General features: G+C 40.3%; 1 protein-coding gene across 4 annotated transcripts; it reads left to right on the forward strand.

Annotated features, from left to right (window-relative positions):
• Positions 1-5,880: 5,880 nt before the first annotated feature.
• On the forward strand, positions 5,881-36,875 carry KMT5B (lysine methyltransferase 5B). Of its 4 annotated transcripts, XM_060769703.2 has the most exons (12): positions 5,882-6,504; positions 14,312-14,387; positions 19,640-19,875; positions 22,539-22,686; positions 24,426-24,506; positions 26,602-26,767; positions 27,962-28,071; positions 29,112-29,278; positions 30,076-30,095; positions 30,220-30,356; positions 31,235-31,431; positions 32,499-36,875. In XM_060769703.2, the coding sequence occupies exons 3-12, from the start codon at positions 19,716-19,718 to the stop codon at positions 33,977-33,979; spliced, it is 2,667 nt and encodes an 888-aa protein (XP_060625686.2). In that variant the 5' UTR covers positions 5,882-6,504; positions 14,312-14,387; positions 19,640-19,715; the 3' UTR covers positions 33,980-36,875. The 4 variants fall into 4 exon arrangements, with proteins under 4 accessions (XP_060625695.2, XP_060625686.2, XP_060625676.2 ...); XM_060769712.2 differs by lacking the exon at positions 14,312-14,387 and having other exon boundaries at positions 5,881-5,979; XM_060769693.2 differs by lacking the exon at positions 14,312-14,387.
• Positions 36,876-72,089: the final 35,214 nt, after the last annotated feature.

Genomic DNA, 72,089 nt, shown 5'->3' on the forward strand with positions numbered 1-72,089 from the left:
TCACCTAACATTTTACATATTATTCCCAACTTGTACATAACTGAATCCTAAAACTAACCCAGTTACTGGGGCATCTTTAGTTTAGCCACTTTGTCTTCAGAAAGGAAATAAAAACCCTTTGAAAATCCTGGTGAAGGTTTAGATGCCCCAGGAAAGCCTATTCACTTTTTACAGTTTCAAGAAAAATCTCAGTGAGGGAATTGTGAGTGGACTCATGGTAGTTTTAGATCTAATTTCGGAAACCCTTGGGGCTGAATGTCCAGAACTCTAGCCACCTGTTAAAGCAAGAAGTTAACACCTTCAGGGAGTAAACACTGAATCACTTCCAGTTTCTGTGCCTCCGCTCACTAAGCAAATAGCTTACCCACCTCTTTAATGAGAACCAGTGGCTGAGTGATGTATCTGTTTAACCACCCAAACACCAGCAGAGGTGGGATAATCTGGGAACTGAGCATCCGGGGAGGAAGTAAAGGAATCCGAAAGAAGAGTGCTGACGTTTCTGTTCACACCACAAAGGAGTTTTGTTTTTGTTTTTTTACAAAAGATGCCTCTTTGAAAGACATGGGAGAAGCCCACCCCCCACCCCCTTTAGGTAGTTGAAACAGGATGAATGTGTCATGGTGATGGAGAAGGAAAATCCAGGCCACACTCCAAACCATCCAAAGGACTCTCCTTCTTGGCATGTTCTCCATATTTAGGAGCTTCCTAATTTGTATGGAGAATATGAAGGAATGTGAAAGCAGGCCCCTTGCATTCAACCCATCTTTGTTGTGGCCCTCGGCAGTAGCAGATGAGGGCAAAGTGTCAGTGGCATCAACGCAGCTACTCCAAATACTACAGAGGGGTGTTGAGGTTCAGAGTTCTCTCCATCCTATAAGGTGAACTCGTCTCCAACTTATTCAGAGAAAAGACTCTTTCCTTTGTAGTCCTTTGAGAGACTGCCTGAGCTATTATTGGACAGTATTACCTATCCTCCACTTTCATGGTTCCAGATAAAGCTGAGAATGAATCTGGCAAGATAAAAAGGGGGGGGGGTAATTCCTATAGTTGGGTAGAACAAGAAAACTGGCTGGGTCAGATTATCTTTCCACACAGGGTAGAGATGGTTAGTAATCTTCTGCCTTCTGGTGCATGGGAGGAGACAAGTCAGTTGAGGATATCCTGCCATCCTGCTGGAAAACACGCCCCTATACCTAAACAGCTCATGCTATTGTAAGTGACTACAGATAGCCCTTGGTATCTGCTGGAATTTGGTTCCAGGATCCCCCTGTGGATACCAAAATCTGTGGATGCTCGTCTCATTATATTGGGAGTGCTTTGAATGCGATTTTCCTGCTTCTTGGCAGGGGGTTGGACTGGATGGTCCATGAGGTCTCTTCTAACTCTATGATTCTATATACAATGGTGTAGCAAAATTGTGTTTCTTATATAAAATCAATGTTTGTGCTTTAGAATTTAAAAAATGTAACAATTGTCAAGCCACAGGTGGTTGAATCTGGAGATACAGAGGGCTGGCTGTATATATTTTTTTCTAATTTATTTCTTTCCAACTCTGGGTAATAATGTGCAGCAGGGTTAAAGCCCTGATTAGGCACTTGTCAGAAACATACTAGGTATAGAAAAGGAGGAACTATGTAGATTCTCAGTACTGAGTAAGCAGCTGTAAGAGCAGCAGTTCAGATCCCTGGAGGTTTCTTTGAAAGCCACTATATTAACTCTAGGATGCAGCTCGGATTGCACGGTGATACTCCCCAGGCACCACCAGACATATGATGCAAACATATCAACAAGGGGCCATTTCATAGTTCATCTATTTGTTTGGCTATAAGTCAAAGAAATATAAAGGCAGGAGTTAACATTAGATATACCAATAATCGTGAATGGCACTAACTGGCATTTTAATGCACACACAAATGTAACCTCTTGATGCTGTTGTTGTTAAAGCAAATTAATTTAGGCAGCTTGCCATTCATGTAGTTTATTAAAAGATTTCCATTTGGACATGAAGTAATAACTCAAAACAGTAGCCAATGCTTTGACTAGGGTTACCAACCCTCCTAGAGGACATCTATACCGTAGATTTAATGCAGTTTGAAACCACTTTAACTGGTATGCTTCAATACTATGGAATCCTGGGGATGTAGTTTGACAAATCTTTCGCTTTTTCTGCCCAAAAGTGCTGATGCCTCATCAAACTACAAATCCCAGAATCCCATGGCATTGAGCAATGGCAGTTAAAGTGTTGTTAAACTGCATTAGTTCTAGAATGTGTAGATCAGGTGTGGGCAAACTAAGGCCCCTTCTTTTCCCCTCTCAGCCCCTTAAACTTAAGCGGCTGAGGGGTGGGGTGGGGTGGGGTGGGGTGGGGTGGGGGGAGGAAAGGGCCTGAGGCCAGGAATTGTGAGAGCTGAAATTCAAAACACCGAAGTTTGCCCATACCTGATCTACACACTTTAAACTAAGCTTTTGGAGCCCTAGCTTAATCAGATAAACCTGAATTGGAAAACGACCTAGGAACGGCTAAGGCATTGGAATGGATGAGGACTGAATATGACAACATAGTTTTAAAAATTTTATTGTTCACTGGTTTGATGTTTATATATATATATATTGTAATGTGATGTTTTATTTTTATTGATGTATTTTATATATGGCATCGAATTGTGCCGATTGTTTGCCGCCCTGAGTCGCCTTTGGGCTGATATGGGCGGGATAGAAATGGGCTGATATGGGTGGGCCCAGGCCCGGGGGCTAGATGTGGCCCCTTGGGTTCTTTTCTCAGGCTATCTCTCACATGCACCATCCTATCCTTTCTTTCTTCTCTCTTTCCTTTCTCCTTCCTTCCTTACTGCCTCCTTTCTCCATCCTTCCTTCGCCTTCCACCCTCTCCTCCTGCCTTCCCTCTTTCCTCCTTCCTGCTCTCTTTCCTCCCTCCTTCCCTCTCTCCCTTTCTTATTCCTTCCTTTCCTTTTGTCTCTCCTTCTTCTCCCTTCCCTCCCTCCCTCCACCTACCCAATCCCTTCCTCCCTTCCTTCCATCCTTCTCTTCCTTCCTTTCTTCCTCCTCTTTTTCCTTTCTCCTTTCCTCCTGGGGGGATGTTTAGCTGGGAGAATAGAAGGTAGAGAGGGAACATGAGAACCATGTTTCAAGATTTAAAAGTGAGAAGGAGGGGGGAACTGACTTTCTGTGGCTCTAGAGCAGGGGTCCTCAAACTAAGGCCCGGGGGCCGGATACGGCCCTCCAAGGTCATTTACCCGGCCCTTGCTCAGGGTCAACCTAAGTCTGAAAAGACTTGAAAGCACACAACAACAACAACAACAATCCTATCTCATCAGCCAAAAGCAGGCCCACACTTCCCACTGAAACACTAATAAGTTCATGTTTGTTAAAATTGTTCTTCATTTTAATTATTGTATTGTTTTTAAGTGTTTTTGCACTACAGTTAAGATATGTGTAGTGTGCATAGAAATTCCTTCATATTTTTTTCAAATTATAATCCGGCCCTCCAACAGTTTGAGGGACTGTGACCTGGCCCTCTGTCTAAAAAGTTTGAGGACCCGGGCTCTAGAGACTAGGGCACAAGGGAGCAATGTTTTCAAATGTCAGGGAAAGAGATTCGACTGAAAAGATTAAGAAGAATGTCCTGGAGAGTGGCATAGGCTGCCTCGGAGTGTGGTAGAGTTTCCTTCTCTGGGGGCTTTTCCACAGAGGCTGTCTAGGATTCTAGATCAGGAGTAGGCAATATGGGGTCTAATGGGTGCAGTTTTTCTCTCCTGTCCACCAACTCATCCTGACCAAGGCCAACCCTTTTGGGATCCAAACGTTCCTCTGCTCTGGCCTGCCATGTGGCCCCCAAATTAGAATGTTTGTCCTTGCCTGCTCTAACGCATCTTTTGTAGCAAAAACTGATATAAGACCCTGTCTTATTTTCAGAGAAACTGGGTATTTCTTTATATTAAGTTGTTGTTAAAGACATAGAAACAAGGCCAGTTTTTTTTTAAAGCACCTCCATGGTAGTGCTGTGGCTTATTGGAAAATAGATCAAAAGGTTTTTAAAAAATCACACCTCCAAGCTAGAAACAAAATGACCCTCCACATTAGCAAAATTGCTATCTATGCACATGATGGGGGCAGTTTAGTGACTGGCACGCTTTCCTCTGGCTCTTCCTTTAATTTTCTCCAGATCCCTTCCTTTCCCCTTGTTGGATCCCTAATGTTAAGCTATTAAGACATGGTAGAAAGAAACCTCTATCTTGGCTCCAAAAGCAACTGGAAAAAAGTGAGCAGTGGGAAGCCCCTTAGATTCAAAACAAGAAAGAAAGAGAGAAGCAGGACAGCTTGGCAGGTGCAGACCGCCCATGGACGGGATATTATGCAGGCACTTTCTTGCTCAGGGGAAGGTCTACTTGCTTGATAAAGTACTATAATAATCCCTGACCGGGCCCCCTTCCACACAGCTGAATAAGAGCTCTTCCACACAGCCCTATATCCCAGAATATCAAGGCAAAAAATCCCACATTATCTGAATGTGGACTCAGATAACCCAGTTCAGAGCAGATATTGTGGGATTCTCTGCCTTGATATTCTGGGTTATATGGCTGTGTGGAAGGGCCCAAGGTGGCATTAGCCAGGGAAACGCAATGTGAATATATATATAAAGTGCAAAGGTGAAAGAGAAAGAAGGGGTGACTGAAAAGACTCAGGCCTTTCCACACAGCCCTGTATCTCAGACTATCAAGGCAGAAAATCCCACATTATCTGCTTTGAACTGGAATGTATGGCAGTGTGGATTCAGATAACCCAATTAAAAGCAGATATTCTTGGGATATAGGGTTGTATGGGAGGGCCCTTAGATAACCCAGCTTAAAGCAGATATTGTGGCTTTTTCTGCCTTGATAGTCTGGGATATAGGGCCATGTGGAAGAGCTCTTACATAACCCATCTCAATGCAGATATTGTGGTTTGTTTGTTTTTGCCTTGATAGTCTGGGATATAGGGCTGTGTGAAAGGGCCCTCAGGGGCCTGCCACACAGTCCTGTATCACAGATTACCAAGGCAGAAAATTCCCACATCTGCTTTGAACGGAGTCTACATTGCGATATACCCAATTCAAAGCAGAGAATGTGGGATTTTATTCAGCTGTGTGGAAGGGGCCTCAGAGAGAAAGGCGAGGCATTCGTGTGCATAACAATGGAAGAAAAGGTGGGGATAGAAGCCCAAGCGCTAGCGACCGAATCGATGCCAAGCAGGCCCTTTAAAAGGCCCAAGGCGAAAGGCCCGCAGCCCTCACGGGACAGGGAAGAGGCCCAAGTTATTTAAACGTGGCTGAAACCTAATCAAAGGGGGATGTGGCGCTTTGGGGTGTTGTTGGGAGAAGGGTGGAGGTCTTCCCAAGGAGCCTTGCTTGCTCTCTCCAAGCAGGAAGCTTCCTCGCACCTGTCCCCGTCCTTCCCCCTTTGCAGAAAGGCGAGGCAGGTGAGACCCTGGAGGGTAGAGCATTCAGTAGGATTCGCGTGGGCACTGCATTCCTGCGGCAGGAGGCAATTAACTCGAGGCCTCCATCCACAACTTGCTGGACACAAGCCCTTCTTGGATGAGTTTCTCCTTTTCCCCCCAGGCACCCACAATGTCGGGCTTATTTAGGGACCCCCTGGCGGGCTATAGGAGGAGAGGACCTCTGTTGTGAGAGCCAATACTTGTGGGGATCGTGAGGCGCTTCACACTCTGACACATTTCAAGGGCTTGTGTGTGCAGGGAACTCTTTTCCCCACTCCCCCCTGTTCTGAGCAGGTCAGGTTGATGCGGCCCGTAGGCGTATCCCTCCGCCAGCGTCATCGCATGTTGCGAGCCGCACTCCGCCTCCGCCTCCTCCCTTCGCGTCGCGGTGTCCCTCCGCCGGCGAGAGAGAGAGAGACTGCAGGCGGGGATGGCTCGGCTGCGGCCGGACCTCGCTCGGGCCGCTGGAGTCAAAGCACGAAGGTGAAGGCAGAACTCGGAAGACGACGTATCCCTCCGCCGTGTCCCTCCGCTTCTGCCGCCGCCGCCGGGGAGCCCACTCGCGGGAGTCGTTCCTCTCCGCCGCGCGAGGAAGCCGCCCGCCTCGGAGGAAGACAAAGGGCTCCCCTCGGAGCGAAGGGCCCTGGGTCCGGGGCCGCCGCCTCCTCCTCCTCCTCCTCCTGCGCAGAGGGCCGTGACGCGGGCGGGGGCGTTCCTCCGCAGGGAGGGCCAAGGCCGCCGAGGGGCCCGGGACTCTTTCTCGCGGGGCTTGGCGGAGGGATCTGGAGGTAGCGGCCTCCGCACTGCTCGCCCTTCTTCGGCGCCGCCATCTTGGATTTTAATCCGCCATTTTTCCCCCCTTGGAATTATTATTACTATTTTTTTATGATTAATTTCTCCCCCCCGCCCGCCTCTGGCCGGAATCCTGGGCGGCGGAGGCTGCGGCTCGGGACCGAAGGGGCTGCGGGCGGCGGAGAGGAGGACCCGGGGGCCCCCCGAGAGGCAGAGGTGAGGGCCAGGGGCGGGCGGCCGGGCGGGGGGGGGGCAGGCGGGGGGGGGGCGCCGGGTCCTTCTGGGCGGAGGGAGGGGGGCAGGAGCGGGGCCCCACGGGGGACGGGGAGGGGTCTGCCCCGCAAGGAGGGGCCTGGGAGGGGGGCACAAATGGGGGGGGGTATTCCCCAAGGGACTGCCCGCCCCCCCTCTTCTCTCCCTCGGGGCGCCTTGGCCTCCAGGGGCATCGGGGCCCGTGTCGCCCGGGAAGGACCACTCGTGGCGGCGCTGCGGGCTTCTCCTGCATCCCTGCTTGCTTGCTTCGGGCCGGGGCCTTCACTGCGGGGGTGCGGGCCACCCCTGGGACTCCTCGGGGCCCTTCCACACAGCCATATAACCGAGAATATCAAGGCAGGAAATCCCACAATATCTGCTTTGAACTGGGTGAGTCGAGGCCCCTTCCACACAGCTAAATAAAACTCCACATTAGCTGCTTTAAACTGGAATATATGGCAGTGTGGACACAGATAACCCAGTGCCCTTTCACACAGCCATATAACCGAAAATATCAAGGCGGAAATCCCACAATGTCTGCTTTGAACTGGGTTATATTCGTCCACACTCAGACAATGTGGGATTTTCTGCCTTGATATCCTGGGATATAGGGCTGTGTGGAAGGGTCCTGAGGCCCCTTCCGCACAGCTGAATAAAATCCCACATTATTTGCTTTGAACTGGAATATATGACTGTGGGCCCAAATATCCCAGTTCAAAGCATATACTGTGAGATTTTCTGCCATGATATTCTGGGTTATATGGCTGTGTGAAAGGGCCCTGAGTCCGCACTGTCCTATGTCCCAGTTCAAAGCAGATAATTTTATACAGCTGTGTGGAAGGGCCTTCCCAGCCAGGCCTCGGCCTCTCTGTTCAGTGACAGGGGAGGCACCGACCACAGGATGCCCTTCCAGACTTTCTGGGCTCAAGGCACACCCGGGGGGCGATCAATCGTGAGGTGTCACTGGGGGGCCTTCCACACAGCCGTATAACTCAGAATATCAAGGCAGAAAATCCCACAATATCTGCTTTGAACTGGGTTAGCCCAGTCTACACTGCCATATATTCCAGTTCAAAGCAGGTAATGTGGGATTTTATGCAGCTGTATGAGAGGGGCTGGGTTTGCCTGAAGTTTTGGCGAGGCCCGAAGAAAGCGACGCAGCCCCCTCGTGACTCTGGCATCTCTCCATTCCCGTCCGTAGGGCGGCGGCGGCGGCGATGGCGATGATGACAGCTGGCATCTCCCGGATGCTCTTGGGCATTTTGTGGAGGGGTGTTTGCTTGTATCTCTTTGGAGGCATGATTCCTGCACTGGGTTTGTGTAAACAGGCGGTTGAAAGCCCACTTGGGTGGCTTTGGGGAACAGCGCCCGGCGTACAAAGCAGCAGCCACTGTCTTGGGCAGGGCTGACTCGAGTGGAGAAGCCGGGGGCTTGTGGTTCCCGGATCGACCTGTAAGGGGCGACATAGATTCAGGGAAGCTGCGGAAAGTAAACTCCCGTAGTAGATTTGCCTCCCTGATCCGGCCAAGAAGCAAGAGAAGTTTGCTGCACTCCTTTCAACTACCACGGTTTAAATGCAGGAGTCTCCCCCCCCCCCCCCCCCGGTACAGAAACTGTGTGTGTTTAAAGATAGGAAATGTGTGGTTTTTCAATCTGTGGACATCTGATGGATGAAGAAAGATAAAAACTACCCCATTGGTTGTCTGCCCTTACAAATGCACAGCTCTTTCAATTCAGTGGCTAGGTTTTATTGGACGGCAAAATGAGACTAATTCTCTCCAAGTACAACCTGAACATTGATTGTTCCTCTACTGCTTCCTTAAAATGTTGGGCCCCTTCTACATTGCCATATAATCCAGATTATCAAAGCCCATAATCCACATCATCTTTGAACTGGATTATATGAGGCTACACTGCCAAATAATTCAGTTCAAAGCAGGGAATGCGGATTTTATATGGCAGTGTAAAAGAGCCCTTGGTTTCAGATAACATTGCTGTATTTGCTTGTAGGAAAAATACTGAGACTGACTAGTTTAGTGAGTAGAAAATTTGCCATTATTGTATTGCCAAAGGCTTTCATGACCTCACAACCTCTGAGGATGCCTGCTATAAATGCATGTGAAACGTCAGGAGATAATGCTTCTGGAACATGGTCATACAGCCCGAAAAATTTAACAACCCTATGCCATTATTGTTCTCTACGGTACAGTCATAGCTGAAAATTCAAGGATAAGTCTTGATAAAATGAACAAATCCATGATTAAGGCAGTAGGGGACAGAATGACATGATATACACGCTGCCCTGAGTCACCTTCGGGCTGATATGGGCGAGATAGAAATAGCGTAAATAAATAATAAATAAATACTTGTTTTCAGACCGCATTCCAGAGAATCCTGGTTCCCTGAAAAGGTTTGTAGAATTCTTTAACAAAAACATAACTAATAGTGAAAATGCTTTCCTAACAAACAGATTGCCAAATACTGCAGTTTCTTCAGCAGGTGAATACATAGTCACTTCATGCAAAGTAATGGTGTGACCCAGTATACTTTAGGCAATATCCTGTAGTAGTTGTGTATGAGGCATTTCTGGAGATAGTAGACCTGGCTTTACATGTTCATTCTTCAGTTACTTTCTATTTCGACTGCTGTCAAACATTTTGTGGGAGGTGCTCTCTGTAAAGTGTCTGGAAACGTCATCAGTTCTCAAATGCTGTGGCCATACTGTTGATTGGGACTGCTCACTGGAGGCATGCCACTGTCTTGTTACAAGAGCTGCACTGGTCTACTCACAGACACAGTTGAAAGTGCCTTTTTGGGTTCAGGATATTTGCAGTTGTCTTTGTCCCTTCTCTGTCACAGTCACATTTTGTAGAGATGTGAGAAAGAGCTCCCTAGTTGACTTTCCTGGTTTTCCCTAGCAAATGAGGCTGTGTTCCCTTGCTCTCTTTCATTCTGCCAGTGGGGGAGGCTCGGCCAAGCATTTCAGCTTGCTTGGTATTGACTAAATTCTAATAGGTTGAGTGTTTCTGTTGGTTTTTTCTTACTGAGTTTTTAATCTGTTAATGCTGTTGTTCTTATTATAACTATATTATAACCATGTTTCTGTGCATGCCTGAATTTTATAGCTAGCTGCCTTTAATGCCATAAATAAATAAAAGACAGGAAAGAAATTTAACTGATCAATTGTTTAAAATGCCACCAGAATATGTTGAAAAATATGCAAGTTCAGTGGCTGATATCAATGCGGAATGTGTTCTCAGAAGTTAGAAAATTTGAGAACTCTCAGTATAGATGGTGCTTCATACTGATGGGGATGACTATGTGTTCCCTGTGGACAAAGATTAATTTTCACAGCAATAAAATCTTGAACTTCCAGGATCGTACTAGGCTGTAGAGGCACCTCACTGACAAACTCCTCCCCCAAAGCAAAAACAGTCCATAGGGAGCTAGTACATTAGAACAACTGGTTATTCTCCAGCCTTATAGGCTGGATCTACATTACCCTATATCCCAAGACCTGATCCCAAATTATATGCTTTGAATTGAATTATATGAATCTACACTGCCAAATAATCTGGGATCAGATCCTGGGATATAGGACAATATAGATCCAGCCATAGTTTTTATCTTTTGAGAATTGTTTCATGGAGTCATTTACTGGATAAGTCATTTGAAATCCACTTGCAGACAAATGTAATAGCCTAAGTACATCTGCTGTAAGAACAGAGAAATAGAAAATGTTGAGTTTTAAAAGTTAAACTCAGTATATATGTGTAATTTTCAAAACCATGCAAACATGGAAAATAGTAGAAGTGAGATTTTATAATTTTACGTATGTATAGCTTTGATATTGTCCACACTTGGTTATACATGAAAAGTTCATTCTTTTAGGATTCAATTTTATCTCAGTCATTTAAACCATACAGGCAAACATTATATTCACTGTTCTGTGCATCTTAAGAGAAGTTCTGTTTTGGCATTTGATTTGACACTTGATTGGAAATGTAGGTGTTGCATCTGTGTAAACTTAAATTAAAGGCTTGCAAATGTGTAAACATTTTATTGATTGTTAGAGAATTCAAGCAGTTTTAAAAAATCTTGAACCTGTGAATTGACTATACAAGTAATACAACCCTTATTTCAAAAAGTACCAAATCCCAGATGTAGTTCTTAATTAAATCTTTATAACTCTCGGTGTCCATTACATATTTTTATTCCATATTAATTTTAATATAAATTACATTTCTTGTACTTTAATATTTTTGATTGTTCACAACTTTAGATATACAGCGGCACAATAAAAGTGCTCCAAGAATCTTTCCTCGTAATCTTCACATATGAACATGGAAAATGTAGTTATTAGTTTAATGTAGAGAATTATGAGGATGATGTAATTGATCCTTGCATATTCTAAGGTGTTAATTGTAAATTCTCCCTGTTATGAGACTAAAATTCTCAATATTCCAATTATCAGAGCACTCCTGCCATAGAACAGATTGATACATTAGAAGTTGTATATTATAAGGAGCCCCCAGTGGCGCAGTGGGTTAAACCACTGAGCTGCTGAACTTGCTGAGTGAAAGTTGCTGGTTTGAATCCCGCTGTTAGCCCCAGCTTATGCCAACCTAGCAGTTTGAAAACATGCAAATGTGAGTAGATCAATAGGTACCGCTCCAGCGGGAAGGTAACAGCACTCTACGCAGTCATACTGACCACATGACCTTGGAGGTGTCTGTGGACAATGCCGGCTCTTTTGCTTAGAAATGGAGTTGAGCACCAACCCCTAGTTGGACATGACTAGACTTAATGTCGAAGGAAAAACTTTACCTTTACTATATTATAAATCCAGCTACACAAATGTCTTGCAAATCTTTGGATTCTTAATATGCAGAGAGTGAAATCTTCTTTAAGAATATTCCTAAAAGGACCTAGGATTGTGAGAATTTATAATTTTTAAATCTGGCTTGTAAATAGTATGGGTATATCCAAATTAACACAGCAATTATGTTCCTGGGCTTTATTCTTTTAACTGAAAATTTGACCAAAAGCAGAAATAGCATGGAAATAATAGGGATATGTTTCATAGGTTTCACATCACTTGAAAAAGTTTCAGTAAGCCCTTAAATATGTTTCATTGAATATTTTATCCAGAACAAGAATATGAAACAAAATTACTAAGCCTTGCATAAGTAAGCAAAAACATTTTTAACCTCCTAGAGCAGGGGTCCACAAACTTTTTGAACAGAGGGCCAGATCACAGTCCCTCAAACTGTTGGAGGGACGGATTATAATTTGAAAAAAAATGAATTCCTATACACACTGTGCATATTTTATTTGTAGTACAATTTTTTAAAAGCAATACAATAATTAAAATGAAGAACAATTTTAACAGATATAAACTTATTAGTATTTCAGTGGATAGTGTGGACCTGCTTTTGGCTGATAAGATAGGATTGTAGTTGTGATGGTGGTGGTGGTGGTGTGCTTTCAAGTCATTTCATACTTAGATTGACCCTGAGCGAGGGCCGGGTAAATGACCTCCGAGGGCCGTATCCGGCCCCCGGGCCTTAGTTTGAGGACCCCTGTCCTAGAGACTACTTTCTTCCAAAATTTATCTAGGGATTTTCTTTTCTTTTACCAGTCTCCATTTTTCTTACAATTTCCATTTTGGTAGCTATTAGCCTTATAAATCTGTGCTGGAGTAGCTGGTGAGACAGACTTATCTGCTTTTCTCTTTCTGCACTTTTTACTGAGAGATTCTGGTAGCAGCTTTTGTTTACTTGCACGTCATAAGCAGGCACATGCAGCTAGAATAGTATTGGCTAGATTCCATTTTTCCCTGCTCAAGTTTTTATTTTATTATTTATTGCAGACAAGTCTGCTTCTCCAACCCTCCTTCACTAACGTCCCGGTGCTGGCTCTACAAATAAATAAATAAACACCTTTTTATGAGGACAAAGGGAAGAGTAAGGGCTGGGTGGCCATAAAAAAGACTTTACAAAAAGCTCTCCCTTTAAAGATGCTTTGTTAACTGAGGTATAGCCAGTTAACAAACAAAGAAACAGTTATTTCATATTTTGGCATGGTTCTTAATTTTTTTTTCTTTTAAATCTGTAAATGAGCACCTTGGCTATACAGATATGTGAAACTATTATAGTGCACGATATGGAAACAACAAGACATTCTGATACTATTTAGTCCTAGTAAAGTTTATTAGAGCCAAGTAATGCAACACAAAATACAGTATACTGTGAGAGATTTTGAGTTTTCAAGAACACTTAATCAGGCTGGATGTCAAGCAGAGGAGGTGAATGATTTGATACTGCATGGTAAAACAGCAAAAATCTGTTTCATTCTAGATACTGGCTTTTTTGCTGCTGTGTAGAATTGAACTAAAGTAGTTAATTCCACCATTACTGAGAGGCTTTTAGCACACTGGTCATTCCATAATCTGTCTTCCGTCTACTAGTTCTGTGTCTTGTAAATGCCCAAAAGTGTTGATGATAGCTGCACTTGCTGTGCCAGTGCAGTAGGCCTTGCAGATGTTGTGCTGGCACAGTTAACCTTGTGTTAACGCAGACATCTCAGCATATCACACCAACTCTTACTACTTTCCTAACAAGTTGAATTGCTGAACTGTAGAATATCTTCCCGTGATTTGATCTTGGTTTTGGTCAAGTGGTTTGTTGAAGGCTTCCTTCTCTCTCTCCTTCCACTTGTTCTTGTATAGGTCAGCTCTACAACTAGCTGGGAAAGTCGGAAGAAGGTAAATATATATACAGGATTTTACATTCAAATCATACATATCTGTACAACTCAAGGATATCTGCAAAATAATGCTTCTTTAAAACAGCATCCTTTACATCTAAATTTATAGCCTTAGGAGTTCTGGTGCAAGTAAAAATTGAAGAAGGAACTAGTAGAAACTAGTAGGAATATTTATGTTGTGAGCCATAGACTACCCAATACCTTGACTATTTCATCTTAATGTCATGATACCTCAACAACAAATGAAAAAGGAAGATCAAAGCAATACTTCTTGTGCTTCTTTATGTTTCTGAAAGTGGAAGAGACCTTCATAGTACTTCAGCTCTATAAAAAGATGTGCAGATAACACCAAAACAATGAAAATAAACATCTTCCTTACTTGGATTTCTGTCAAAAGCATATTATGTTTCTAATTTGAAACCTGAAATGTACAGGCACTTCTCTGTATCCACAGTCTGGAAACATAAAATTATTCCAAAGGTAAATCTTGATATAAAGGACACAGTTTTACTGTACCATTGTATATAACAGGCCTTGAGCATCCACAGATGTTTGTATCCATGAGAGGTCTGGAAAACAAACCTCAGTAGCTACCAAGAGCCCACTGCATATGGAAGTTGCAATTCTTTTTTTTACCAGATTGTGATGGTATTGTTGCTCTCTTTAGGTTTTGTGCAGTATTATAACCATCCCTCCACTTTTGCAGCAGTTGGGGTTGCAGCTCTCATACAAAGTGGGAAAATGGGGAATGAGTTGCAACTGTTGCCAGTCCCTTTTAAGGTGAAGAAGCAGCTATCCCTACATATTACTCTACTTAACCTGTCGATACCGGCTTCTTTTCCTCTTCCTGCATGCAGCAAACCCTTATTTTGCCCTGGCAATAGAAAGGAGGTGCTGAGGGAAACAGAAGTGTCAAATGAGAAGAGGAACAGGCACCATGCACATTCATGAAATCATTTATCCAGCAGATCCAGTTTGTCATAGTTTTCCTGTCTTCCTCCAGGTACCTCCCTTCTTTTGCCCTGGGGAAACAGGCATTGCTTGGACACAGGAAGTGAAAGAAGAGCCAGATCCACAGGGTAAGGGAAGTGACATGTGAGGCCAGCTGTTTCTCTTTCTGCATGCTGCAAGTGTCTGTTTTGCACAAGCAAAGAAAGGGAAAATTTCACATCTCCCAAAAATTCCTCATGCTCACTTTCTGGGGACAGGGTTGCAGACACAAGTGACCAAAGCCTACCTGTGTTTTTGTCTGCCGAAAAAGGAGATGGAGCCTTTTCTCTGAGGAGAGAAATCCTGCCCCACTTTGGTCACTTCTGTCCACCAGAAAGGAGACAGGCTCCTTTCTAGGTAGACAGAAGTATAACTGCAGTCTGTTGCTTCTCTTTGTGGAGGAGAGAGACAGATTTCTTTCCCAGCAGAGGGAGGTTTATGGCTTCATGCAGCTGGGCTTTCTGATGGATTTGGCATCTGCAGTGGGACTGATTAGGGGAGCTCAGCATGGATTGAGCCAGGTCCTTCACTGCCCATGGAGGAGGACTATGCGTATAACTGCAACTGCAACATGAACTTGTGGAATATGTGAACCTAATGTATTTTCTGTTTGTTTGTTTGTTTTTGTTAAGGATTGAGGTCTGTTTTGTTTTTGTTTTATTTTGGTACATGAAATAAATGCAATGAGTTGAACTTTGCCTTCTATGTATTTCTTTTAAGTTTAATACAAAGGCTTACTAGATGGTAAGCTATCAATACCTTGATTTTGCATGACTGAAGTACTGTGGTCTAAGCTATCTCTAGCATTAGATTGCAAACTCCATAGAACTAAAGCAAAAAAGGAGGCTATTTGCTTTTGTACCTTTCATTTTACAGTAGGGTAATCTTAGCATTTATTGCAAACATTACAGACTGTTCAGTTTCTGATATGTGGCGAAAACTCATGTACAATTTCATCTTAAACAGTTTGTCTTGGTATAGGATTACTTTTGACATTGTGTTTGTAATGTAATTCAGTATTTTTTTAATTGCCTAAACATAAGTCATTAGTATTCATATTTTCTGAGTCATGAAGAACTCACTCTGTCACTATTAGAACTTTAATATAGTTCTAGGTTATCAGAAGAGGTGGAATATGAATAGGTTCTCAGGATATTTTGGATCAGTTTGAAATACCATTTGTCTTGGAATGTTTGAACTTGCAGGAGTATAGTGGTACTTAGTGTTTCCTGAAACAGCAGAAGTGTTGCTAGAGATTATAAGGTTCTGTGTTATTAGCTCAATAAGTTGTTATTTTGTTGAATTCCCAAAGTTTTTCAGTTTAGTGTAATCTTCAATAAAGTAAGGGTGTATAACTTTGGAAGATATTATTAGAGAGGCTTTCTTTTAACTTGGAATGTTAGCTTGATTTTACAAGTTGAGGTGCTAGTTGACTTGGTAGCTAAAATACTATCTTGAGTCATTTATAAATGAAATAGCTGAGGTGGGTACCATGCCATTAGGCTACATCCCTGTTCATCTTTTCTTGACAATAAATTCCATTGAAACCTTTGGTACCTAATTTCAGGTAAATAATATAGTTAGGATTAAGCTGTCATTCGTGGTCTCTGTAGTGAGCTCACTAGATGAAAGAGAGGATTCAAGTGTGGTTGAACATGTGTTAATGATACTTTCATGAATGTGAAAGTATCATTCAGTATCATTCAGTATATTGAGCTTTGTTGAATATCTGAATTGCGGAGAATAGGGACTTACAAATCCTCAGTAACTATGAATGGAGATAATATTTTATTGTGTTCCCACATTCAAAAATAAAACTTTCAAAACTTGTTTCCTTTTGTGGAAGATTAAGAGAATTTTGTTTTCATTTTCTGTTTTTTTAAATGACTTTTTTGAATTTCAAGCCTTCTTATTTAGAAAAGTTCACAAATATTGCATTTTGCACAAAAACTGGAAGGAGCACTGGCCATTTTTTTATTAGGCAAAATTGAAAAGTCTCAGTAACTGACCATTATTTTAACTTTGTCTTTCTTCAGGTATGAGAACATTTGGAAATACTTTTTGCATCTCTAGTAATGTTTGAAGAACAAGTGGTGATGCTGAAAATTTTAACCACAGGTTTACATCTGATTCGCATGTGGAAATCTGCCCAAGTGTCTGGCTAGTGGTGTAATTTTTCATCCTGTTTCATGCAAGAAATGGAATACTAGTTGGTTTATATTGTTAAAGTTTCTTCTATTTTTCTTTAATATTTATCAGGAGGCACATACATCCCCATATAAACCCATCAGAGTTCTGAGGTCTATAGAGAAGAGTTTTCTCTTGGTCCTATTACCATCACAGGCTCACTTAGGGCCCTTGATATAACCCAGAATATTAGGCAGAAAATCCCATTAAATCTGCTTTGAACTGGGTTATCTGAGTCCACACTACCATATATTCCTGTTCAAAGCGGAAAATGTGGCATTTTATTCAGCTGTGTGGAAGGGAAAACCTGGGAGAATCTTAGCAGCAGCTACTTCTGCAGCCAGGGACCTTTTCATGGAAGGTTAGTTTGCCTTCTTCCCTGCTGCCCTTTTAACGGGTAGGAAAATACGTTTTTGTTATTGAAGCAAGTTTTTAATGTGTAAGCATGGAGGCTTCTTATTGTGCTATGTGTTTTATTTTTTAACTTTTGTATACATATTAAATTATTTTACACTCTTTAATGTGATAGTTTTAGTTATTTTATAATAGTGATGTGATATATATATATATATATATATATATATATATATATATATATATATAAATTTTACTATTTCTGGGAGCCACCCTAGGTACCACTCTGGTAAAAGGTTGCATACAAATTAAATAAATACATTTTATATTATTTCTTATATCAAGCATATACACATTCAGGTGTATTGCTATCTCTCTTGAAACTCACATACAAAAATTTATCTGGGTTTCCTTGGTAGGGGGAACTCTTACAGCTATAGATACTTTTTGTTCTAGTGTGGATTATTCAGACCATTGCTGTAAGTGAATACCAATGTGTTGACAAACTTTATTCAACCAATTTTAGCTGTCTTCTTTCATTTTTGGATATTGTTGATGTTAAACCAGAATCCGATTATCTATTGCATTTATACTGTTTGAGTCATTTTTCTGAATCTAGAAGAAACCATTTGGGGATTCATATTTTGTCTGCAACAAAAGGCTCCGAATGGCTGTTTGAGTTGTAGGTGGCATGGTTGTATTCTGTAGAAAAATGTTCTTTGTTATGATTTGTTCTCTTGAAAGGATGTGAATGTTGTAACAAAGAAGAATCTTCTGATGTATCAATGATATGATTGTATAACCACTTACACACTGGTATATTGATAGGCACTGCATCACTATCAGTACATCAATATTGGAGTAGAGTTTAGCCAATGATGAATTTATAGCACTGTTAAAAACATATGTATTTTAATGGATTTAATGAATTTATTCCACTTAGGTCATCAGAATGTAACTGCTTACCTAGGTTAATTTGTTAAAAACAATATATATAATACAATATAATACTAATAATAATACAATATTATAAAAACTTGCTTTTTCCTGTGTCTCTGATTTGCTTCCAAACTTACAAGCATTCAGCCACAAAATGTGTAATTAGAATGAGTGATCTACTGCTGATCAGCTTTTAAATTTGATTACACCCATAGTTGTTGTTGGGTTTTTTTTTCTTGGTTTGTGTTAATTTCTAGGTCAGTGCTGCTTAAAGTGATAGTTTCTAGGCCAGACCTGCACAGCCTCCAGGTATTATGGACTTCAGCTCCCAGAATTCCTGATCATTGGACAAGTTGGCTAGGGCTTCTGGGAGTTAGAGGACAAAACAACTGGAGGGTAACAATTTGTGCATGCCTACTCTAGACCCATACCAGTGCCTGAGCCATGGGTTGCTTGTCATCAGTTAATTTCCAGAAAGGAAAGAACCAGTTGTAGCCAATGGGCACATACCTGGTGCCAGTTCCTGGCATGCTGGGTGAAAAATATTTGCCAGATCCCCTTTTCGAATAGCCCAAAAAACACTGTTCTAGGTGACATTGTTGCTTGAGTTGGATGGTAATATATCCATGTTTTGTGTTTAAACTCAAATGATGGGGGTTTTTTTTTGGGGGGGGGGGTAGTTGCCAAATATCTTTGCAGTTTCCACAGCTTTTCTTTGTCTATTAGTATTTTGTGTGAAATACATGGTTTCCGTTTTTCATTGTAGATATTTTTCATTTTTTCGGGATTGATTCTCTTTGAGCAGAAATGAAAATGAGTATTAATGATTACATTTTGAGGTTCTCTCACGTGTGTACTTCTGGGTCCCCTTATAGAAACACCAAATTACATCACATGGAGTTATTTTGAAGATGGATATACAAATATAGTTGCATAAGATTTGAATGCTTTCTAGAGGCAAGAGCAAGATAACTTTCAGGGAAGTGTGTACATAAGTAAAAAATAAAGGTTTCCCCTTGACATTAAGTCTAATTGTGTCCAACTCTGGGAGGTGGTGCTCATCTCCATTTCTAAGCCGAAGAGTCAGCGTTTGTCTGTAAACACCTCCTTGGCCATGACTGCATGAAGCACAGTTATCTTCCCGCCTAAGTGGTATCTATCAATCTACTCACATTTACATGTGACTAACAGCAGGAGCTCACCCTGCTCCCCAGATTCAAACCGCCAACCTTTTGGTCAGCAAGTTCTGCACCTCAGAGATTTAGCTTGCTGCGACACGACGAGGTTAAATACATCTGGGAAATTGCATTAAGAGTTATAACTATGGCTGGGAAGGGTGAAACACAATGAGAGCCCTTTAGAAAAAGCTTGGACAACTTTTCATCAATTCCATTTGTAGATTGTTGAGCTCCATTTTTGAGAACAGCACCCCCTCTTATTAATGGCTACAAAGTGTAGGACAATGCCTATATTGGCTTCACTTTTTCTCCTACCATTCTGTTACTATTATAAAACTGAATAAAGGATTTTGGATAATTAGATATTATGAAAATAAATGGAGCAAAAAGAAGATATGTGAATACTATGTGTGGTTGATCAATATTTCTTATAAACCTGTGTAGATTAACCATTGTGAGCATCCCTTAGTTTATCTGCAAGAAGCTTTTAGAATTCTAAATCTTGTTTACTGAACTCCTTTGTTTTAGTAGATATATTTGACCTTTGGATATTATTGTATGGAGTACAAAATGTTTAATGTTATTGCTCACGTATTAGCTATCTAAATATTTGTACAAAGGAATTTTTCATTATAGCTGAGTTTTAATATTTTGTCTTTTCTGTTCATTTTTTTTTCTATTAGGAAGCTGAACTACAATTAACTTCTTAAAGTCTTTAGAAGAAGGACTAAATGCAACGGGGACAAATTGTCTGTGGGAATGAAGTGGTTGGGAGAATCCAAGAACATGGTAGTGAATGGCCGGAGAAATGGAAGCAGGTTATCTAATGAGCACCATCAGAACCAGTCCAAATTACAGCACCCTGGAAAAGAAAATCCAAAGACTGGCAGAAATGGAGTTGAGAGGCGGTCAAGCAGATGTATGTATAAGCAAACGTGATAGGAACAATCTAACTTCATTATTTGTATTTTTTGCTTCTCTTGTGGAATTTTATTGCGCACCTTTTCAATTTCATCAAAGTTGTATTTGTATATATTTATATTGTTTTGGTTAATAAGTCTGTTTATTTCATGAAAGATTAATGTCATATAACCTTTTTTTCTGAAATAAACCTAATTCTCAATGAAAGCTCAAATGTGAACTGTTTGATGTTGTTCTATATTAGTTAAACGAGAAATTGTGTTGAATGCTTCATATGTAGGGGTAGAAAATCCATTTTTTCCACACATTCATGATGCATCCCAACAATACAAGTGAATATGAATAAATTCATAAGCTTTAAATTCAGTGGAAGGTTTTCCATTTATTTCACTATGATGTAGTTTGTAGTCCTGTTGTTCTTGCTAGATTCTCCTGTTTGTTCAGTCTAAATTCTATCTGGGAGGTAGGCAGGAAATTACATTCCATATTTAGAAACAGAGCAATTTGAACTCACAGTGTTCTTCTGGACATATGGGTGCAATTTCTGCTCATATCTGGTTGGTTTGGAAATAGCTTTCCTTTTACCAACCTAATGTACCATATAATGAGGGGTAGGAGCTCAGTGAATAAATGTGTTGCTGTTCCGGTGTTAGGAATTCACGTCACTCCCCAGCAACATAACCACTGGTGAAGATTGAGGGGGTTTCAGTCTAACAGCTTCCACTGAACCAGTGCTTCCCAATAATGTCTGTGGTAATCGATAGCTATGTGGTCATCGATAGCTATCGCATTCAGTTTACGTGATGTAAAGGCTAACTGCTATCATTAGGTGTAAATACAAAATGTGGGAAGATAATCCCCTTTTATTTGACATAAATATTCTTTCCAATTTAAGATTCACATCAGACTTAGGCCAAAAGCAAAATATAGTTTTTCAAAATAGAACAGTAATATAAACTCCTTCATTGATAGCTCAGATACTCTGCCCTTTCCTGCACTATAGTCTGATTTTCATTTTGTGAGTACAGAATCTGGAAATTCAGAGATGACAATCAAAATGGAAGCCGCCTTCAAGACCTCCCTGCATTCTATGTATACACAGAGGTTGACAACTCTTTGACGCATTCTGCTCCTACTCTGTGACTAGAAGACACTTTGTAAATCAGTTATATCAGCAATTCCCAAACAAAGCAAACTACACATACATATGATCTGCTTGGATAGTTTACTTTTTCAGAGCAAGAGCCAGAAATTCATGTAAAGTCACAGCCTTATCATTATATAGTGCATTGAGGAAACCATTTGCATAAATATGTGTGTGCTTTAGAATGCATGTTAGCCACCAGTGTACCATGGGGATCAGTTCTGAGATACCCAGTATCTAATAGGGCAACACTATTAAATTTTTATTCTGGTTTTCCTTTATATTCTAAATTTATAACACAAGGAGTAGCTATTTAAACACTGAATTGAAAAATTGTAAAGACCCATGGTTCTATCATCAGCACAAACTAAGATTTGAAAGAAAACAATTATTGGATGTCACAGCCTGTCATGCATATGACTAATTACAGAACTGCTTGGAATGTTTTGTCCAAGCAAATCCCAGAATAGTGTAGTAAGCATGTATTGAACAAGAAACACTGGTAACATTCTAGTTGTTCGAACCTCCTTTCTTGCTTCCAACTTGACATCCCATTATCTTTACCAGGGACATTGGCTTCTGTCCTCTTGTTCTTTCAGGACCTGGTGATTACCAAAATATTCTAATGTATTCAAAAATTCGAATATAAAAATCAAATGAAATTTTCATTCCGGTTTCTATGACGGGTTTTAAGTGTAAAATGAAGCATCATATTCCTCTTGCAGAGTAACTTGATTTTTTATGGGAAAAGCTATTGTGAGGGCAGTTAGGATGCCAGACAGTCTACATTTGCGTAACAGCACTCATCAGCAAAGGAATGATAGAGGGCCAGTTTCTTCTTGGAATTTCTACACTGTTGCCCACCATCATAAAATATCTGTTAGATACTAATAAATATATAACTAGCATAATCGCACTACACAAAAACATTGATATTGTATTGTCGAAGGCTTTCATAGGGGGAATCACTGGGTTATTGTAGGTTTTTCGGGCTGTATGGCCATGTTCTAGAAGCATTCTCTCCTGACGTTTCACCTACATCTGTGGTAGGCATCCTCAGATCTCACAACCTCTGAGAATGCCTGCCACTGATACAGGCAAAACGTCAGGAGAGAATGCTTCTAGAACATGGCCATGCAGCCCGAAAACCTACAACAACCCAACATTGATATCATCTGCTTGGCTCTCAGTAATGAATATGGCATCACAAAAGGTTATAATTTTACTGAATATTGTATTACATGTGTATTAGCAAAACACTTTAAATATAATTCTGTATACTACTGGTATGTTATGATTCCAAAATGGAGAAATATGTTTCCAGTGAACAGAACTGTTTGGAGTTTATACCAAATGCCCCCCCCCCCCAATGTAGCATATTTTAGCTACATTTATTGTTTTAGATAAACAATAAATGTTTATCCTGTTCCTCATAGCATTACCTCTTGAAGGAGGATGATCCTTAAGATTCAAAAGTCTTTGTTAGCTAATACTGACATTTCTTTTGATTCACACAGGTAGTGGTGGTTCGGGATTTGAAGGCCAAAGTCGTTACGTGCCTTCCTCTGGAATGTCTGCCAAGGAGCTATGTGAAAATGATGACCTAGCAACTAGTTTGGTTCTTGATCCATATTTAGGTTTTCAAACACATAAAATGAACACTAGGTAATTTGCTTTGATTCTTTGATTTATTTACCAAGAAAACAATTTTATTTATTCCGTAGCAAACAATAAATACAACTTATATAAACTTTCAATGTGAAACTGTTCCTATTTTTATTTTGGTTTTGATGTGGTCTCTTCGCCCACCCTGCTTGACAGTAAAAACCCATACTGACTTGGTCCTGGGGAGGAGGGACTTCAAAAAGGCCTCAAATTGTAATGAAGTAACAGGGGCATTCCAGGGGTTCGATGGCAGTACTAATAGCCATTTTAGTGGGTGATGATGAAAATATTTAGAGTACATTCTCCATAGATCCAGTGCAGCCTTCCAGTCCTTGGCAAGTGTCCACCTTTGTCTTAGAGGTTAAAGTCCATGAACAAAAACTAACAGTCAAACATGGGAGTTAAAAGAAGTACCCATGATATATTAAAATTAATTAAACACCTTTTAACATACTCCCTAAACAGTACAGTCAGTGCTTGATAAATCGTCATTGGCAAAGCATTGTGGAATCAACCACAGAAAAAAGCCAACTCAACTTTCTGGCAATCTGCATAGTTTTAATGAAACAGAAGGCTCAGATATAGTGTCTCAAATTGTTCTTGATGTGTGCCTTCAAATGATTTTTTTTTACTTATGGTGACCCTAAATCAACCCTATCATGAGGTTTTCTTGGCAAGATATGTTCAGAGGGGGTTTGCCTTTTGCCTTTGTCTGAGATCGAAAGAGTTGACTTGACCAAGGTCATCGGAGCCCCCAGTGGCGCAGTGGGTTAAACCCCTGTGCCGACAGAACTGAAGACCGACAGGTCGCAGGTTCGAATCCGGGGAGAGCCGGATGAGCTCCCTCTATCAGCTCCAGCTCCTCATGCGGGGACATGAGAGAAGCCTCCCACAAGGATGACAAAAACATCAAATCATCCACGCGTCCCCTGGGCAACGTCCTTGCAGACGGCCAATTCTCTCACACCAGGAGTCACTGACACGACCAAAAAAAAAAAAAAACCAAGGTCATCCAATAAGTTTTCATGGCTGACCAGGGAGTCTGACTCTGGTCTCCAGAGTCATATGGCCCTTTCAGACAGGCCCTGTATCCCAGGATCTGATCCCAGGTTTTCTGTGTATCCTAGATTTTCTGGCAGTGTGGACTCGTATACCGTAATCCAGTTTAAAGCAGAAAACCTGGGATCAGATCCTAAGATATGTGGCTTGTCTGGAAGGGCCCATAGTCCAACACTAAAATCATTAAAGCATTATTGGCTCTCAGAATTTCAGGAAGCAAATGAAATAATCAAATAACTTGGAGTGTTGGAGAGGAGACATATAAGAATTGGCCGTGTAGCTGATGCCTTCCTTTTTTAATTAAGTCAAGTAGAATGTCTTCCCCCATTTAATGCTTTGAGATTCATATGCCAAGGTGTTAAATGGTCTGCTAAGGCTATTATTTGATATGATTGTGTTTTTTCCACTGCCTGTTCACATATAAGCTAGAATTGTAATTTAAAAATATTTGTTATCCTTGGTACAGATTGAGCATTCATCCTGAATTCTGAAATTTGAAATTCTCCAAAATCTAAAACTGTCCACATGGGGTGGCTAAGAAAATGCCACTTTTGCTTTCTTGATTGTTCAATGTGCACAAACTTTATTTTCTTCATGACATTATATAAAATATTATATAAAATTACATTCAGACTATGTATATAACGTGCATATGAAACATACATGAATTTCATGTTTAGACTGGGATCCCATTTCCAAGACACTTCAATGCATATGCAAATACAGATACTCCAAAAACCAAAACATCCCAGGAATTTCAGGTAAGGGATGCTCAACCCTTAGTAACATATTTTGCTGAGATAACTTAACAGTACAGTTTGTTCTGAATCCATTGTTGTTATATTTCTTAGAATTAAATAACTGAATTTGCAGATGATCTTTATATTTTAGGGTTAGTTTGATTTTAAGTAAATATTAGGTACAATTATTTTCTGTAGCCAGTGTTATCCAGTCTTTTATTATACTCTTTATTCATTAATTTGCATTGGAATATATTTCAGTATTCTTGAAAAGTGAAACCTTATTCATCCTCTTCCAACTTCCTTTTTTCCTAAACTGGACAAGCCAAATTACCCCCATTAAAGTACTAAAATTCCTAATTTTTTAACTATTATAGTCCCGGTTCTTTCATGTGAAAATTAGAAGTAGTCCTCCTTAAACATTGCCAAGGAAGACTGTATCTCTTACTTATTTCCTGTGACTTTCTCATCGTCCCATCCTGATTAGAAATGACTCATCTAATGTATCCAATAGCTACATTCACCTGCATTTCCTGACCAAGATTAGCAGTATCTGAGTTAGTTATCCTAAATTTTATCAGAATATCCCTTCTTTTCTTTCTAAGGGGTAACTCATGTAAATGTTGAATAAAGGAGACTCACTCATCTTTGAAGAATTTCTCTGAAGTGTCCTGGTCTGAAATGTTTACTTTAGCAAAGCCCTTTTCACCATTTGAAATGATTTTTTGTAAGCCAACTAATGCCGACTTTAGACTAGAACTAACCTACACATCTAGAGTCTAACAGCATGAGTAATTGCCATGGATTTTGAAAGTTGTCATATAAATATGTAGAGGATACCAAGTTGCCTAGTAGAAGTGATGAGAACAACAATTTTGAGAAATGTAACCAGCATTTAAAATGTTTTGCTGGAACACTATTTCAGGACAAATCTATATTGACAAGTGAACTGGGGCCAGTTCGGCATAGCAAATGTTAGATTGGCCACAGTATGGGTCAGACAGAAACTCCCCAAGCTACTGCAGAGGTGGGAGCGAGTTCTGAATGTAGTTTAGCGCTACTTGATGGCCACCTTTACAATCCCCTCTGTGTTACGACAGAAGTCCTACCTGTCCATTTTCATCTAGAGTGATGTTGAATCCCCCCTCCTCTCCCCCTGCTTTCCCTAATTTCTCCAAGACATAGAGCAGGGTAATGGTCCCAGGAAATACAGGATAGCAGTGAGTACAGCTGTGACGGGTTCTGTTCCTGAACTGACCTAATTGTTGGGATGGGACTATGGTTGAGGGACACTTGGTAAATGCACGGCAAGGCTATGTTAAGGCTATGTTAGCAGTTTCTGAGTTACCTCCTTGTAGAGTTTGGCTGCCACAGAGTTAAGCCAACCATGATTCAGGATTATATCTATGGTGATCTCAGACCATTAGAATGTTGATTTGTAGGTGTATAGTCATCATGCAAAGAGTTGGGAGTCATCTACATTACAGTCTTGATTAGAAATGTAATTGCGTAAACAATTAATTCTATATACCATCTCAGAGCTGTTAGTGAAACTTACTGTGCATATCTTTAAGGTGTTATTCTAAGGACCATGTGCTGTGTTACCGATTCAGTCTTGGAAACCAAAATATAGAAGAATATATACAAATCAATTGGAGAGGGCCTAATGTTCTATATTTGGGTTTCCAAGACCAAAACAATGTAACAGCATTTAGTGAGGAGAAGTTCTTCAGAGGAAAAGGTCTACGTATTTCTACGTAGATATATACTTTGTACCATATCCTGTTTGGAATACAGAACTTAAAAACCTAAAATCTGTTGTTAGACCCAAATAAATTAAAGGTAATTTGAGAATTCAACATGTAGCTAAGGTTCATTTCATAGATTTTCTCTACTAGAGACTAACACTGAAGTCCAAATAAATAATTTAGTGTTTCTGTAAATAATGAACACTAACATACCTCTGTTTTATTTATTTCTTTTAATGCTCAGAGCAGTACAGAAACTGTTGACACCATTATCTCCCTGATTCGGTTATTCTAAACATACAAAGTAAGTGAATAAAACACAATCTAGTTGACCAAACTGATATTTTGGTTTTTTGTCTGTCTTTTAGGTTTCGACCAATCAAAGGAAGGCAAGAAGAACTGAAGGAGGTAATCGAACGTTTTAAAAAAGATGAGCACTTGGAAAAAGCCTTCAAGTCCTTGACGGCAGGTGACTGGGCCCGGCACTATTTTCTTAACAAGAACAAAATGCAGGAAAGGTTGTTCAAAGAACATGTAGGTGTATTTATACTTAATCCAATTTCAGACTGCTAGTGTGTAATTTTACAGGTTATTATAGATTTTAGTCAAATGCATTTGTTTAAAAAATTACTTTTTATCTTTGGTTCTGATTGTAATAAATACCACTTAAGGTTAAACAATTGGCTTCTTGGCTATTATCAGCGGGAAGAAGTGAAGTGAAAACATCACTGCTTAAGGACAAAGTAAAAGGCATATGGTAGAGTGGAATGAAGAAAAAAAAATCAGCGACAACTTTGAAAATAACTGACTTGACCTTTCATATTAAAGATTGTTCTGATAGACTGGTTCAGCTGTAAGAAATGTTGAAAACATAGGACTTAGGAATGTAACCATTATGCACCTACAATTAGGAGTTTTTTATGTAGGAGTTTTCATCTTACCAGCATAATTGTGCATTACGACAGGTAATAGAGCCTTAGAAACTGAGAAGACAGATGTTAGAAAAGACAAATAATTTAAAGAAAGAGTTCACTGATGACTTTGTCCAAGATATTTTGGACTATAACTTTTCTAAGACCCTGTAAGGCATTTAATAAAAGATAATTTCAAAAACTGATACCTTAAAAAAGAACAAACCATAAGTGGAGATGATAATGATAATAATGATGATGAATTTTATTTATATCCTGTATTTCTCCCTGTTGGGACTCAAGGCAGCCAACAACCACACAATCTCAAACAATTTAAAGCAAAACAAATACATTTTTTAAGAAATATGTAAATATTTGTGTGGATATAAAGTTACAATTAAAATTACATTTAAGGTAGAAGAAACTAAAAAAACAACTTTCTTAGATGTATCAAAACACAACCTTAGCCCTGAGCAATTAAAAATTATTTTCAGCATTATAGTCTTTATCTAAATAGGGTTATATGTGGTTGATTATATGAAGATGTTGCAGAACATATGACATACCTAGAAAGTATATATTGAAGTATCCCCTCCACTTGGCATAAAGATGAGAGCATAGCTAAGGTCAACTAATTGATTTATGTAATCCATATGTAACATACTTCTATAGCACTGTATTGAGAATTTGAAAGGAGGGGTCAATGGTCTACTCCATTTCTGGCTTGGGTGTTTGCATTCAAACAATTTAAAAGTCATCTTTCAAGAGAATTTCTTCACTTTGAGCGACAGTTCTTGCTTATTTACTTCTGCTACAGGTATTTATTTATTTGCGAATGTTTGCAACTGATAGTGGATTTGAAATATTACCATGCAATCGATACTCTTCAGAGCAAAATGGAGCCAAAATTGTTGCAACAAAAGAGTGGTAAGTTCATGTTGAACTACACTTTTGCATCTTTTGAATCTGAGAGTGGCCATAGAAAAGTTACATTAATTTTGTATACATTTCCCATGCTTATTTGAAACCATTGTGTAAATCCAGTTGCTAATCCCAACTAGAGTAGATCAGGAGAATCAATTGGACTCACATAAGTATTGATTTACCAATCTCCTTCATTCTGTAGGACTAATAACAACTGGATTTATTCTGTTGTTGCAAAGACCGGCTTCTACTTCAGTGACCCTTTCTTTACAGTGTGCAGCCCCTGTAACTGCATCCCATCTAGTACAAACATGCACTCTGTTGATACTCCTGAGCATTTCCACAGCTTTAGTGCCATCTACTCTTATATCCTACCGGACTAAGAAGCCTGGATATTTCTGGAAAGCAGTATTATGTAATAGCTCCTTCTTTTCCTGGTGGTGCTGAGAAAATTGCTGGTTTACTTTGTGTTCCTTAGGATGCCATAATTTAAAATCGTAGTGCATGCATGAATTTGAATTAAAACAATTGGACCCTACAGGCTAACTAATATAGATTGTTAGTAGTTGAACAATGTATAGTGTTTAGTTGGGTATTTAATGTACAGTATCACCATCTTGTTTGGACGGGACTATCATTCATCCCTATCTATTTCATTTCTTACCTGTTTACTGTCTAACCTAGATCAAATGAAAATATCACGTAATGCTGATATATTCCATATTGATTCTGTCCCCAAAATTGCAGACAGGCTTTGCCCCTCATGGTTCACATAGAAGTAAAATCTTTGGAACTTGGCCTAAACTTAACCAGCTTTTAATCAAATTGAACTATGAGGAGGGAGAGTAAAATCGTGAAAACGGAAAATAAACTGATAAGAATTTATTTCTGTTAGATAGTCTGTATATGCTACAAAATGTGTTTGCCTCTCCAGTGGAAAAAAATGAACAAACTGAAAGGGGCAAAGTGCAGCCGTATTTTAAAGTACTTTTATGTGGGCTAAACTTGTTATTGTTCCTGAATTCCATAATTTCTTCCTTTAGGAAACGTAATGACAAAATAGAGTTGCTGGTCGGATGCATTGCTGAACTCTCTGAACTAGAAGAGAATATGCTGCTCAGACATGGAGAGAATGACTTTAGTGTTATGTACTCAACCCGAAAAAACTGTGCTCAGCTATGGCTTGGTCCAGCTGCATTCATCAACCATGGTAAGAAGGGAAGGAAGAAAACTGAAGGTGACTGGCTGTTGTATTCTGGAGCAATTTTGAATTCATTTCTCAATTTGGAGATTATTTAGGCCCGAAGCATCATTACAGTCACCCAGAATGCCATCACTACTCTTTCCAAAGAAGCGAATGTATTATGTTTTTCCAGCCGTTGCTTAATTTATTTATTTTATGTCAAAAGCATTGCATAAGTAAGTATAAAACTAATAAAAGTAGAAGGAGCACAAGTGGCTAAATAATTTTTGACTAAAACCGGGCAACAGCAACCACATTGTCTGTAGCTTTCAACAATTCTTCCTCTGTACTTGAGGCAGGGCATTGTGGACAAACATGCAGCTGTTTGTTCTGCTCCACAGTTGCACAAGATGGAGGGTTCTTTTAGGTAGAGCAATTTTACCAGGTTGTCTTTTGTTCTGCCCACTCCACTTCTGAGTCTGTTCAGGGACTTCCAAGTTGCTCATTCTTAGTTTGCCCTTGCTGTGATGGGTAAACTTGTTTCATTCCCTCCTATGCCACTACTGCCCTTTGCTCTGCCCCTCCCTTTGGGAGAGATTCTTATGCGTCCTTATTGTCATGGGTGTTTTTAATGTACACTTTTCTTACATGGAAATTATCTCAGGATGATTTTTATCCCCAAAAGTGAAATATAAGTTACCATAATAAATAAGTTAAAGAATGTTTGATAAACGGGAATGAAACCTTATTTTAGGTATCTATAACTATTCATGTTTCAGGTCTTAGAAGCAGTTGATTAATTTTATCTTTTGGATCTTTTTCAGATTGCAGACCCAACTGTAAGGTAGGTGTGTTTATGACATCTCAACTAGCTTTTTTCCAGTGTATTTATGTTTTTTTTTTTTACATTATTTATGTTCAATTGATTAAGTAAGTAAAAATACATGTTGATGGTTTGCTTCTTACAGTTCGTGTCTACTGGTCGGGATACGGCATGTGTAAAAGCTCTACGAGATATTGAACCTGGAGAAGAAATTTCTTGTTACTATGGGGATGGCTTTTTTGGAGAAAACAATGAATTCTGTGAATGCTACACATGTGAAAGGTATTGTCTGTTTAAACTTAAAACTCAAAATATAGTACCGCTGCAGAGTAAAAAGTTGGTTTGTAAAGTTGAAATCGGTTGCATCAGAATGGCACCCCACGTTGTATTCCTTTAAACAAATTGTATGTTAAATTAGTGTTGCCTTGTAGCAGCTTTCACTTTACAGACGTATATTTAATGGAAGGAATCGGGGGGAGGGGGTGGAGATGCTGGAAACTTTCCTGTATTTTTAACTTCATTGTAACCACAAAATGATAACTAGCTGGAAATATTTGCATTAATTCAGTTTTGTTAAACAAATCTGCAGTGGTTGGAATACAAATGTTTTTTTATTTGTTTACTGACTTAAGTACTCGGCGACGGCCGGGTTATGTATTTTGAAATTATAAATATTTCAAATTGTCAGTGTTTGGTTTTGAATTTTATGGATGTCTGAATGTAGGATACACATGTTTGGATGTGAGGGGACTACAGCACCCATCATCAATCTCCCCCAAACCCACCAGTACCTAAAGTTGGTCATGTTGGATACGTGTGCAAAGTTTGGTCCTGTTCCATCATCGATGGGGTTCACAGTGCTCTCTGAATGTGGGTGAACTATAACTCCTACCATCCAGGGTCAATCCCCACCAAACCTCACCAGTATTTAAATTCGGGGAGGGGGTTTGGGGGTCTGTGTGCCAAGTTTGGTTCAGATCTATTGTCAGTGGGAGTCACAAGGCTCTCTGTAGGTGAGAACCATCTTAAAAATACATACAAACATAGATAGACACATACATACATACATACATACATATTTTCACTTTTATTATATACGTAGATGCTATTGTTGTATTTGGAGTTGTTGATGGATTTTTATTTGTTTGGTTTATTTGTAGACGTGGAACTGGTGCTTTTAAGTCAAGAGTGGGGCTTCCTGTTCCTGCTCCTGTGATCAATAGCAAATATGGACTCAGAGAAACAGACAAGCGTTTAAACAGGCTGAAAAAGTTGGGTGACAGCAGCAAAAACTCAGATAGCCAGTCTGTAAGCTCCAACACTGATGCAGATACCACTCAGGAAAAAGTTCATGCAAGTAAGCAAATTGAGATAACATTTTCAAAAGATGCTTTCTTATTAATCTTTAGTGTATTTAAAAGATTTAGATATCGGGAAGTCACTTCAATGGCTCCTTTCAGTCTTTTCTTTTCCAGCCTAAACATACCAACCTCTCTCAGTCATTTTTCATTATTTACAATATTTGTTTTCTTTATTCTGGTCATTTTAGTAATGCATCACTTTAGTTTTATTACCTGGAAATAAAATATAATCACGTGGAGTTTGCATTTTATCCAGATAGAGAACACAGAGCATGTGGTATATCTCTGTGTTAAAAGAAATGATTTGCCTAAGTGCACAGTAGAACAAAGCATGAAGATCACTTTTTGTCAGTGTTGAAGGAAAGTTGGTCATATTGCATAAAGCTAGAGTGCCACTACATACACTGATATAGTACTTTTTGTAGTTGTTAAGACTATACCAGTGCATGTGATTAGATATTATCAGTGATGAGGAGCCTGAATGACAAAAATGGCTTTGTAGTAAGCAGACAGACATTGAAATTTCATTAATTTATATTAACCATCATACAAAGGGGTATTGTGACACCTTCAAGACAAATTGACATATTAAATTTGGTAGCATAAGCTTTCATGGGCTAAGTATACTTCCTCAGATGCATGGAGGGAGTAGTTTTAGTCTACAATAGCTTATGTTGTCCACTTTGTTCTCACAGTTAATCTCTAAGGTGCAGTAGCACCCCTTTCCATGCTGATATTCTAGACCAGTGGTCCTCAACCTGTGGGCCCCCAGATGTTTTGGCCTTCAACTCCCAGAAATCCTAACAGCTGGTAAGCTGGTTGGATTTCTGGGAGTTGTAGGCCAAAACACCTGGGGACCCACAGGTGAGAACCACTGGTCTAGACTAACACAGTTTTGTCTTTAAACATGTTAACAAAATCTCTTTTAGATCTTGTTGACAATTTTATATTTCAGTGTTTTATGGAGTATTATTTTTGCGACAAAGAGAAACATTATGGTAACAATCAGGAGAAAATAGTAACTTTTTTGAAAATGTTGACTTTATTTTGTTTGCTCTTACAGCTACACGCAAATCTTCAATGGGCATAAAAAAGAACAGCAAAAGTAGAACATTGACAAGGCAGTCTATTTCAAGAATTCCAACTTCATCAAATTCTACCTCATCAAAACTAACTCATCTAAATAATTCCAGGGTACCAAAGAGACTGAAAAAGCCTGCAAAGCCTTTACTTTCAAAGATAAAGTTGCGAAACCAGTGCAAAAGGCCAGAGCAGAGAAACGCATCCAGGAAACTCGAAATGGGAAACTTGGTTCTGAAAGAGCCCAAAATAGTCCTGTATAAAAACTTGCCCATTAAAAAGGAAAAAGATGCAGAGGGACCAGTGAAAGTGGCCATCTCTAGTGGTTGCTTAACAAGACATGCAGCACGAGAATACAGACTAAATTCGGGGAAAGGTGCTCATGAACCTGGGGAGGTATCACCCTGTACATATATAACAAGGAGGTCATTGAGAACACGAATGAATCTGAAGGAGACCTCTGACTCAAAGCTTGAACCAAATACGCTGAATAGCTATAAAAACAGTTTGAGTGGCATGCGAACTAATGGCTTGGAGCAGCAATCTTGTGTGATGCAGGAGAATGAGCAGGCTCTTGTTACGTCACATAACAAGGGGGAGGGTAAGTGTCCGAAGAACGACAGGGTTGCGGCCAAAAAGAAATCCCGACAAGGGAGACTAGTGAAGCCATCTATGAAAATGGAGGAAACTGATCCTGTACATAACTCACCTGGCAATGACACCATGCCAGATTTGATCAGTTCCCATTCTGACGTTGGAGAGATTAACAATGTCATGGATTCAGCCATTGGATATAACGACTGCATCCCTGTGTCAGGTGGCTGTTCCATTGTAACTTCAGACACTTTCAAAGTAAAGAATCGCTTTAGAACTGCAAAAAGCAAAAAGAAAAGGCGAATCACAAGGTATGATGCACAGCTAATTCTTGAAAACAGCTCTGGGATCCCCAAACTGACTCTGCGGAGGCGGCATGATAGCAACAGCAAGACAAATGACCAAGAAAATGATGGAATGAATTCTTCAAAAATAAGCATTAAGCTAAGTAAAGACCATGAAAATGACAATAACTTATATGTAGCAAAGCTTAATAATGGATTTAACTCAGGATCAAGTAGTAGTTCAACAAAATTAAAAATACAACTGAAACGAGAAGAAGAAAACAGTGGGACGTACTCTGGTGACCTCCATGAGAATGGGGTGTGTTGCAATGAATCTCTGTCTCTGTTGGAGTCACGAGTGGAAGTGGATGATTATAGCCAGTATGAAGAAGAAACTGTGGATGATTCTTCATCTGCAGAGGAGGAGGAGGAGGAAGAAGATGACGAGTATGAGGATGATTTTGAAGATGATTTTATTCCTCTTCCTCCAGCTAAGCGATTAAGGCTTATAGTTGGCAAAGATTCAATAGACATTGATATTTCTTCCAGGAGGAGAGAAGATCAGTCTTTAAGGCTCAATGCATAAGCTTACAGGTCTTAAACTGAATAGGATGTCCATTTTTTAAAAAGAAAAACAAAACAAAAAATTCCAGTCTATTATTCCTCAACTGATGAACTTTCTGAAAATGTTAGTGGAAGCACTTCTTTATTGTTTATTCACTTATATCAACATAATATTGTAGATAGTGTACAGCATACTGACTCCTTAAGTCATTTGTGCAGATTTTTATTGTACTTTTTAATAGCCTTCTTATGTGCAATTCTGAGTTAGAGAAAATGCTCTATTGTAAAATAAAGGCTCAAGCAAAATTACAAAACCGCCATCAGATTTTTCCATGCAGGATAATGAAATCACAATAATGAGGCTACATAATAATTTTTAATCTGTGAGAGCATTATTTTGCTCATATATCTGACTAAACAATCTAAAAAAAAAATCATAGTAGCGACCTATTAAGATTTTCTAGTATGTTAATATCACCAGCAATGAACTACAGCTTTTTGGTTTATTTGCTAGATGTTTTTCCCCCTTGAAGTTTGTCAGTTTTAACACTGTATGCTGTCCCCAGACGTACTGTTTGTGGCCTTTGTTATAGTAGCAAACCGTTGGTTTGAAGTCAAATTGATTTCTTAAAAAAGGTGTTGACAGTTTGCTGACTTTTAGTACATTATATGTACAAGGGTAGCAGTATGCAGAATACAAGTTTGGATATGGTGTATTTATTTCTTGTTGATGTAAATTAAACACCTTGTATTTAACACTTTTTCGATACTTTTAGATAAAATTGTTCTTTGCAAGAATGATTGGTGCTTATTTTTTCAAGAACTTGCTGTGAAACAACGTGATTACAACAGTCAACGTTTATCCAATGAACTACAGCTGTCCTAATTGGATCTTCATAGTTTTCTGTTGCACTTGTAAAATGCTACAAGGAATTTAAAGAAACCTATTCACTTTAACTTATGATAGTTTTATGAAATTTAAAGGAAAAACCTAAGTCACAGCTTTTGTTCTGTGGTAATCTATAAAAATGTTTTGTCTTTTGAGATCCAATGTAAAGGACTGAAAAATGTATATGTTGTAAATATTTGTGTGTTGTGAGAAATTTTGTCATAAAAATTGATAACTTACTGGAAGGGTTTTTAAGTTTAGAAAAATACATTCATGCCAATAAATAGGACATTATAAACCTAGATTTAAACTCTGACCGGTGGACTTTTTAAAGACTTTTATTTAGTTTGCATTTTGAGATTTCAGGAATTTTTATGTGCACTTTTTTTTTAAAGGACGCATCATTTTTTTAGAGCTAGAGTGCAAAATAATTGAAGAAGAAGAAATTACGAATATAAATTAATCCATTATTTGAACACACATCTCAAATTGTTTTAGTTAGACATATAATCAGGTCTGTTCCTAGTTTGCAATTTTGTGCACAGAATTTTGCACATAATCTTATAATAGGCTACAGATTTCCTCAGAACTTTTAAGTTTGCTTTCTACCAGTTTCAAGTCCACATAGTAGTGGACGTGCGTTTACAAGCAGTTGTTCCCATTCCATGGATCTTTGTGTGCTTGGTTGGGGCCATCAGCTGATATGAAAAAGAGGAGCGCTTTGAATTGTGGAAATCGTGTTCATCTGTTAAATCCCCTGTACTCACAAGTAACTGCTGGATTCAAGAAAGTCCCAGGAACTGTGAATTGGCCCTTTTGAGTGCCAGGCAATTGTGTCCGTGCACATTTGCTCCTCTTCATGATAGGGAAAACCATACCCTGGACTTCCTTGTTGTAGTGTAGGGCTTCTTGTGTTATTCCCCAACTGTGTTCAAAGGAAACAAACGATAGCATCCTTACTGCCAAGTGAGATGAGGGCCCAGTCTTGGCAGTAGACAGAGATTACAAAAGAAAAGGAGGAAGGGAGATGGGGGGGTTGCATACAGTATCACTCTTAAGAATAGCAAGTTTTTATTTTAGTGTGCACTTTCATGGATATAAACCCACCTCTTCAGATGTAGTACAGAGTGATATTGTAGTCTCAGGTTATAAAACATGTTTATATAGTTGTGGACATGGAATAGAATCATCTCCAGAAAGATGCAAATCATGTCTCTTGCCCTAAATTATCCAGTGATTAGATGAGGTGATACAAGTTTTAAAGTATAAGCTCTATAACCTGAGGCTTTAATATCACTCTGTTCTGGATCTAAAGAAATGGGTTTATATCTACAAAAGCTCATGCTAAAATAAAAGCCAGTTTTAAAGGTACGGTCACATTTCTCCCCCCCCCCCCCTTTCCCTTTTTATGCTGCAAAAGGAGTCTGGCATAGCTCCTCTTTGAAAATGATGCAAAGGAAGCTACTGGCTGAGTGCTCTTGGAGACATTGCACAAATGTGCAGGGCCTGCTTAATCCTAATCTGGAGAACTATTGAAACTGCACAGTATATTCTTGTGAAGCACAAGCATTAACTCTTGGAGGGTTTCATCTTGAGACCTTTTCCTCTTTCGTGTGACAAACATCAAATATCAGAAGCATTTGCTAAATAGGAACCGCCCTTGGCCACTTTTGAGCCATTGCAGAACCTAGCCTTTAAATGTTTGATGGATTTGGGAAGAACTTGGTCTAATCCTTGGGGATAATTAAACATCAACGTTTTCAGATATCCTGGAATTAACCCTAAGAAGTCATTGTACTTTGAAGGTGGAGCTGCTCCTCAATAATGCCAGAGAGGATAAATTTCATGCAGAGCTTCACCAATTCCAATGGCAGTGTTTGGGATTTGCCTTGGAGACCTGAGAATGTTGTCATTGATTCATTAGCAAGGTGTGAAATGCTGAAATTTGATTTCTTTGGATACATTTCAATTACTGTTCTGTTTCACAATTTGTTTCAGTTCTATTAAAAATAGAATTATGGAGCTGAAATGAGTTTCCGGCATTTTTTCTTTTTCCCCAGTATATTTTGTCACACACATATTTTAAATGCAATAATATAATTGAGTTGTATCTGTAATATGGATAACGGGTAAATATAGCTAATATTGATGATGTTAAAAGGATTTTCTTCAGGTTTTTTTTCCCCAGTAAGCTATTGGTATTAAATAGCTCTAACCCTTGCTCCGAGCTGTATCCAGTATATTAAATGGAAAGTTCAAAAATGTATTTCAAGAGAATTGGTGTACACAGTGATCAATTATTATTTGTGCCAAAAAATATTTGAAATAAATGGGACCAAAGGGGAAAAATTGGATTCATTAAATACTGAACTGGCTCTGAACAAGTTTTTCCATGATCATGCGTATCTTTGTGAAAATTCAAATTTGTTTGTAAAATGTTGAGGTCATTAAGCTCTTCATAAGTAAAGACTTCTTAGTTTTTGTTTTCAGTGTCAACTTGTGAGCAGTGATTCTTGTGGGAGAGATATCTTGTGAAGTGCAGCATTGATGGAATCATTTTTTTTAAATGCTATCTTATTATTTATCTGAATAGCCCATTTGGCAGCCAGTATTGAGTTCATTAGAAAGTAATATTAATACTGTTTCTATAGAACTGTTGTAACATGGATTTATGTTGTGGACCATTCAAAAAATCAAGCCAAACAAACAGTATTTGGACAAGGGACTTCTATTGCAATCTCCATCTGAAGAAGCAGCAGCTTTGCTTATAGTAGGGGACATTACAACTGAATATAGAGCTCACAAGACACACTGCGCAAATCAGCTAAAGGAAAAGCTCACTGTTCTAAACTTTCTTTGATTCGGCTCCATTATAAATTGTATTTTAGTTTATGGCAACAACTGACATAATGTACCATGGTTTGCAAAATGATCGTAGTCTGTAGCAGTCCTTTGGCACCTATGAGAAATTTTCCTGAGCAACTTCCCACTGCATCGGGTGCCAAGGGTTATGGCCCTGAGTTACAGATATATGCACAAATGCAGTGGCAGCAATATTGATACAAGAAAATTTTCAAAGTCCATATTGTAATTCGGCTAATCTATGTTGGAGAGAACTGCACTATGTATTTAAGTAGATAGGTGGGATTCTTGATTGGGGGAGTGGGACTGTTAGATTGGGATAAGTGCATAAACCACTAAAGTGATAACGTCCTTGGCATGAATTATTTTCGAAACTTATCAATAGCACACATCTGGGAACAAAACTTCCGTTTGGAGTGGGGAATAGCACTTTGTTTGATCCTAAATTAGAACTCTTTCCAACTGGGAGTCTTAAGAACTGAAACAGTGTTCTTCATGTTCATCTACATTCACAGGCGTGGGTCTAGACTTGCACAAATTATCATTGGAATCTTCTAGAATGCTGAGAGTTTGCGCAGTTTTGACAGATGGTCTGCTTGACATCCCTTCAACTCTACTTCTGCCACTGCAGAGTTGAAGCAGTACCATTTAAAAATTGGACTTGGTTCTTTGTGTTTTAAAGTTAATAGCTTAGGTTTATTTTTAAGTAGCGTAGAATAAAGATACACGAGGAGCCTTATGGTCTGCTTTCAAACTTTGTCGACTGGAAAACACAACTCTCCTTTGCACATATAAAGTGTATTGTTTGAGAGAAGAACACAGTGGTTTCTGTAAGATTCGTTTGCATTTTAAGGTGCAAGCGAATAAAAATAGATCAACATGGTACCATCTTCTCTGGGAAAACACATTAAAGGCAATAAGAAAGAAAAAACAAATATGTCCAAAGTAGCAATTTGCAAGTCTGCAAAAGTAGCTCTTATATTCTCTGATGGAATCAACTTCAGCAACAACCACAAAGGAAGGACAAATTGGAGGTTGCCCCATTACATTGGCACCTGGCAGCAGACAAGACTAATGTATCAAGGGACTCAAGCGAAGGTTTTTAAAAGCTACATAAGGAGAGGAAAAAAGGGAAGGATCTGAATGTATTTGATCCAGAGCTGTCCCCATAGAAATGGTAAACTCGAGTTAGTAATGGTGGCTTCAACATCCAAGGGAGAAAATGCAGATAGAATAGAGCAGTGGTTCTGAACCTTTCTAATTCTGCAACTCCTGAATACGGTTCCTCATATTGGGACGCCAAACCATGAAATTATTTTTGTTGCTACTTAATACTGTAACTGCTACTGTTACAAATTGTAATGTAAGTATCTGATGTGCAGGATGTATTTTCATTCACTGGACGAAATTTGGCACAAATACCCAATATGCTAAAATTTGAATACTGGTAGGGTTTGGAGGATTTATTTTGTCATTTGGGACTTGTAGTTGCCGGGATTTATAGTTCACCTAGAATTAAAGAGCATTCTGATCCCCAACAACTGTAGAATTGGGCCAAACTTCCCAAATACTGTTTTCTGATTATCTTTGGTGACCCCTCTGACAGTCCCCCACGACAACCCCCCAGGGGTCCTGACCCCCAGGTTGAGAAACGCTGGTATAGAGAATGTTACTCAAGCAAATACTGGATCACAGTAAGAAAACGTGACTTTAAGGCCATGCACTGTATGCTCACTATTTGTACAGCAAAAGAAAGGGAGCTTGAAATGGCAAGATCACCAAACCAAGATCTAATGCTCAATACCAAGGACAAAGTGAGGAAAAGAGTTTCTACAGAGGGTACTACTACTCACACTCATCCTTCCAGTCTTGATACCAAAAAAGTGATTGTAGGGAATATAAACCGTGCTCTTAGAAACTCAAATACCAGATATTCAAGATCCCCATGTTATGACTGGAAAACATGATTATGATCCCCATTACAGATATAGAGACACCAAACTATGACATATGACACAAGGGGAATGTGTGAGAAAACACATTCAACAACACTAATTGCAACATGTGCACCTCCAATCCCAAATGGAACAGACACTTAAAACATGACAGAATACGATGTATCCAGACAGAGATACACAGCCAAGGCCTCCTATAATGTGAAAATGCTATTTAATCAAACACAAGAAACAAACATGAGCTTGATGAACAGAAGGCATCTGACACAGAATCGGATGTCGAATCAATTCCATTACCATCAGTCTATCTAACACAGTATTTGGTCCAGGCCATGACTTTACTGACATGGACAGAATTTCATCTTACAGAGGCAGTCATAAGTGTGATGATGTTGTCTTATTCCCTCACTTTCTACCCTTCTGATCATTTTGCTTCCTTTATCCAGTTGGCTTCTATAACCCACTTGATGAATTGCTCCTTTTCAAGGGATGAAAACATGCTGTGTTGAATCCTCTATTGAAGCAAAGAAACCTTTGGGTCCTCCATTCACTTACAGCTCTGTGTCCCTTCTCCCATTTCTTTCTACAATTTTTGAGAGAGCTGCCCTTTCCCAATTGATGCCTTATCTGATTTGTCTTCTTGATCCATTTTAATCAGGGTTTTATATAAGTCATTCCATTGAAACTGCCTTGACTCGTGTAGTAAATTATATTCTGTGTTGATCCTGTTGGATCTTTCTGCAGTCTTTAACACTTACGGTCAACAAATCCTACTACCCCAGTTGGCATCACTGGGGAAAATGGCAAATGCTTTGTGCTGCTTTGAATCTCTTCCTGTTTGATCATTTTCCCTCTGTTTATTGTCTGTTCCACTGATGTGCACAGTTTTGTCATAGCTGTGAGCCTTTCAAGACCTGGCTCTGCATCTGTGGAACAGTCTTCCTTTGGACTTTTGGCATGAGGAGAATTTCATCTATTTTCATAAGAGTCTAAAAACCTTCCTCCTTGATTTGCCCGATTAAGCTGCTGAGTTGTGCTTGAACTTGCAGAGATGGATAGTGACGGGTGGGATGCTGGGGATTTAATTCCATGTATATTTATAGTGTTATACTTTATCATCCTTGTCTCTGACTGTATATATTGGCATTCTGCTCTTTGGTGAAAAGGGCATTATAAATAAACATTATTATTAAAACCAAATCTGAGTATTGCTTGCCTAAGAAAAGTCTCTGAAATTAATGGTTGACAGGAAACTTGAAAGCATATACAGCACACAGCTGAAAAATTAAATTGTCATCATAAATTGAAACCAATCACTAACAAAATTGGAATAACAAACAACAGAATATTTACAGACAATATAGAATATGGTCTAAACCAGGAATGGGCAAACTAAGGGCCGGGAGCTGAATGCGGCCCCCTGGGCATTTACCTTAGGCCCTCCTCATTTTTTCTGTCTTCTCAGCATAAGGACACTGTGGCCTGCCACATTGTTATGCAGAAAAGACGAGAGAAGGAGGCATGCAGCCACTGAGAGCCCTCTGGAGTACTCTCAGCTACTGCATGTCCCGCTCTCCCTCCAGCATATGGACAGTGCAAGCAGCCCCTCTCGGCCGTAGCCTGTTTCACCTTCCTCCCATAATAATGCCAAAGATCAGATCGGGGAGGAGTTTAGGTGAGGAGGATCAGAGCAGTCACCTCATGTCTTGTTTTCCTCCCGGCATAAGGATGGGGCAGGCACCACATATACAAAAATACTCCAGAATCTCAACCCAACCAACAGACCAAATGCCTGCCAAACTACCTTCATTCAAATCCCATTCATTTCATTTGCTGCCTCCTTCCACCACTTCCTTACCTGATTAAGCCTATTATTTGATGCATACAAAAGGAAATTGCCTCAGTATGTAAATTGATGTTCTCTACAAAAAGCCCACGACATCACTCTATATAGTCATCACACACCCATTAGGAGAACTAGATTTTTTTAATTGGAAAAATTAAAGAATGAATTGCAAAATACTTTTTGGAATTGTGAAGAAAATATTTGAGACAAAAGTATTCATATATTCCATCCACACACCACACATTATTTCTTTAGAAATGCAAAAGTTTTGTTTTTATACAAGAGTACATACAGTATCTCGTATTATTGCAATTCATAGTCTTGGTTTCCTTTGTTCAGTTCTTGTTTTAGGAATGTGTTATTTATACCTGCTTGGAGGACCAGAAGAGTCAAAATATTGTTCTTGTTTTAGTAATGTTGATACATAAAGTGTCTTGTGGTTTTATAGGGGAGGTTTCTTGCTCTTCATAAGAGACAAAACGAAAAGGTTATTTGTAGTTCAAGTGTTCTTTATAGTAGAGGACCTTATACCTCTATCTAAACCCAAAGCTGACAAAAGCAGCACAGTCACACTAATGGTAGAGCTTGCTGGGCAATGTTGGTTACGATAGGAGGCGATGCTCTATGAGTGAATAAACAAGGAATGCATCTACATTGTAAAATTAATTAAGATTTACTGCTATGGCTCTGTGATATGAAATCATGGGAGTTGTAGCTGTACAAAGTCTTTGGCTTTTTTGCCAAAGAGTGCTGTTGCCTCACCAAACTACAAATCCCAGAATTCCATAGCATTGAGCCATAGCAGTTAAAGTGCTGTTAATCTGCATTCATTCTACAGCAGCAGGTCTCAAAGTGTGCTCTGTGGAGCCCTAGGGGTTCCATGCTTTCTTCCTCCTCTTTCCTCCTCCTCCTCCTTTGAGGTCCAGGTGCTCCCCAAGGCTCAGCGCATAGTGGGGGCCATGGGGGGGGGGGCAAGGGCGGGCCTGCGCCTCCCAGCGCCAGGCAGAAAAGCACTGCACCATGACACTATGGGTGCCAAAGGACTCATTCCAGAACCACATGACCCATCTGCTCGCCTTCCTTTACCTTCCTTTCTCTTTCCACTCTCTTGTCCAACCAGACAATGACAATGATGCCAAAGAGGAAAAGGAGGCTGAAACATGCTTGGACCTGGCCATTGAGGGTGCCTCACAAAGCCTGGCCTGGATTGTAAAGCCAGAAGCTCCTTACTTGCTTCCAGAAACCTATTTCCCTTTCACTACTCAAACAGTGCTTTTTTGTGCTTTTCCTGCATGGCAGAAGCGGGTTGGACTGAGTGGACCCTGGAGTTTCTGCTGCTGCTGTTGTTGTTACAAAGACCGTCTGTGCAGGGTGCTTTGATTGTGCTTTTCCTGCATGGCAGAAGGGAATTGGACTGGATGGACCCTGGAGTCTCTGCTGCAGCTGCTGTGGTTGGTAGTGGTGGTATTACAAAGGCAATCTGTGCAGGGTGCTTTGATTGTGCTTTTCCTGCATGGCAGAAGGGGTTGGACTGGATGGCCTTGAGGTCTTCCACTGAAATACCATTAAGTTTATGTTGGTTAACATGGTTCTTTATTTTAAACTAGTTTGGGGACCCAGCAGTGGCTGCGTTATTTGAGAAAGTCTGTGCTCCAAGTTTAGTCTAAATACAATGTCAGTTGGGTCCAGTGGGTGCGGGTGAACTACTGCTCCCACATGCAAGTCCCATCGTCCATGGTCCATCCTCCTCCAAACCACACCAGGATTTAGAGTTGATCATGGGGCTCTGTGTGCCAAGTTTGGTTTTGATCAGTCATTGGTGAGGGTCTCCGTGGTCTCAGGGAGTAAAGATACTGCAGGTCCCATCAACCATGGTCCATCCTCCTCCAAATTGCTCCAGGATGTATAGTGGGTCATGGGGGCTCTGTGTGCCAAGTTTTGTCCTGATCCATCATTACTGGGGGGTCGCAGTAGTCTCAGGAAGTGAGTGAATGTACTGCATGTCCCATCATCCATTGCCTGTTCTCCCCCAAACTGCAACAGGACATAAAGTGGGTCATGAAGGGCCTGTGTACCAAGTTTGGTCCAGGTCTGTGATTTGTGGGGGCTGCAGTGTTCTGTGGGAAGTGAATTGGGTGAAGATACTGCAAATCCCATCATTCATGGTTCAAACTTCACCAGAGTGTGAGGTGGGTCATGAGTTGTGTGCCAAGTTTAATCCACATCCCTTATTCATAGGGGTTGCAGTGGTCTCTGGGTGAAGATACTGCATAATCTCATCATACATGACTCATTCTCCTCCTAACTACACCAGGATGTAAGGTAGATCATGGGAGGTGTGTGTGCCAACTTTGATCCTGATCCATCATTGGTGGGGGTCACAATGGTCTGTGGTAGCCAAAGTGATTGAAAGTACTGCAAATCCCATTATCTGTGGTCCATCCTTCCCCAAACCATGCCAGGATGTAAAGTGGGTGATAGGGTTTTATGTGCCAAGCTTGGTCCAGGTTTGTCACTTCTGCAGGTTGCAGGTTACAATCTTACAACCTCTAAGGATGCTTGCCACAGATGCAGGCGAAACGTCAGGAAAGAATGCTTCTAGAACATGGCCATACAGCCCGAAAAACCTACAACATCCCAAAATGTGGCATGTATCCTATTACGTCATATATGTATTCATAGGAAAAGAATTATGTATCTGCATCACACCTTGTACTAACTCATATCTTGATATAGTATGCAACCAATGAGGGGAAATTCATTAATGCATTAATTTTTTATATTTTTAAATTTATATCCTGTCTTTGTCCTGGTACAACAATATCATAATCTCATAGGTGTAGTCACTCCCTTGATGATGATAATGGGACTCAATGATTCTCACAATTTACGAGAGCACACATTTTAAAAGATGCTAAATATAAACTTGAAAATAGAATCAAGCTGTTTACAGTATTAAAACAAGTACATTCAGATCCGAATAAAAGAATAAAAATTCTTTGAATAAAAATTCAAAAAATTCTTTGAAATATTAGTATAGCACGACCTAGCCTGCTCTTTTTTAAAAATTGTGTTTTGAGAGCCTGCATGAATAAAAAGGTTTTAGTCTGCAACAGAAAGAAAGCAAAGAAGGGATCATTGTGACCTGAAAAGGAATTTCCAGAGTCGAGGAGCAGCCACTGAGAAGGCCCTCTCTCAGAGTCCCCACCAATGGTGCTTGCGATGGCGGTGGAACTGGGAGAAGGGCCTTCCTGAGGAGGAAGATACCATCATGTCCCAGATATGAGTGACCAAACAACATCAGAGTGTGATCAAGATGACAAAAGTTATTAAAGAAGAAGAAATTGCAAGGTATGAGTGACTGCTGCAGTTTGCTTTCACCTGGGTCTATTGGGAAGGGCGAGATCCCACTTCCTCTTCTTCTGTTCCCTCTGCTAAATTAACTGAGTGGAAACTATTTTTGTTCTTTGAATTTAGCTTGCAACTACTAAGGTTGTTGTCTATTAATTCAGTCGCTGACCTCATGGACCAGCCCACGCCAGAACTCCCTGTCGGCCGTTGCCATCCCCAGCTCCATCAAAGACAAGCCAGTCACTTCAAGGATACCATCCATCCACCTTGCCCTTGGTTGGCCCCTCTTCCTTTTTCCTTCATAATGTCTTTCTCATTATGTGGCCAAAGTACTTCATCTTTGCCTCTAAGTAAGCTGTGAAAAATATGGAAGTGGGTAAAGGAGAGACAGATGAAAAATGGTGTGAGAAAGGATGAAGTGGGACTGTTCCTTGAAAAAAGATTGCCACAGTTGTTGCATCCAATTTGTTGCCTTTGTTGTCGGCCTTCTGGTGAGGAGCCTCTCCGCATCACTTAAGTTGGCCTTTGGGTAGCAGATATATACAGCTGGAGCTGGACAGTCTTAGAAGCTTTTCCAGATCCTGCCAGAGTCAGCCCCCCATTGGCATAGCCTTTGTGGGGTCAGTGCTGCCTCTGCACCACAAGGGGTCAGTAGAGTCAGTCTTTGTGGAATTTGTAGGATACATTTTGTGTGGCCTAAAAAAGCCAGCTCTCTCAGAAATGTGCAGTGGTTTGATAGTTGAACTACGACTTTGAAAACTAGGCTTTGAATCCCCATTAGGCCAACACACTGCCTGACTTTGGGCAAGTCACATTCTCTCAGCTTCAGAACGCAGAGGCAAGGCCAGCTCTGATTGTACTTGGATGGGAGACCACCAACCAATATCAGGTCCTGTAGGCTATATATTTTTTTTAAAAAAACCCTGCGAGTATTATTTACATAATAAAACCTGTGAAATTCATGGGGAGCCCATGAGACAGCAGGTGACTTGAAAGCACATCCAAACAAATCCCAACCATGGGACTAATAGAACCTTACAGTTATGGTAAATAGAACAAATACAGTCAAAACATTGCAAGAAAACAAGCGTAAAAATTAAAATACTTGTTTAAAAAAAGTAGAAGATTTTTTCTTTTTTTTCTTTTTCTTTTTTTTTTGTTTTTCTGTTGTCTGTTTTGTTTCTTGTGCACACTATAAAACAATAAAAAGTATTTAAAAACCAGTAGAAGAAAATAGGGTACAGAAAGACACTAGAAGGCATCCTGTCTCCTCCAAGTGCATCCATATCTCAGTTCTTCTTTTCTCATGCAACAATTTTGCAACAAGAAATATAAAATCCTTTCGCTAGTGGCCTTCTGTTCATGGAAGAGTGTTTGGATTATACCAGTTCATGCCACCTAGAGAAATATGAGCTGGGTCAAAGGTTCATGAACTTCTGGATTGATGCATACCAACATATTTGACTCTCTGCCTCCAGTTCTGAATAATTTCACTTTCCAACAGTTTGGCACCGCAATGCTGTTAGTGTCAAAAACTAAGCAACTGTGAATATTAACTGACTATTAATGAATAATGTTCAACTATCATTATAGAGAGGGCTCCAAGCAGCCAATTGAGCACCAAAGCAAGCATTCATGCAAAGCTTCAGAAGTGGTTGTGTAGGTTTACCCTCTCCACCTGCATTCAAACTATCTCTATCTAGGAAAAGGATTTGTGAAATAAATAAGCACATGAAACAGTTACAATAATTGACACACTGTGACATAGTTACTATGGGTGCGTACACACTGTAGAATTAATGCAGTTTGACACCACTTTAACTGCCATGGCTGTAAGCCAGTGGTTCCCAACCTGTGGTTTGTGGAACACTAGTGATCCGCAAGAACTAAAATGTGGTCTGCAGACTCACTGTTACTACATCGTTGCAACAAGAGTGACTGGTCTCACAAAACCCTCTTATAGTTCCAAGGCTTATTAAATTTGGTTTTCTGTGGGTGAACAAATGGTGACTAGTAAAGGTAAAGGTTTTCCCCTGACATTAAGTCCAGTCGTGTCCAGCTCTGGAGGGTGGTGCTCATCTCCATTTCTAAGCAAATGAGCCATCATTATCCATAGACACCTCCAAGGTCATGTGGCCAGTATGACTGCATGGAGTGCCAGTACCTTCCCACCGGAGCAGTACATAATGCTCTACTCACATTTGCATGTTTTCGAACTGCTAGGTTGGCAGAAGTTGGGGCTAACAGTGGGAGCTCACTCCGGTCCCTGGATTTGAACTGGGGACCTTTCGGTCAGCAAGTTCAGCAGCTCAGCAGTTTAGCCCACTGTGCCACCAGGGAATCAAGGAGCCCCCGGTGGCGCAGTGGGTTAAACCCCTGTGCCAGCAGGACTGAAGACCGACAGGTCGCAGGTTTGAATCCGGGGAGAGGCAGATGAGCTCCCTCTATCAGCTCCAGCTCCTCATGCAGGGACATGAGAGAAGCCTCCCACAAGGATGATAAAAAACATAAAATCATCCGGGCGTCCCCTGGGCAACGTCTTTGCAGACGGCCAATTCTCTCACACCAGGAGCGACTTGCAGTTTCTCAGGTCTCTCCTGACACAACAAAAACAAAAAACAAACAAAAACAAAAAAAACCCAGGGAATCCAGTGACTATTGGATAGCATATCTTCAGTATCAGAAACTAGAGCTGATGTGGTCGATACAATGCAATTTTCTGAATAAGCACCTCAAATAACCAAACTGAATCTAAAGTTGACCAAAAATGATTTGTAACCCTTTGGGTACTAATGTTGGAGAGGGGTCCCTGGTTAAAGTGGTCCCTAATCAAGTGGTCCCTGGTCAAAAAAAAGGTTGGGAACCACTGCTCTAAGCTATGGAATTCTGAGAGTTGTAGTTTGGTGAGACACTAGTAATCTTTGTTAGAGAAGGCTAAATACCTTGTCAAACTATAGCTCCCATGATTCCATTACACTGAGCTATGGCAGTAAAAGTGGAGTCAAACTGCATTGATTTCACAATGTAGATGTACCTTACACTCCTTCTCCAGCAGGTGGAGCTAGCATTGCAAGGCCTGCACTTTTCATTCTTGTCCACACATGCCTTTTATTTAGGGAGAAAAATGGAAAAATAACCTGACCCTGTAGAAATTTACCTGGAAACTGATTGTAAGTCCCATTCTCCCATCTTACCTCTGTGGAGCTGACCACAATTATTATTCAGTGGTAAAGGCTTACCATACTATATAATGAAGAATATTCCTTTTATTTACTAAGTGCTTCATTTCACGAGAATGAGATATTCTACCCATTGAAAACAGCTTTAAGAACTGCCATTTGTTCCTCTGCAACAAATTAAATCTTGTAACCAGAATGAGATGTTTGAATGGACAGATTAGTGACATTTTCCTTGCTTTAATCGATTAGCTGTAGAATAGATGTGTAAATACGCAAGAAAGAAAAGTCTTAGTTGAGAGGACAATAGAATCAATCCAAAGGAGACAAAAGACAATAATGACTTAGAGGAAAAGTATGCAGATTGCCTCTAATCCAAGCTTTATTCATTCTTCCTTTCAAAATGTAGCAAGTTCATTTTTAGGATGAGAATAAATGTAATATTTCATTCTTTTTCAGGGGATACAGAGGAAACAAACAATTTTGCAGAAATTCGGGTAATTTGGGGGGTACAATTGGTCCTGCAGGGCAGTTACTTTTTTATCGTGTCAGAAGCAAATTGAGAATATACTGCAAATCGCTTCTGGTGTGAGAGAATTGGCCGTCTACAGAGACGTTGCCCAGAGGATGCCTGGACGTGTTATTATCCTGTGGGAGGCTTCTCTAATGTCCCTGCATGGGAAGCTGGGGCTGACAGATGGAAGCTCATCCATCTCACGGATTCAGACTGCCAATCTCCAGGGCAGCAGTTCAGCCGTCACAAGGATTTAACCCATTGAGCCACTGCAGCTCCTAGGGCCATTACTAAAGTAATGCAAAGGATTCATTCAGCTATCAAGGTTGCTAGAAGATTTTAGCTGGTAGGATTGCCAAGACAGGTGTGTTCTGATGGAGCAGGAAGGAAAGTTTGGACAGACAGACAGATCCCAGTTAAGAGAGTGGCTTCATCAGTATGGAAGAGATTTGTATCCAACTCTGATTTCTGGAAGCACGAGCCTCCAGTGACAATTTCGGTGGATTAGATAAAGACAAACATTTAAAGCTCAATCCAGATACGATGGAGGCACAGGTAGAAGGAAGGTCATCTATATAGATTAGTGGCAGGGGGTCATATCCTAGCTTAAGGACCAAAGTTGCAGTGTGGTATTGTTTCTGAACTTGGTAGTACTACTGGTGTTAAGGTACTGGCTTTGAACAGGATTGCCTTTTACTAACTTCAACCAATAGATGAGTTGTCATCTTTTAAGGAGATACGATATTGCTCTTCTATGTTTTCTGGTAATCTCTTGACTATTTGTTTGTTTATTTATTTACTATATTTGTATCCTGCTTCCTCTCACCCCAAGGGGGACTCAAAGTGGTTTACAACATGGCAATATTCAATGCCGCATATATAATCAGATAAAAAGTAATGCATCATATATAAACACATATAAACAACCATAAAACTTTTAAAACCATGATACCAAGTCCAAGTGTCGTCATTTTTGTTTCGCCAATTCTATATTGCACCACCCACCACTTATCCAAAGACCTGATCCCATTACCAGGTTTTCACTCTTTTCCTGAAGACTAGGAGGGAGGAGGCCAGTCTGATATCACTAAGGAGGAAGTTCCACAGCCAAGGGGCCACCACTGAGAAGGTCCTGCCTCTCATCCCCACCAATTGCACTTGCAATGGGGGTGGGACCAAGAGTAGAGCCTCCCCTACAGATCTTAGCGCTCTAATTGATTCATAGAGGGGGATACATTCAGACAAGTACGTTGGACCAGACTAGACTACTTATAATGTGGGAGTTGACAGCCCTAAATTTCAGCTGGTGTGGAATACAGGCCGAAGCTTTAGACAGAGGTCACCCTGGTTGTTTTGATATCACAAGCAAAGGGCAAGATCCACATACATCAATTCAGATGTCAATTATACTGCACCAAATATTGGCAATGGGATTACATCCTTTATAGTGTTAAAGGAGACCAGATTATTTTAAGAGATAAAGGACTGGCATCATGCAAAGAGCCTCAAAGAGTGTCATCCACTGGCAAGAGGAACAGCCAAACTCTGAAGCCGTTACTTCCCCCAGTATCTGCCATGAACAGCAGCAGAGTGCAAATAGCAGCTGGGGTAATTTCCCCAGGAATATTATGCAAGGAGCAAAGGATTAAGTTCCTTTCTTATAATATCGTGATCTGAATTCAACCCCCACTCTCTATCTCCTGCCTGGGGCAATTCATAAAAAATCAGCAGATTATGGTCTTATCTCCTTTGGCTCTGACAATGATCTTTAAGAGGTATCCTGCTACTATGGCAGAGATACTATATCAGGAGACATGTTGCGAAGTTCCACCTATGCATTTAGTGCCAAAAGAGAGCAATAATGTCAGAAAAGCATCTAGCTAATTTGGTATGGCTAGGTATATGATACCATCATTCTCTGAGACCTAGAGGAACCCCAGGGGGTGTCCTTCTTCATCATTGTAAGGATGCAGTCACAGCCATCTCTGGTGCCTCTGCTATCCATTGGTTACTAAATGATTGCAGGATACTATAGGAGGAAAGTGAGTTTGGGAGGACAAAGGACTTAGTTGTTTGTCCTCACTAGAAAATACATTAATGCTTGGAAGGTAAAGGTAAAGGTTTTCCCCTGACATTAAGTCCAGTCGTGTCCGACTCTGGGAGTTGGTGCTCATCTCCATTCCTAAGCCGAAGAGCCAGCGTTATCCATAGACACCTCCAAGGTCATGTGGCCAGCATGACTGCATGGAGTGCCGTTGCCTTCCCGCTGGAATGGTACCTATTGATCTACTCATATTTGCATGTTTTTGAACTGCCAAGTTGGCAGAAGCTGGGGCTGACAGCGAAGGCTCATGCCGCTCCCCGGATTTGAAACTGTGACCTTTCAGTCAACAAGTTTAGCAGCTCAGTGGTTTAACCCACTGCACCATCAGGGGCTCCAAGGTAGTATCACAAAAGGAAGATGGATGAACTCACTCAGGAAAGCCACAACACTGTGTTGGCAGGACTTGGGCAGGACAGTTGCTGAAAGGCTGAATTGGAGGTCTCTTCTTCATATGGTTGCCATGTATCCAATGTGACAGCAGTTGAGCACAGAGTAAATCCCAATGAACTCAGTGGGGCTTATTTGTGAGTCAGGCATGCCTGGGATCATGCTGTTTCGGCACATAAAGTCCAAGGCATTGTCAACTCATCAGAACTACTACTGTTGAGAAGCAGCAGTAAAGAGAAGGGAATGTATTATGTGTGGGAGAAACTGACTTTGATCAAAACTTGGGCAGAGATGTGGAGCACACACAATTTGTTTGCCTTTGCCTTCAGTCATGCATCACTTGCCATGCTGGCAAAAGCTGGTATTCTACTGGATCTGAGAAGCTCGGGTGCAAACCTGTCTCTAACTGGTCAATCCGTGCAGGGAATGCATGGAAGGGAGGGGATTGCAACTTGTCACTCACAAAACATATGCAGCCAATTTAATGCAGCCACTTGGGGAAACTACCTTCCTAAGGTGCCTTCTTGGACAGACCTGATAAATATATGTACTCTGCCCAGCCATTAAGCAGACTGAGGAAATCATGGGTACATTTAAAGGGAAGGGAAGGGAAGAAACTGTCTTTATGGTTGCAATATTATATCTATTTATCTAGGATTAGACACCGGAGCTCCCGGTGGCACAGTGGGTCAAAGCGCTGAGCTGTTGAACTTGTTGACCAAATCTGTGGAGTGGGGTGTGCTCTCACTGTTAGCCCCAGCTTCTGCCAACCTAGCAGTTCGAAAACATGCAAATGTGAATAGATCAATAGGTAACGCTCCGGCGGGAAGGTAACGGCGCTCTATGCAATCATACCAACCACACGACCTTGGAGGTGTCTATGGACAATGGCAGCTCTTTGGCTTAGAAATAGGGATGAGCACCAATCCCCAGAGTCGGACACGACTGGACTTATCATCAGGGGAAAACCTTTACCTAGACTCCATTTCATTCAGTAGGAGTTATTTCTGAGTAGATTGTATAGGATTGCACTATTGTTCTCTTTTTACCACAGGCTATTTGTGGAGAAATTTCTGTATTGCTGATCATAACAGTGAACTCGCCCTGTTTCTTGCTGAGGGGGAATTGTGAAGTGTGCTAAAGCCTTCCTGAGACTGACAGAGAGTGACTTGCCCACAGCATGGGTTTCCAAGGCCAGACGGGAATTCAGACAGTAGCCTCTTACACTCAAACCACTACACCATTCTCAAATGGACCAGCAAATTCAAGATCCACAAGACACAACTTATTTGGCTTTGGATAGATATATAAACATTTTAATACACATTTTGTATCTAATATGCATTATCCATTTTGCTTCAATTAACGTTATGAAGCCGCCAGTTTCAAAGGGTTTGGTAACATGGTTTGAAATATTGAACAACCAGAACACAATTTGTTCCTTTTCTCTTTTTGTACCTTAGCTACTGGAGCATAAGTCACCTCTAGAATGACATCTTAAGAAACTACGCACCCCAGAACAATATTCTTGTTACTATGTTCTTGTTGTGATATTGCATAATTTCACGCTGTAAGTGTTCCTTTTGAAAGCAGAGTGACCAATACATTTAGGACATAAAAATAATTATTTGTTCATTCAGCTGTGCTTGGATGGGTATTTTCAGTTGCTGACAAAGTAGTCAGAATACTTTCATAATTGTTTTTGTCACATAGACATAAACTTCAAGGCCAAAGACATAATATACCAAAGAGACCACACACACCTCCAGTGCGTAGGGACTCAGGTAATGTTTTCTGGACAACTGGAACTTCATCTCACTATTTAGTAGCATTTTGGCTGGTTCAAATGAAAAAGTTGCCTAAAGATAGTTGTTTTCCTTGAAATTTTTCTTGGGAACCAGTTTCCTCTCTCATCCCCACCCAATAATGCCTTATAATATTTAGTGTAAGACATGACCCTATCATTTATAAGATGGTTACAGGTAATTCATTAAATACTAGAAAACAGTTTTAATTGTTCTTTTTTATTAAAAAAAATCTGATACCCAGTGTATTTCTCTATCTCTCTATCCATCCATGTATTTACAAAGAGTGGATTAAGTGGATATTTGGGACATAACTGGAGCTTAATAGAGAGCTAAACGCTACAGCCACTCAATAAACTGATGGATGGTTTTGAAAATAAATATTAAGAACAGGACTCTGGCATGGAGTTGACAATAGAGGAGAAATGAAGGTCAGGTGGACTTAACTCAAACTTATCTCTTATCTTTTGAATTGCATCTGACAGAGAGGCTGCAGGGACAGCCTTGGGAACCTAGTCATGATTTCATGGATTAAACGTTCAAAAGCTGGGAATCACAAGGTCGAATAGAAAAAAATTGATAATTTGGCAAGTTACTGTAAAGCAAGCTAGAAGTTGCTTGCAATGGCAGCATTTTTTAAAATGTGAAACATAAAACCTCTGATCTATCCAGCTTTCATCTGTTGCTAGACCCATAGAGCTAGAAGAGGCTTTGTTATCTACAGGCAATCCCCAAGTTACGAACAAGATACATTCTGTAGATTTGTTCTTAAGTTGAATTTGTATGTAAGTCAGAACAGGTACTTTTTAAGGTGTAACTCCAGCCCCATCTCTCTCTCCACACACACACACACACACACACAGAGAGAGAGCTTTGGATAGTATAAAAAAGAGTTAACACCCCTGTGGAGTTTATTTTGCTGTCTGTGCCCTGTTTAAAAGATTTCACCTCATTTTCCATCCCTGTGATAATTGGATTTTGAAAAATATGGCTTGTTGTGGAAACAAGGACTGGCGAGGAAGCCTCAACTGAGACATCTTTTCCCCATAATAACTCTTTCAGGAGTAAATTTCCCTTCCTAAGGGTTGAGTTCTCTCACTTCCTGTTTTCTCACCCCTGTTCTTAACTCTGAGTCATTTGTAAGTCAGATGTTTGTAACTTGAGGGCTGCCTGTATTTCCAACCTTTGCACAGTGGAAGAGGATATAACATATAAGCTCCTGTCTCCTAGAAGTAAGGGAGCAATGGCCGTGCCTTCATTCTGGATTGGGGTGGTGGCCTTGAAACAGGACTCTTGTTACTGGTGGATCCCTCTTGTTACGGGGTTTTTCACCTTACAGTTTTATGCTGCAACCAGGCAGATAAAATTTGACACCTTTAGTCTGTCCAGCTGTTCATGGAGTCTCTAAGCCAGGGGTCCTCAAACCTTTTAAACAGAGGGCCAGGTCACAATGGGAGGGCCAGATTATAATTTGAAAAAAATGAATGAATTCCTATGCACACTGCACATATTTAATTTGTAGTGAAAAAACACTGTAAAACAATACAATAATTAAAATGAAGAACAATTTAAAAATATATAAACTTATTAGTATTTCAATGAGAAATGGGTCTACTTTTGGCTGATGAGATAGGATTGTTGTTGTTGACAACTTAGGTTGACCCTGAGCGAAGGCCGGGTAAATGACCTTGGAGGGCTGCATCCGGCCCCCGGGCCTTAGTTTGAGGACCCTTGCTCTAAGCTCTTTTGTCAAGCATCCTACTCAAGAGAGGTGACTTAAAAATAAAGATGCTTTGGAATTTCCTTTCCAAAATCCATAACTCACAAACATTAATACAACTTTGTGACCTGTCCCAAGAACACGTAGGATAGTTTAGATACCACACAAGGCTTTTAAAGGCGGGTCTAAAGAAGCACGAGTTCTCACATTATAAGACCATCAGTTTTGCCACTTGTGTTCGCCTTCGTGCCTACTTCTTCCATTCTTTTTGGAGGTCAATTGTAGCAATTTCTTGGATCTACATTAGGCATTTTTAAAAGCAGTTCATTGTGTGCTCATGTAGTCCTATGCTTCTGAAGAAGAAACATTTGTATCCCTGAATGTTTTCACAGAATCATAGAATCATAGAGTTGGAAGAGACCTCATAGCCCATCCAGTCCAACCCCTTGTCAAGAAGCAGGAAAATCATATTCAAAGCACCCTCAACAGATGGCCATCCAGCCTCTGTTTAAAAGCCTCCAAAGGACCCTCTGAAAATAAAAATTAAAAATAAATTGACTAGTCCATGGGAATAAAATGTTACAACCGGTGCCAGGACTTTCTGGGAAAATAGCCTGGGAAAATATAAATGTATTGTCGAAGACTTTCATGGCCGGAATCACTGGGCTGTTGTACGTTTTTTGGGCTGTATGGTCGTGTTCCAGAAACATTCTCTTCCAACGTTTCTCCTGCATCTGTGGCAGGCATCCTCAGAGGTTGTGAGGTCCTCACAACCTCCGAGGATGCCTGCCATACATGCAGGTGAAACATTGGGAGACAATTCTTCTGGAACATGGCCATACAGCCCAAAAACTTATAACAACCCAAAATATAAATGTTTTGACATTTTGAAAAAAATTCCACAAATGAAAGATGGAAAACTCTAAACCTGTTTGCCTCACCTGGAGAAGCCCACAGTCTTCTACATCACGAACATCTTATGAATACCATCTTTTAAAGACCATATAGTCAAATGTCCAGATAGGAAAAACAAGTTTTAATAAGAAGATGAGGGGGAGAAAAGGGCAGCAATTGCAGACACAGAGTTTTCCAACTAAACATCTATAAAATAAATCTAAATTACTGATTGAATTTAATCTGCTTGAGTAGACTTTTGGATTCAGAACAAGGCCAAATTTCATTACTAGGAAGGGGATCTAAGTGCAGCATTTATTTGGATGCTGGGTAAATGCTACCAGGAAGACAGAGCTGAAGGTAAAAATATTGAATATTTTGAAAATCTTGAATCCGGTAAAAGCCAGTCCATTACTGGAGATTGACATTTAGCTAGCTACTAGGCCAAGGTCATCTAGATTTAGTATCTAGCTGTGGAGTGTTTGAGGAGCAAGTCAAAGCTATTGGCTGCAGTGTTAACTCCGGTTGCGGGTTGTGAGCAAACTGGAACCAATCAACAAATGCCAAGGCAGGTGGCAGAGAACCCATCAGATAGCAGCATTTTGTTATGTAGAAAACTTTTTTAAAAGACTTGCACACAGCTAGGTGTGTGTGTGCTTCCTTTGCAAATAATTGCCGAGCATGTTTTTTTTTTTAGCAGACTGAATAAATGTTTCACTTTTCCATTCTCCAACCTGGTGTGTGTTAATTGGCTACATTGCACACTAGGCATGAATCCACCTTTTTGGAAAATAACAATTTCTTAGGCTTGCTGATTAATATTTTGCCTATGACAGGCACTTTTTTTCAGCGGCCTGGCAAAGGACTGGGCTAATAGCAAAGTCAGCAAGGTATTTCATGGCATAACCATTGGAGGATTGACAAATTCATTACCCCCCCCTTTTTTTTTTTTTTTTGGTGGTGGTAGGGGGGGAACAAACATTTTTCCTAGGCTGTTTCTAGTGCCAAAAACCTAGTCGGCTAATCAGAACAGTCTGCAATGGCTGGATTCACCTCTCAAATGACCCTGATTTTATATTGCAAAAGAATTATCTACTTCCCACTAGCTACAATATTGTAGAAATGTTCTGTATGTATATGGTGGCAAGAAGAGATCCAGATTTGCACATTGTTGAACTCCCCATCATGTGATGAAACAAAGAATAATTTGGGGAACTGTTAAGCTACATCAGAACATAGAGGTTTGACACAATCTTTATTCCTTAATAAGAATATTGGGATCAATTATGACATGTTGCACTGGGAAAAAAAATATAAGAACCAGTTTCTCTACCTAACCCACCTTCACGCACAGGTGGTTTACATATATTTACAAATGTAAATTATGTAAGGATTCATTTTATTACTAATTCATTGTAAGTCACCGTATCTGCTTAATGTCAGATAGAAAGACAGAATACCTATATTTAAATAATAATAATAATAATAACAACAACAACAACAACAACAACAACAACTTTATTCTTATATCCCATCGCCATCGCCCCAAAGTGACTCGGAGTGGCTTACAAGTGGGACCAAGCCTCATTACTCAAAGTTAGACAAGTAAGAACACATTAAAAACACAATAAACATATGACAATTTAATTACACAGTTAAAACAATTGTGTTCCCTATTTTCACCATAGACTCACTAAGTCACCCTTCCCCAACCTGGTGCCTTCCTAACATTTTGGGCTTTACTCACATAAGTCTCAACAAACATAGTGCCAGGTTGAAAATTCTACAAACTGAAATCTCAAAACGTATAGGGAACACCAGAATGGGGAAAGCTGCACTGAGTGGCCCTGGACAAGTAGTGATATTATTTCCAGGCTGATGCAGATTCAAATCTAAGAAACTGCATCCTTTCTCTTCATCTTAGTCATTTCTCAGGACTGACTGAAAAACTGCAGTATACGGTAATATGAAATGCAGTCTGTACTGGCTGGAGAAGCAGGATAGATTTGCTGAAAGGCAGGTGATTGTTCTTGTGCAGTGGACTCCCAGGAGTCCTTGGTGGGGACCACATAGATCATCCCCAACGTTTTCTTTTGAAGAGTGACCCTGGGTGTCATGGAGAATGTTTTAACTTAGTTTTAAAGGAAAGAGAGAAGGAAAGAAGGAAGGATAGGATGGTGTGAGAGAGGAGGGTCTGAGAAAAGAGCCCACGGAGCCACATCCAGCCCTTGGTCCTGGGTTTGCCCATACCTGTGCTACACTCTTTGGAATTTTTGGTTGCCTTCTCACTGGTCTTTAAGACAAGAGAAAGGACTTTCAAGGGCCCATGTTCAAATGAAAACCTATAAATAAAAATAATTCTGTGCAGGGCTAGATTTATGCTTGCTTTTGCTAATGCATATGTTCTTACGCTCCCAGGTCAATGAGTTTGATGACAATCAGTGTTGATTTTGGATGCTGGTTGGTAGAATTTCCCATTGACCTAAGTAAACAATTTGCTCTGTAGCCAAAGGTCACTCCAGCTGAGCTGAGTTGTCCTGTCTTTTTCTAGTTTTTGTTGATAAAAAGGAAGTTGGTCAGGGTGGGACAACTAGAGTTGGCGTTCTGCCAAATTGTTGATGTGTCCATTCAAAGGGCAGCAAAGAGTTCACAGAGCTTATACCAATTTCCTTTTTCTGTGGCAGGCTGACTTTAGACTCTCATCCTCCACAGTCTTGGGAAAGCATTGCAGAGGTTCCTTTGTGATGGCTTAGTGATGTGTCAATTAAAGTCATTTGATTTGAACTTCGGGACAGATGTTTGCTGTATGACAGTAATGCCTGATTGAATTACCTGGCCATCAGAGGGAGGTTGATACTGGGCTCGTGATAATAAAGAAAAATTATGGCCCATTCTTAAACACATAGGTTCACTAGAACATTTGATTTTTCGAATGTGTAATATGTACAGAGGACAAGGCGAATTGCTGGGACGGAATATGGAGAAATTGAATTATTTCCAATTGGCAAGGGATTAAACAAGGCTGTCTTTTTATCATTCTCTATATATTTAACATGTATCCTGGAAACATAATACACAAAGATGGATTAGACTCTGAGGATGGAGGTGTGTAAATTGGAAGAAAGAATATCAACAATTGAATATATGCAGGTGATGATAATACACAACTAGCAAAAATGACTGCTGAAGAAAGTCATAAATAATCTACAGAGAGAGGTTTACAGCTGAACATTAAGAAAGCAAAAATAATTACCACAGACAGCAGATTCAACTTTAAATAATGAAGATCTTGAGATACTCAAAGATCTCCTATACCTTGGCTTGGTCATAAATCAAAATGGAGACTACAGTCCAAAATCAGAAGAAAATAAGAGCTTGGAAGGGCAGCTATGAAGACACTAGACACAATTCTCAAGTGTAATGCTATATCGTCGAATATCAAAGTCGGGATTGTCCATGTCATCATTTTTCCAATTTCTATATATGGTTGAGAAAGTTGGACAGTGAAGAAAGCCTATAGGAAGACCATTTACTTATTTGAAATGTGATGCAGGAAGAGACTTCTGTGGATACCATTGTTTGCGAAAAAGACAAATGGATGCAAGAGCAAATCAAACCAGAACAGTCCCTACAAGCCAACGTCCCCTTGGCTTAAATGGACAGTTGCACGTTGATAGGAGAGACAGTGCAGGGGAGTTGAAGAAAAGCTAAATGAGCTACAAGTCCAGAAATACTAGAAATTATCTAGAGCATTTTTCTTATGTGCCTTCAGGTCATTTCTCACTTATGGTAACCCTAAAGCCAACCTATCAAGGGGTTTCTAAGCAAGATTTATGCTGGAAGAAGCAAAGACCACCAGCACTGAAGCAATGGTCCTCTGCCATCAACTCCGCTGGAATGGCCACATTGTCCGGATGCCTGACCACTGTCTCCCAAGCAGTTGCTCTACTCCGAACTCAAGAATGGAAAATGGAATGTTAGTGGGCAAGAAAAGAGATTTAAAGATGGGCTCAAAGCCAACCTTAAAAGCTCTGGCATAGACACTGAGAACCGGGAAGCCTTGAGCACTCCAGCTGGAAGTCAGCTGTAACCAGCAGTGCTGCAGAATTTGAAGAGGCACAAATGGAGGGCAAAAGAGAGAAACGTACCAAGAGGAAGACACATCAAGCCAACCCTGACCAGGACTGCCTTCCACTGCGGGAGACCATGCAGATCAAGAATAGGGCTCCAGTGTCACCTACGTGCCCACTGCCAGTACACCAATCTTGGAAGACAATCCTACTCGGACAACAAGCGATCGCCTAAGGAAGTATCCAGAGGGAGTTTGGCTTTCCTTTCATCTGAGGCTGAGAAGGTGTGATTTGCCCTTTGTCACTCAGTGAGTTCTGTGGCTGAGTGAGGATTGGAACTGTGAGCTTCAGAGCCATAGTCCAATGCTCAAACCACTACACTATGCTAGCTTCATTGGGGCACAGGATGTCTATCTCTGAGGATCTGATAGGGCACAGTGAGTGTGCCATCAGATTACAGCATCGGTGTTTTTTTGTCTTCCTCTAAAGTTTATTTGCAAATAAGCTAAATGTTTCAAAAATGGCAGTGAGCTCTCCTCTAAAGAAAACGAAACCACAAGAAGTCCCTCTCCCCACTAATATTTCTCACCACTAGGCAAGTGGAAAATACCGAAGAGTCCTGCAGCTCCTTCATGTTACAGCATTATAGCACTTTGATTCCACTTTTAACGGCCTATTAGTGCACTGCAGAAGCATTTGTTGTTCTTTTTTTCCAGAGGCGCACGGTGTTGGCAAGGGAAAGCAAGCAAAATCTGCTGGCTCCCAGCCACCTTTAGCTAAGAAGTAGCTATTTTTGTTACTTTTTAACAGTAAGAAAAACAATCATTTTTGAACAACGTAATTAAAATTACTACAAATTATTTTGGTGAAAATCTGGTGCAACATTAACTACAGCTAAAACTCAGTTTACCAAAATAAATGTGTTCCTGAGCTTTATTTCTTCAACAGAAACGTTGGTGCCAGAGGCAGAAATGAAATGGAAAGAATAAGGATAGGTTCCCACAACACATAAAAAAAGAACAGTTAACGTATTTCAGCAAACTTTTTATTCAAAATTAAATTTATGGATGTAGGAAAACAAAAACCTGGTCAGATACAGTGCACAAGAAAACAAAATTACTTTGAATCCTTTCGAGACAACTTAAAACCATTTTCTAAAATGCATCCTGGGGTGATGTTTTTCTTCCAACAACCTCTGTTTTTCTTCTGATTTTAATTTTTCTGATTAAATGTATAGATCAATGCTTTTTCAACATACCAGGGTACCTGGTGAAGTAGGCTTATCTACTTTCCCCCCTTTTTTTCTGTTTTCCTCTCCACACATCTCAGTAAGTGATTCTGGAGGTAGCTGTTAGTCTTGCCTGTCATACATAAACACACATACATATAGCAGAATTACCCAAAGTAGAATCCCATTCTTTCTGAGGTCAAGACGTACTACATTTTTCACTGCAAACATATTATTGCAACCCATCACTAAAAGTGTGGGTTTTCCCTAGCTCTCCTTCACCAGTTTTTGCACTGGGGATGGAGGTGGGGGCTTGCACATAGAAAGAAGATAAGTAAAAAGTGGGTGGAATGCATTCCCATAAAAAGACTTTGTAAAAAACACCTTTTTGTTAGCGGTTTGTACTTCACAATGTGACTTTCCAAAGCATTTAAGGCACAAAATTGCTGTGGTCCTAAATGATAACCCACATTCCCAGCTGATAGATACAGCAAGCTGGCTGACCCTGTGAAAATAGAAGATAGTCTGTGACTCGGAGTGAGTCTACACTGGCTCAAGTGTGGCTGTGCTAGAGGCCACAAGCACTGGATCAGGCCCACTGCACTGCCCAGGCAACACAGCTTAGGCCTCGCTGGACTGCCGTCTTGACCTCTGTTCTTTGCTTTGGCACAGTCTGCATAGCTGGGTTGGTTTCCATTCAGCCCAATCAACTGCCCAGACTGACACTAGGCCATCACATTTCCCTGTGCTGATCAGTGCACGGAAAGAGAATAGCTCATCTTCATGTTGCCACCACAACTCTGCCGGCCACAGAGTTCTGTCCAAGTAACCAGCCACCTTGGCTACCTCTGTGATGTCATAACAGGATGCCTGTGAAATCACCAAGAAGGAGATCAACTCCCTCACTCTTGCTAGTTGCAAGGGCACCTCATTTTGACCTCACAGAGGTAGCCATGGTGTCCAGGCGCTTGGGCAGAGCTCTGTTATGCACTGATCAGCACAGGGAATGGTGATGGCCTGGTGTCAGTCTGGACAGCTGATTGGGCCAAATTGAAGCTGATTTAGCTATCCAAACTGACACAAAGTCCCAGAATGTTCTGGAGTTTCCAGTAAGCTCCAGAATATCCCCTGACTGTGCTAAAAGTGTGGCAAAGTCAGAGTAAACCAAGAAACCTGCAACACCCAAAGTCACTGCACATCATGGGGACAACCAGCTGTATATTCCCTGTGTAGACTTGCCATATAGTCATATGTGAACTGTGTACACATGAGTCACTCTTCTACCTACGTGTATGTCCTCAGTTGCCTACATTCAGCAGTTGTTTGCCTGCAACTTGCTAGATCAAAGCTATCAGTGTCCTTGGCTCTAAAGTTTATATTTGGTATCACTCTCTAGTTTTGAAGCTTTCTTGGCATGTTTGTACTGATGGATAATGGTTGGCAAAGAAAGGACATGGGAGAAGAGAGGAAAGAAAATAATGACACTTGGAGGATACAAATGCCAAGGAAGATGGGAGGGAAAGAATGTGATGAGAGTAAAGTCTGAAAAGCAAAACAGGAGAAGAGAGATACGTGGCTGATGACATGAAGGGGAAACCTTAGGGAAGGATGCTTACACTTTAAAGAAAAGGAGGAACTAAGTATACTGAGATTCTGTCAGCTCTTTTGCTTGTTGATCTTGGCACAATTAACCCCAATTATGTCCTAAACTATTCAAACCGTTTGGGAAGACTGAACAGGTACTCAGTCACATCACCACCAAGTTTAGACTGGAAGTGTAGTATCTTATATTATTATTATTATTGCAAATTAATGCAACAGTGGTAATAGTGGTAAATATCTCTTCCAACTTATGAATTCTTAAGTGGGAGGCTTGTGTAGGTAAATCTGTTATCAAAGGTTACCCTGTGGGAATGCCTCTAAAGACTTTAACAAAGGCCTCTTTCACACAGCTGTATAAAAACCACATTGAACTGTATTATATGGAGGTGTGGACTCTGATAATCCAGTATAAAGGAGATATTGTAGATTATCTGCCTTGATATTCTGGGTTATATGGCTGTGTGAAAGGGCCCAAAGATTTGTAATGCCTCCTTATTCTGTGATTGTGTTTCTCTTACTAAAAGTTAAGATAGCTTGAAAAGGCATAAATTATGAATAAAAACTCTTCAAAACTATGTATTCCCCACCCACAACCATCAGGGAGTGAAAAGGGGTAAATCAGGTCTGTATATAAGAAGCAAACTTAAGGATGATCCTGTAGTTTGTGGAGTGAGACTGAAGGATGAGCTTCTGGAGTGAGACTACAGAATGAGCCTATAGGTTGGAGGTGAATTTAAAAGACACAAGGAGATAGGTTCCTGTTTACAAGGAACATGTGGTGCTCCTATGGTCCTTGCAGACAGCCAATTCTCTCACACGAGAAGTAACTTGCAATTTCTCAAGTTTCTCCCGACACGAAAAAAAAAATCTTTCATCACTGGCTAGAGCTAATCAGATTGCACACCAGCATAGCTGGTAGGCCACATGTTCTCAAGTTTGTTGTTGTTGTGTGCCTTCAAGCCATTTTCTTACTTATGGTAACTCTAAGGCAAACATACCACAGGTTTTTCTTGCCTTCCTTTGAAGTTGAGAAGGTGTGATTTGTCACCCAGTGACTTTCCATGATTGAGCAAGAATTTGAACCCTAGTCTTCCAGTCTCAATATTCAATGCTTAAAACACTACAGCACTGATGGGAATTGTATTAGGACAACATTTAGAGGGCTGCGCTTTGCCATCCTGTATGTTACAAAACTCACAAAGTTTCCAGAACCTTCATTTAGAGGGAATTAAATACATACTTACATCCCTGGAATGCTCACCAAAGAAATGGATTAAAGAAAAGTATGTGAAATGTCTATTTTCATCTAAATAAGGGCCCTTTCACACTGCCATATAATCCAGAATATCAAGACAGATAATCCACATTGTCTGCTTTAAACTGAATTTTCTGAGTCTACACTGCCATATAATCCAGTTCAAAGCAGATATTTATTTATTTATTTGTTTACAATATTTCTAACCCGCCTTTCTCAAGCCTGAAGGCGACTCAAGGTGGTTTTATATACTAGATTTTATATACTGTATTTTCTGGCGTATAAGACTACTTTTTAACCCAAGAAAATCTTCTCAAAAGTTGGGGGTCATCTTATACACCAGAAGTCATCTTATAGAGTTGGGTACTGAAACTTACAATCCTGATTGGAGAATCTGTGGTCACTGCATATGGTGGGGGGAGCTCAAAATGGCCGTGGCCGTGTCCCTGCCGTAGGGATGTCCCTGCGACTGTATGAAAACATTAAGGGTGGCGCTGTACAAGTATGGTAGAAGAAAATCCATTCACCAGGATACGTGGAAAGAAGCAACTTAACATGGTACCGATGACGAGGTGAGGGAGAGCCTCACCGGGAAGGTGTAAGTGAAGGGAGGAGCAAGGTGCAGGTGTCTGGGATGCCTGGGGTATGGAAAAAAAGATGGAGCAGTGCTGTGCCTAGAAAAACACACCTCTTTCACCCATCTAGGCCACCCTTGTATCCTATTACCGTACCTCCTCCTCTGCCTCTCGAATCTCGCTCCTGAAGACTGCGCTGAAGCTGTGCAGGTGCGCATGTGCAAGATCTGAGAGGCAGAAAAGGAGGTACAGTAATAGGAAAATTACCATATTTAAATAAAATCTGATGCTTTTAAATTTTTTATTTGGTGTGTGTTGTAGTCTTATATGGCGAGTATATCCCAAACACTATATTTTAACTGGAAAAGTTGGAGGTCATCCTATACACCCAGTCATCTTATATGCCAGAAAATATGGTATATATACAGCTGTGTTGAAGGGGCCTCAGCTCGGGCACTAAGTCTCATTTGATCTTGGAAGCTTAGCAGAGTCAGAACTGGTTACTACTTGTTTAAGAGGAATACAACCTCTCAGTAGTATTTGCCTAGGAAAGCAATATATAACTTACAGTATTGCCATAAATCAATAGACAACTTGAAAATACATTACGACTGACCACTGTGGTCTGTATTTGGTAGTACAGAGACAACTATAATCATCTTGCTAGATGAATCTGAGTGTAATGATTCTGAGTTCTCAGTGTAAACATAAAGCCACGACTTCCAGAATTCTCTAGATTTTGCTACTTGCCACCCAAGAAATACACTTTTCCATGCTCTGCCATCTGCCTCTCACTTACCAAAAATATTAATCTCTGAGTAACTTTAGCCAGACTTTGTGTCACGAGAATGCAGCTGCCAATCATTTCCATTAATGGACAGCATGAAGGCTGTTGGCAAATAGAGTAACTGAGTTTTTTAAATGCAAAGAATACCTCCAGTTTTATTGCCTTCTATGATCCCTGCCTCTTTTCCTGTCTCTGTTCTCTGAAATCACACACACACAAAATCAAAGAATTAGTGTTATGGATACATGTCTTAAAAGGTTTAACTAAAGCATTGTGAGAGACTTCCACAAAAACAAAAAAAAAATGGCTTATGATAACATCCAATGGCTTCATGCAGGATATGATTCGTGTTCCAAGGCACATGCAGAAGACAGAGTTTCACAAGAGAGCATATGAAATATGTGAAGTATTCTTAGTACACCAGCCAAGTCAATATTGGTGTTTCAACACTACGCTCCCTACTGAGAGACCTTGATGGGACACTCCAAGTCTTTTCATGATGCTTACCCTTTATCTTTCAAATTTTGTACTAAAAAATGAACAGTAAGGAGACTTGGAGCTATCAAATGTATTTCATAATCTGAACATCTACGCATTTGTGGATTGCAACAGAACAATACTGCAAATTAATACTTCCCTACATCTTGATGTCTGTGACCCATAGAAACAGAATGTAATAATATCACTTTTGAACCATTAATGTAGATTTTTTTTAAAGGATAGAACAGGAATAAAGGCAGGCAATAGATTACTTCATTCTTTTTGTCAGAACACACACATTTCAGCCACCATTTGGAGTTAGTATGGATGGCATACTCTTAGAACTGAAAGATTCCAGGCCTAATATCTATATATAGTGAAAAAACAAATGTTAACTTCTGTAGGCACTGATTATTATTACCTTACACCGTTGTGCTTCATGACATATTAGTTGAAGCCCAGTAGAGTGTACCAAGGGCTGTCAAATTTTATATCCTGACACACATCCCCTCCCCAGTCCACTTCAGAACACTGAAAATTATGGCAAAAGGTAATGGTTTTCTCCTTACATTAAGTCCAGTTGTGTCCAACTCTGGGGGGGGGGGGTGGAGTGGTGGTGGTGGTGGTGCTCATCTCCATTTCTAAGCCGAAGAGCCAGCATTGTCCATAGACACCTCCAAGGTCATGTGGCCAGCATGACTGCATGGAGTGCCATTACTTTCTCACCAGAGCAGTACCTATTGATCTACTGATATTTGCATGTTTTCGAACTGCTAAGTTGGCATAAGCTGGGGCTAACAGAGGGAGTTCACCCCACTCCCCAGATTTGAACCTGTGACCTTTCGGTAAGCAAGTGCAGCAGCTCAGCAATTTAACCCACTATGCCACTGGGGGCTCCACCAATAGAATACCACCAATTAAAAAACTGGCACTATATTGGGGTTTCAGCGCTATGCTACAACTCTGGAGACCAGAATGCAATTACCTGCTTGGCCATGGAAACCCACTGGGTGACTTTGAGCCAGTCACATGCTCTCTGCTCCAGAAAACCCTGTGATAGGACACCGAAGTTGGAAATGAGACACACAACAATAAAATCACCAATGGGAAAAATGATGGCAGTGTCCTGTCATGAAATTGAAGTAAGTAAAGTCAGAGTTTGACACAATCAGCTCACAACTGCTGGCATTTTGTACTCATAACTCATCTCTGTTTGGAAATGAGAAACCTCTTTGTCACAATAGTTCCTGATGGTGGAGAAATGTCAAGTTTAGCTTTCCCCATGTTAAGTGCAGATAGTGGATGGCTCAAGACCTAATTCTGTAGAGTTCTGCTCCAGTATAACCATGCCAGTAGTGGCAGGAAGAAAGAGGCTACTGGTACGATGGTTGGAAAGGAAGGAAGGAAGGAAGGAAGGAAGGAAGGAAGGAAGGAAGGAAGGAAGGCAGGCAGGCAGGCAGGCAGGCAGGCAGGCAGGCAGGCAGGCAGGCAGGCAGGCAGGCCTTTCATTGCCACTGCTGCATAACCCTAAGACGAAATGAGTGGAATAGAGTAAGAAGCAGGTCGCAGTACGGATGGTGATGGATTGCAAGACCAGCATCCATAGCCATCAGAGTCAATAGTAAAGAATGTGAGGTGTTTGTATTCACTTAATTAGCTTCCTACTTCCTTCCAGTCATTGTAGCACCAGGGCTCACGCTTCACTCTGCATACATCTTCTGATCAACAACAAGTAACTACATTAAATATTCTCACCTAAATAGAGGAGAATAAACAATTCTCTCATTTCAAATGGCAAATTGTCAATTACCGCTGCAGTAAAGCTTGTAAAATAAAATTGCATGGAGAAGGACAACCTCACTAGTAGGAAGTACTTCACCTGCCAGCATCTCCAGATTAGGAGATGTTTTGACGAAGAACGAAAATAGTTCCCAAACCAACTCAATAGTCCTTAAACAAATTTGGTCTTCAATCAGTGAAGCAGACACAACAAGGCCTTCACAGCATTGGGGTAGTGATAGCAACCTCTTGATAACTGAAGTCAAAGGACTGATACACAGAAACTGCTGGTATGCTGTTGTGGCTAGAGTACTGGACCTGTGCACATTGTGCACAGTGCACATTGAAGCAGTATATTTCCACTTTAACTGCCATAATTCTAATCTATTTAATCCTATGGTATGTAGTTTGGTGAGGCAGTAAAGCTCTCTGGCTGGGAACACAAAATTCTTCTCCATAAACTAAAAATCTTAGGGGTTTATAGCATGAAAGCATGGCATTTAAAGTGGAATAGTAGCGCTCTAATGGTGTGTAGATGCTATACATTCACTTCACAGTTTTAAATCCTTTGCTGCAAAGAATCATTAGGAAGGTATTTTGGAAAGGAGGAAGAGTGCCTCTTCAGCTGGGCTTCCCCACTTGGGTGAAAAAACGAATGTTGTTTACTACTGTAAGCACTGATTATAAATGGTTCTTAAGTATATAAACATCAGTTTAATGTGACTTAACTCTCAAAACAACATGACAGCAGAGCCAAATCCATGGAATAGAGAAGAATTATTGAAAAGGTTACTGTTTCGATGAAGACATCACAGAAACCTGACAAAGGAAAAGCTTCCCAAAACAAGGTTAAAACAACCCGAGGACTATTGTCATCGATTTTTTGCTTCTTCGAGAACATTATATCTCTTTAGTTTAATATTTACTATTTGAACTCAAGATACAGCTGAGAAGAAAACAACAAACTTTGACTGGACTAGAAAGCTCCCACGGGAGGGAGAATTCACAACAGTGTTTACACTCAGTCCTTAACTTTGTTAGCTATTATTGTTTTATGTTGTTTTGAGAGTTAAGCTGCATTAAACTGATGTTTACATACTTAAGAACCATTTCAAAGGAGAACTGCAGCAATAGTACTGGCAACACCAGTTTCTCACTCCCCATTTTCTTTGCAGATGGTGGCCAGTGAAGACAGAGAGCTAGAAAAGAGTGGGGGGGGGGGGGGGGGAAAGAGAATTTAGTGGTAATGTTGGGGATGAGAAGAGGAAAGGTTTAAAATGGCCTTGTGAAGTAACTCTACAAAAGTCATAGCTGAAGAGGGAAGCAACAGGAAAGATGTTGGACAAAAGAAGCAAGAAAGAGAAATTCTGAAATAAAATGATAAAAATATGTTGAAGATCAAAATTGGGCCCAGAGTTTGAAAAACTGAAGATGATTATTTCACCTCATTCTAAAAAACATTACAATGATGCCTTAATTACACACACACTCCAAAAATAATAAATTCATTACACAATGCTTTGATTACATATATTCGAAAAATATAACAGATTTGAACAGAGTGAGTTGGTCCCTGTACCACAAACTTGTAAGTCATTGAATAGATCACTGAGCTCAGATGAGTTACACTAATTTGAAGAAATGGACATGGCTCTGAACAATCAGCTTAAAAAAGATGAGACCAACTAAAAGAAACAGTGTGTGAAGTAGTCTGTCCTCCTCAAGGCTACTGAGGCCCCTTCTACACTGTCCTTATATCCCAGACTCTGATCCTAGATTATCTGCTTATGCCAGGTTATATGATAGTAGAGACTTGTATAATCCGGTTTAAAGCAGATAACCTGGAATCAGATTCTGAGATATAAGGACAGTGTAGAAGGGGCCTGAGTTGGGCAGGAAGAATGTTTTCTGAAAGCACTGTTCACTGCATTTGTGCAGATACACAGCACTTTCCCTACCCACCCTCAATCCCATAGAAACTTTACATTAGAAATTCAAAATTAATTTCATGAATTAGGGTTGCTTAAACAGTGTTGTTGTTGTTTTAATGCTTTGAGGTAATAATTCCTCTGTATGAACAATATAAAGGTAATGTAATGGCATTCATGTTTCAAAAATCCAGATCCCATCTTCTTCTGTCTAGCACCTTTCCCTAGAACATGTTGTTGAACATTAGCATTCTTTCATTGTCTTCTTTTTCATGGCACAGTTCACCAGCAACTCAGCCCAAGTTTTTGGAAGAAGGCCAAGTTCCAACACAGCTGGAAATTTGTACCTTGTCAAGCAGAACTATTCAATCTGAACTGCTCATGTGAAGATAACAGGATCTCCTCCATAGGACTGGCAGATTCAGGGTAGTTGCCTGGCAGTCTTGTGTTGCTGTATTGTTTCTTCTTGCTCTTTTGTTCTTACCTAAAAATAACCATAATGATTGGAAGAAGGTAAAAAAGAAGTATTACTTAGAATTAACCTAAGCATTTTCAGAATAGCATTCAGCATGTAATTAAAGGTTTTTTATTTAACAGCCAGCCTTAATTTGAGGGATTTTTGGCTATAAGATAATGTTCAGCTATAAGATCTTGGGTTTCTAACCTTTTGAAAATAGGAGCCATTGCTATAGAAACTAAATGGTGCAGTGGGTTAAATCCTTGTGCTGGCAAGACTGAAGACCGTCAGATGAGCTCCCTCTGTCAGCTCCAGCTCCCCATGCGGAGACATGAGAGAAGCTTCCCAAAAGGATGGTAAAACATCAAAAACATCCAGACGTCCCCTGGGTAACATCCTTGCAGACGGCCAATTCTCTCACACCAGAAGCAACTTGCAGTTTCTTAAGTCGCTTCTGACACGGGGAAAAACAAAAATAGCCTGGTGTTAGAAAGGCTTGCGACTCTTCAAAAAAAAATCATGTAGCTATCAACTGTCTATAGTAGCCATATTTTAAACCTCAGGTTTTCTCTGATGAGAAACCACCCGCATTTCACACTCTCTACCTTAGGGCCAAACTGGTTATAACAGGACTGTCATGTTTGTTCATCACATGTTTCCTCCATTCGTGCATAAAATGTGGAGTACGCTTTTCATTTTCACGATGAAAGCTAAGTGAAGCAGAGAAGAGCTGAACTCTCCTTATTACCTGCAGCCTAGTTCTCCCCTTTATCCATAACCAGACTCATTTTAGATACACTGAGATTTTAAACAGCGTCGAGGCTTCGTAGCATTGCCCCTGCCCTGAAAATATTGTCCTGTAACACATATTTCTGCATTTTTAAAATTTAGAGATCCCTCATATTCTGAAGGACTCGGATGCACAGGAAACCTCAACCTATCTGATGGGTTAAGGACTGCAACACTCTGGTAAAGTGGAGTCAGTTGAAAAGTGGAACACATTAATTTTGGCTTTGGCCTGCCAAAAAACAAAAATATCACACTACAGTATACTGTGACATATTTATGAATAGTCCTAAGCGAGCCTCATGGGGAAAAAGAACTGATGAAAGGGTGGATCCCTCCTCAAATTCATAGAACTTGTCTATAATTTACAGGTGTTGAAAGAACAAAGCATTAGAAAGCGAGGTGTCCAAAGCTGAGAGGAGCCTTAGTCTGATGAGTATGTGCACAAATCCGAAACTACTGCATAAAACATCAGCTCCTTCCCTCTCTGTCCTACATTAACTAAACTCTTTTTCATCTGCCTGGGATATTTCAAGCTCTAGAGCAAACTTGGGAGGCGAGGACCTCAGGTGATGGAAAGATGGCAAATGTCGACCCTAGCATACTTTTCATTTGAAAATATAAACACACACACACCCCTTGAAACATGCATGAGGGAGACCAAGAAACATGGCTTCTTCTCTGAATTTGGATTTCTTGTTAGATGGGTTCATCATGTTGAGTTGTACTGACATGGTGCCTTTTACATACATAGTGTAATATTCATAAAACAAAGATGAATTGTTTTGAAAAACTTCATTAACATTGATACTGATTTGTGCTGCAACTACATTACCCCAAACTTAAAATGTCTTTCTCTCTAATGATGCAAAGAGGGGAAGGGATCTGCAATATAATTAATGTGTTTGTTGGCAGTACATCTGCTCCTCACTGCATAAACTTCTATGGAAATGAAGCCAGAGAACTAAAATGATACTTTCCTTGTTCCCAAACATTGGCAATCAACTGAGGGGACACAATGTCCTCATACCTACCTGTTATGTGATTTCAGTTTTTGTAAGGACTGTGGGTTCAGGCCCGGCATGTCTCACTCCAAAGGACCGAATGAAAGACACATACACTATCAGAACAATTACCATCATTTATATGTGCGCAGAGCAAGAGTGGCAGGGGAAACTCATAACTTGGAAAATCTCAAAATTGTGCAGAAGTGGCACATTGTGTCCAGGAAACCACCTAAGTGTATGAATTGGGAACTGTGCTGGCCATGATGCCCACAAGCCACACACAAAGACAGAGCCTCACTTTCTAATGCTTTGTTCTTTCGACACCAGCAAATTATAGACAAGTTCTATGATAACAAAGAAATGCACCAGCATACTTCCCCATTTTGTAGCATAATCCACAGCAAAATGGCAAAGCAGCACACCCACTCCAAGTGACATCGGCAGTATTTACCCCACTTCATCATTTCTGAGAAATCCCTCCAAGTGAGGGCTCAGGTCCCATTTTGTTGATCACAAGATCTGCATACCATGGTAGCATGCATACCCAGTATGCCCAAATTTGAATATTGGTGGATTTGGGGTGGAATTGGTCATGACATTTGTTAGTTGTAGGTACTGAGATGTATAGTTCACCTGCAATCAAAGAGTACTACAAACCCCACTGATGATGGACCT

The sequence above is a fragment of the Anolis sagrei genome, chromosome 1, assembly GCF_037176765.1.
Source record: "Anolis sagrei isolate rAnoSag1 chromosome 1, rAnoSag1.mat, whole genome shotgun sequence".
NCBI lineage: Eukaryota > Metazoa > Chordata > Lepidosauria > Squamata > Dactyloidae > Anolis > Anolis sagrei.

Excerpts from the sequence above, each read along its gene's own strand:
- KMT5B (XM_060769712.2), top strand. The coding sequence starts at position 19,716 with ATGAAGTGGTTGGGAGAATCCAAGAACATGGTAGTGAATGGCCGGAGA. Across the intron at positions 19,876-22,538 it reads TGAGAGGCGGTCAAGCAGAT|GTAGTGGTGGTTCGGGATTT; the intron begins GTATGTATAAGC and ends TGATTCACACAG. Across the intron at positions 30,096-30,219 it reads ATTGCAGACCCAACTGTAAG|TTCGTGTCTACTGGTCGGGA; the intron begins GTAGGTGTGTTT and ends TGCTTCTTACAG.